Raw genomic sequence first — 72,089 nt, forward strand, 5'->3', positions numbered from 1 at the left:
TTTCAATCGTTTTAATGGATGTTTTTGGACCCTCAACTTTCTCACATTGAAATCGGACATGGACAAAACTGTACATTTAGGGCCATAATGACTCATTTTAAGCAAAATGAAGAATATATTGCACATATTGTCTGTGTGATGTTATTTCATGAAGCAAGTTTACACATAAAATGCCATTTGTTTGAAGAAATTTGATTGTATAAGTATATTTAACGTCAGTGGACATGCAGTGTACCCTAAATTATAGAATCACCCTGGTATGTGTATGTATTTCTATATGTGTGTGTGTAGCACCCGTGTGTGTGTGTGTGTGTGTGTGTGTGTGTGTGTGTGTGTCTGTGGGGTGACTGTCATACAGTGCCTGCAGCAGGTGAAAATGAGACACCCTCCTGCCAGCCCCCCAGCAGAAGGTCTTCGACGAGCAGCTTATCTGAGATATCGACACCTCGGCTCGTGTCCCCTACACCTCCGCTCTCTTCCTGTGCCCTCGCTTCTGCGGCGCGAGAGGCTGCCACCGTGCAACCGACTTCTGAAGTCACAGCTCCCCAGTAAATAGTGCTTCTTACTGCAGTTCACCTCGAGTTCAAGCCCCAATATGTACGCAGCAGAGGCAGCATCCCCTATCTCAGTGTAGCCTCCTGGGAGCCTTCTCCAGCCCTCCCCGAAAAATTCTTAACAGTGAGGCTTCGAGTCCTACTAACCGCTAATATATACAGTCACGGATAGACTTCAGAAGTTCCACTGAGGCACTGCAGTCCTTTCCAACACAGAAACACACAGACACAGAGAGATACAGACAGACACACAGACACAGACACACACACAAAACACTCAAATACACACACACACACACAAAACACACACACATACACATGCAAAGCCTTCAGCAAAAAAAAAGATTCTCAATTTTTACTGTATTTTGTATTTCAACATATTGTTGTGGATAATCTGATTTGTTATGGGAAACCACAGCCTCCCTGACAAATAAATTGCTGGAACCGAGTAAGCTCTGGTGTGGTGTGTGTGTGTGTGTTTGTGTGTGTGTGTGTGTATTTGTGTCTTTTGTGTGTGTGTGTGTGTGTGTGTCTGTGTCTATGTCTATGTCTATGTCTGTGTCTGTCTCTGTCTGTCTGTTTGTGTATTTGTGTGTGTGTGTGTGTGCGTGTGACCGACTTTGAGTCAGTACTGGGGCTATGCCACCTCTCGCCTGTGAGCTAATAGTAGAGCTCCTGAGGGAGTTGCGGGGGGGGCACTGACCACTGACTCAGGATGGAACCTCTAAAAAACAACAACCGCTGACCAGAAGCACAGCAGAGGAGAAGGGAGTGGAGAGTGAAGAGGGGAGTAGAGACGATGAGAGATGAGGAAGGAGAAGAGATCGAGGAGAAGAGAGAGAAGAAGGGTCATGAGAAAAGAGAGGAAATATGTGAAAGGAGACAAAGGGCAAAGAAAGAGGAAGGAGAAGAGAGAGATGTATAGGCAGGAGGAGAGGGGCAAGAAAGGGAAGGACAGGACACAGAAGAGAGAGATGTATAGGCAGGAGGAGAGGGGCAAGAAAGGGAAGGACAGGACACAGAAGAGAGAGATGTATAGGCAGGAGGAGAGGGGCAAGAAAGGGAAGGACAGGACACAGAAGAGAGAGGTGTATAGGCAGGAGGAGAGGGGCAAGAAAGGGAAGGACAGGACACAGAAGAGAGAGATGTATAGGCAGGAGGAGAGGGGCAAGAAAGGGAAGGACAGGACACAGAAGAGAGAGATGTATAGGCAGGAGGAGAGGGGCAAGAAAGGGAAGGACAGGACAGAGAAGAGAGAGATGTATAGGCAGGAGGAGAGGGGCAAGAAAGGGAAGGACAGGACACAGAAGAGAGAGATGTATAGGCAGGAGGAGAGGGGCAAGAAAGGGAAGGACAGGACACAGAAGAGAGAGGTGTATAGGCAGGAGGAGAGGGGCAAGAAAGGGAAGGACAGGACAGAGAAGAGAGAGGTGTATAGGCAGGAGGAGAGGGGCAAGAAAGGGAAGGACAGGACACAGAAGAGAGAGATGTATAGGCAGGAGGAGAGGGGCAAGAAAGGGAAGGACAGGACACAGAAGTACCAGATAGGATAGGACAGGAAAAGAAAGAAAATGACATAGAATGGAAAGAACAATTGAAGGTCGACTGAGAGAGAGAGAGAAACTGGGAGAGAGAAAGATTGGGAGAGGTTGGAACTTTTTTGCTGGACAATGTTCCTGTGTATTTTTGTTGTTGGCACATGTTATTTTGTTATTTCTAAAGATTTTCACCTCTTCGAAGCCAATTTGATGATAAACAAATTCGCAAATAGTTCACCTAGTATAGCTATACAGCATACACGTAGTGAGTCATTACCAAGAAAACCATTAGAGTCATTACCAAGAAAACCAGCCATGCAACTTCAAGAACAGCTGCCCGAGAATCGTGAAACATTACCTTGTCAGTAGATATAGCTCTTTGGAGATAATTTTTGCCTGTTGTTAATTTTCATTGTGTACAGGGGGGATAAGTCACAAAAAGTTTGCTATTTACAACAGCAGAGTAATATAAATATATCAGGAGCTCTACAGTCACCAAAAATACCTAAACCTGCAAAGTTTACCTTCACTGTAATCATCAGTAGACACATTTTTGTGATCATATGTGGTTGCCCTACCTACAGCATTGCTCGCATTTTGAAAAGAAAAGAAGCACATAACCAGTTCAGTGTGTTCTGACTGGGTGATCATGAAAATGTGCAACAACACATCATCAATAGCAGACATCCCAAGTCTCCTGGAAGTTCCGGGAGTCTCCGCGATATTGATAGCTCCCTGGCTGACCAAAAATTAGATAAAATCTCCCGGAATCTAGAGTGAGCGACCAAAGAGCTGCACGCAGACCGGTGTGCATCTGAGTGTAGCATTACACCAGGGGAGAGAGAGAGAGAGGTGGTGTGTGTGTCTGAGTGCATCAAAGACAGAGAGCATCCTGATTGGCCTGTTTAGCTAAATCAACCAATCAGTTTTCAGTGTAGGCAGGCTTTTATGTCTTTTCTCGAACTTAATTAATCAGTTCAGTAAAACAGGGCGTCATGGTAGAGTCAGTGCCTCAAAAAAGGAAAATGTAAGACCCATTTCAAAGTGTAGGCTACCCTTGTCTCATAAGAGTAAAAACATAATGATGGACCTAGTCTTGCACGCTGCACTGTTTGTAAACAGTGACTTTTAGCATTGCCCACAGCGGGTTAAATGATTGCAAAAGACATGTTGAGGTGAGTTTAACAAGTGTCAATTCATGTGCATATTATTCAGGCCTATAGCCTACTAGATGGCTAGTTGCCAAGGCTACATGAAAAGACCAAACTACCAAAATCTACATATTTTATTTTCACAATTTCTATCTATAGGCCTTCCTTATTTGTTGTACTGACATTATTGTATAGGCTAAAGTTTTTTTTTTTTTTGGGGGCTTCGTGATGCCTCCCTGAAATGACTTTTTGCAAGTTGGGATGTCTGCAGTAGGGTAAAACTAACCTGTCTCACGACGGTCTAAACCCAGTTCACGTTCCCTATTAGTGGGTGAACAATCCAACGCTTGGTGAATTCTGCTTCACAATGATAGGAAGAGCCGACATCGAACGCCAATATCAATGGGAATGTTGCAGCACCACAATACGTAAGAACATTGCCCGGAATCATTACTCTAAAAGTTGCCCTGTATCATCAGCCCGACTGAGACGTTGAGAGACTGTGAGATTTGGGGGCTGAGAGGCCATGAAATTGGGAGATTGTGAGACTGAGACATTGAGAGACTGTGAGGTTGGGAGACTGTGAGACAGACATTGAGAGACTGTGAGACTGTGAGGTTGGAAGACTGTGAGACTGAGACATTGAGAGACTGTGAGGTTGGGAGACTGTGAGACTGAGACATTGAGAGACTGTGAGGTTGGGAGACTGTGAGACTGAGACATTAAGAAACTGTGAGACTGTGAGGTTGGGAGACTGTGAGACTGAGAGTGTAAAAACAGGCCCAGTGTTGCGCCAGGACGGGGATCCCAGCGGAGGACACTCCACCAGCGCTGCCAAAAGCAGCAATCGAGCCCCACTTCCCACTTCCTCCACTAATCTCTCTCGCACAGGGAGGAGGATTAGAGCCCTCACACCCCAGACACACACACACACACACACAGTGAGATGTTTATATACACTCAGTCTGCATGCATGCCCACATGTGTACACATACACAAATATATACAGTACAGTACGTACATAAGCAAGATACAAACGCATTTGATGTATCATATGTATACTGTATTTAGTTATCACAATATAGGCCTACAGTATTATGAATATCATTCATTTTACTCACACACACACACACACACACAAACGCACACAAACAAGCCCACGAACAAGCACACAAACAAGCTGACTAATCATTCCCTCCGGTCCATCACCCATGGTTACCAGTTACCGTGCCTACCGGTTTCTCCAGCACCCTCTCGCATGCCCCCTGTTGGGACCGTTGGACCTGCTTCGACCCGCTTGACCCGGCGCACTGCCTGGCTGAGCGGCTGATTGGAGAGCAGCGTTTAGCACTGTGCTAGCGGCTAATCTAATGAGACACCAGGAGCCGCACAGACCAAATGGCACCAGCTCCCACGGCATGCCAAAGCGAGCGCCTAATGATCCAGACTAGTCATGGACAAACAAGCAAGGGAGAGGGAAGATAGGAAGAGTTTGTGTGTGTGTGTGTGTGTGTGTGTGTGTGTGTGTGAGAGAGAGTATAAAAGAGACAGAGAGAGGGAGAGAGAGTGAGTGTGAGAGAGAAAGTGAGGTGTGTGTGCCAGTGAATGTATGTGTGTGTGTGTGTGTGTGTGTGTTTGCCTGTACCTGTCTCTCTGTGTGTGTTTGTATTGTTGTTTTTGTGCTTCTGTGTGGAGGAAGGGGGAATGTCCTGTGCTAGTGTGTGGGTGTCGCCCAGGAGAGCATAATCGTACCTGATGAACGGTGGATTCAGGGCACATAGAATGTGTGTGGGTGTATTTATTCCTGTGTTAAGAGGAAGTTAAGAAAGGACTTAAAGTGTAGAGATACTGTTTACATTTATACATGTGTTGAGTGGGAAGGGGATCTTAAAAGAAGACGAAATTGTATTTCCCCTTAAGCCATGCACCTGAGTTGTGTAAAACATGGAGTCTTGAGTTCTTTTCCAGTCGAGGAGCGAGAGTTTAATTTAGCGTCCATTCCTGTGCAGCTGGATTAGCGGGAAAACAGAGAGGAATCCCGGAAGAGCTGTCGAGAGTGATGTTGGGCTGTCTGCCATGCCCCCAGGGCTGGACCACGCTTTGATGAAATCCAAACCCTCAAACAGAAACACTCGCTCCCGTTCTGCCGGGAGCGCGAGAGAGAGAGAGAGAGAGAGAGAGAGGGACTACAGTATAGGGGATAAGGGGGGAAATATGAGCAGGGAAATGCTGTGTCGTAAAAGAAAATGGCAAAGTGATCAAAGGCTAGCCAGGCTGAGCAGGTCTCTAGTCTCAGGGGGGAGAGAGGGCAATAGAGGCCCAGCGTGTGTGTGTGTGTGCGTGCGTCTATGTGTGTGTGTGTGTGCGTGCGTCTATGTGTGTGCGCGTGTGTGCGTGTGTGTGTGCGCGTGCGTCTATGTGTGTGTGTGTGTGTGTGTGTGTGTGTGTGTGTGTGTGCGTGCGTCTATGTGTGTGTGCGTGCGTCTATGTGTGTGTGCTTGTGTGTGTGTGTGTGTGCGTGCGCGTGTGTGTGTGTGTGTGCGTCATACCTGTCAACATTTAGCTTTCCAAAAACGGCGGGGGGCAGGGGGGGGGGGGGCAGGCAGTGTTTATACCGGATCTGTGTTTGCATATTTAATACGTTTCATACACGTGTTTCAACACTGCATTTCGGTCGTTGCTTTTACCTTACCATTACCTTACGCATGCCAGTTATGTATCCACCAGCTGCCTGCCTGCAGCCTACTTCCAAAACTCCAAAGCTAGTCCGGCAGCCAAATGCCATAATTTAGGTGAACCTGGTTTTGTCGGTTAAAGTTTTTTTTTTTGCTGTTTCTTGTTGCCAAGGGGTAACTCAATAAGATTAGAGAGGGTGCCCGGTGATATCCCTTGGGCAAATCTCGATATTAAGCCTTTCTTGTCCAATGTGTTGAATATAAGGCGAGGCACCACAGGTGAATAGGGTAAAAAAATTAACTAGCAGATATCACTATGAAACTTCCCCAGTTGATTAATTACATTAATATGAAAAACAAATGTATTACAAGTTATCTGTAATATAAAGTTTAAATATGCAAATTAAGCATAATCCAATTAAATATGTGCTGATTTGCATAAACTAAAAAAAAACTAAATCGGAACATTGGATGAAGCCAGGTTCAAAATTACTTTTTCATTGTGTTGACATACTAGATGAAAAGTCTTTACACAGGGAATTTTAGATATCTCTTTTATTTATTCCGTAAATCAGAAAGTACTGCCAATAGCCTTAAAAAATACATTTTGTCCATGTTTTTAGGAATAAAATGTCATATAAAAAGGCTAGGAATAATATTTCAACAAACCCCTCTCTAGAAGCCTTCTAAATATAGTTAGGTATAAGACTGGAAAGTTTGGTATGTACAGTACTGTAGGTGCTGAAGTACAGATTTCATTCTCAGAGTGGGAAAGGAAACTAATCCATGGGTGCTACATGCTAGCATCTCTCACTAGCACGTCTCTTAGGTGTGGATAGAGGTTTACCAGAGACTTTCTAATGAGGAGTCACAGCACTCAAAAAATCCTCCATAGAAGTTGTCTACACATAACCCAAGTCAAGTCAAGTCAAGTCGGCTTTTATTGTCAATTTCTTTACATGCACTGGTCATACAAAGAATTGAAATTTAGTTTCTTACTTTCCCATGCAGACATAGACATGCTTTAAATACAGACATAGACATACTATAGACATAGCCATAGACAATAAACATTAAATTAAAGTGCAAGACTGAAATATAGAACATGTATGTATCAAAATAGAAATATAGGACATATATATATATAAAAAAAATAGAGGTAGTTGTGTTGTATATTTATATAGTCTTAACAGTTACATGAAGTTTAAACTTGTGCTTGTGTGACCTGTATATTTACATTGATATGCAGTATGCAGTAATTTCAAGTATATCAGGCTTGGGGGGGCGGGGGGGGGGGGTTAGGGTAGACAGGATCCTAGTTTCCTAGGTTCCTGGCTGGCTGGTGGGTGGGGGGGGCTGTCAGTGATGGGAGAGTGGGTAGAGTGTTCAGCATCCTGATTGCTTCCTGAACCCGCCCCTTCCGCGGCAAAAAAGTCAACATGTCAATACATTGTGCCAATGATGTGGTGTGTTGTGAATACATTGTGCCAATCATGTGTTGTGATCTCACTGCTGGAGCAAGGTGGGTGTTGTGAAGTCTTGCGCACGCCGAAATAGATGTCTGTTAAGTGCCCAAAAAGCGCTACAATATGGCTGCTGAGTGAAAGGACTTGCCTAAACTGCCCTCTATTAGTTGACAGGGTGTCTGTTCTACTGTTCTAATATGTATAAAATATACATTTATTTTTATTCTTTATTGCAGTAGTAGTCTATGCTCAGAGCCTAAACTCGTCATTCAAAAAGAGAATATTCATTTTTAAGTATTGAAGTATTTGGAGGCTGAAACAAAGGAATACTTCAGTTGGAAATTCAACTGCCATTTGAAGAAAGATTCATTGATTCGTTACTGAGCCCAACCAGTCTACCAAAAAATGTCAAACTTGCACCAAACTACATTTTGGAGATGATCAGATGTGGCTGCAAGAGTTAAAATCCTTGAATCCTTGACTTGCTCTAACAGATGCAGTTGCCAGGTTAATGGTGCCTTGCACAATGTTCTCTGCATGTTTTAGGGTAGGATGAGCCAGAACTGGACAATTATCAGAACTAATACTAGAGGAAAAGTGCACATATTCAGAATTATTACAGGCAATATCTGAAATTATACATTTATTATTTGACATAGAAAAGGGTTATATTTTCCCAATTTGAATGCATGAAGTATTGTCTGAATAACTATCACACTGCAAACTGTATTTTAGTACATTCTATTTGAGTTGATTATTTGCTTTTCCTATTTTGTTTTCTTCATGATTTCGGCACATAGGGCTTTAATGGTTAATATAGAATATTGCCCAAGGGATATCACTGGGCACTCTCCTAAATATTAAAGAGCCACCCCAAGTCAACAAGTCTAAGCAAAAAATGAATAAATAAAAAACCCACAAAACCAGGTCTGACCCCATGGCTCCCAGACTGGCATTATCTGAAATATAGAAATTCATTAATTCACTTAGTGAAGGGTTAAATTGTCAAAATTTGAATGTACTGTCTGACAAACTATCACACAGAACACTGTATTTTAGTACATTTTATTTGAGTTGATTTGTATTTAATATGAGTAGGCCTACTCATCTTGAAATTAGAGGTATATCCTATTTTTTCATGATTTTGGCACATTGGGCTTTTTCATATTTAAACATTAAATTACAGAAAACTTGTAATCCAAATTTCTTGTGTAAAATACTTTTCATCTAATATGTAAACACAATGAAAAAGTAATTTTGAACCCGGCTTCATCTAATGTTCAGATTTTTTCTGCAAATCAGTTATGCAAATCAGCACATATTTAATTAGATTATGCCTAATTTGCATATTCAAACATTAAATTTCAGATAACTTGTATTACATTTTTTTCCATATTAATGTAAGTAATCAACTGCTGAAGTTTCATAGTGATATCTGCTAGTTAATTTTTTGCCCTATTCACCTGTAGTGTCTCACCTTGTATTCAATACATTGAACAAGAAAGGGTTAATATACAAAATTGCCCAATGGATATCACTGGGCACCCTTCTAAATCTTAAAGAGATACCCCTAGTCTACAAGATTCTGCAAAAAAAAAAACTTTAACCGACAAAACCAGGTCTGACTCCATTGCTGCTGGACTAAGCTGCTTGCTGTCAGATTTGGTTCCGAGGGCACAAGTTCAGTGTATCAACAACACTCAATAACAGTTTGTGTGATGTGTTAATCAACTAAATTCCCAACAATTTCACAATAGCTAGTTCTGGAGTAGGCCATTCATCTAACCCGCTTGCTTACGACTAGACTCTGCTGCGCAGTCGGCACCCGCTTCCTTATTTGGGTTTTGGGTTGCCAGGTTTTAGCCTATGACAAAACAGTTTAAATTGAAACTAAGTGATCGTGTATGTGTAGGGTGTATTTCATACACAATCTGGCAACCTGAATGGATCAATGATTTTAAAATGAAGTTTGATGGCCATGCAAATTACGGGAGTTTTCCGGGAGAAATAACAAAACGTGAGGGTGCTCGGAGATGACCTTGAAATACGCGAGAAACCTGGGAAAAACGGGAGTGTTGACAGGTATGGTGTGCGTTCGTGCGTTGTATTGTGTATGTATGAGTCAAAGACAAAGCTGTAGTGTGTGTGTGACAAAGCTGCCAGTCCAACAAACACGCCTCCTTGGCAACGCCTCTCTCTCTCTCTCTCTCTCTCTCTCTCTCTCTCTCTCTCTCTCTCCCTCCCTCTGTGTGTGTGTGTGTGTGTTTGTGTGTTTGTCTGCCCGAGTATGTCTGAGCATGACCTATGCTCTGTTCCTGCTTTAATATTGATGTGCTGCTTGGCTGAGGGTCTGTCACTGAGGGCTCACATAAACAGGGCCTGTTGCCCAGGCATCCTGAGGGGGGAAACAGCCCTCTGCAGGGCCTGCTGAGATGAGGCACTGTGGGGGTGTACAGGACAAGCATATAAGCCCCCAACCGCTCCCTAATCACACACATACACACACACACACACACACACACACACACACATACACACATACACACACACACACACACACACAAACTGCTTTGCTGTGTTCACCGCTGTTGTCTGCTACAAACAATACTAACTAATGCAGTCTATGCAGCAGCTGAGAGAAGAGAAAGCCAGATTCATTGGTCTTATACAGTACCACAGTGCCGTGTCATGGATCATGCTGTGTTTAACAATTTCTCTAAATGAACTGACAAAATCCCCCCTGCAACACACATGCTCACAAACACACACCCCTACACACTCACTCTCACTCACTCACAGTCACACCAAGCAAGCACCAACTTAATGAAGACACTACAAACTGCAGCCTGGTGGATGCACCTTGCAGTACAAGCGCGTTCCATCATATCCGTCTTCATATAGCCTTAAGAGCTGTCAGCGCCGATCACTTTCCAATGACTGATAGCTGCCGCAGGGTCTCTCACTGGTTTGCATAATATATGGATAGGCACATAGTCTCACTGGTGTGCATAATATATTGGTAGGCACATAGTCTCGGCGCAGCTTGAATGGGAGGGGGGGGCTGGCAGTCCTTTTTCCGCGGCACTGATGATTATGAATGCTGCTCCCGATATGAAATGATAAGGATATTAAAACTGCACCAGAGGGATTGCACAGCGGCGACGTCTGTGGGGGTTGTGAGATTTTAATAACAAATATTGCTTTGGATATTTATGATAAAAGCCGTGGAGGAGGTGGGAGAGAGGTGTTGTTGCTCTCTCTCTTTTCTTTCTCTTTTGTCTTTTTTGTTCTTTCTTTCTCTCTTTTTTCTTATACTTCAATACATATGGAGAAAAAAACCTTAAGTTAATAGTTTTTGTAAATTCAAGATCAACAACAGTTTAACCCCCAGAGGCTAAAATGACATTACTGTGATTTTTGCATATTGGCCCACAGAACATGGATTTGTTCAATCAAGCTTTTATTTATTGATTCCTTCCTCACTTTGTCTTCCTTTCGTAGTGATTTGTTGCTCAAAGATTGAGTTTTCATTAGGTGACTGCCTCTTTTATATTGTGTGTGTGTGTGTGTGTGTGTGTGTGTGTGTGTGTGTGGTACAAGTATAGTATAAGTATTTATACTCTTTTGATCCCGTGAGGGAAATTTGGTCTCTGCATTTATCCCAATCCGTGAATTAGTGAAACACACTCAGCACACAGTGAACACACAGTGAGGTGAAGCACACACTAATCCCGGCGCAGTGAGCTGCCTGCAACAACAGCAGCGCTCGGGGAGCAGTGAGGGGTAAGGTGCCTTGCTCAAGGGCACTTCAGCCGTGCCTACTGGTCGGGGTTCGAACCGGCAACCCTCCGGTTACAGGTTGTGTGTGTGTGTGCACCTGCCTGTAGTCAATTTCCCCTACGAGCCTTGTCTGCATCTGAAACACTTGCAAATGGGTCTCTGTGCAACATCACATCATAGTTTTTGTAAAGCTCCTCATTCAGGAGTGACTTTGCATTGATCGTGGTAGTCTTTGTGAGACTTCCTTTCAGACAAGATGTGAGGTGTGTGTGTGTGTGTGTCTGTGTGTGTGTGTGTGTGTGTGTGCGTGTGTGCGTCTATGTGTGTGTGTGTGTGTGCGTGTGCGTGTGCGTGTGTGTGTGTGTGTGTGTGTGTGTGCGTGCGTGCGTGTGCGTGTGTGTGTGTGTGTTGTTCTCTCCCCTCTTTTCTGTTTCTTCAGCTCAGCCGCCTCAGTTAACAGCCACAGGTGTGCCATTTACATCCATTCATTCGGTGTCAGCTTGTATGTTCCCAGTTTGCAAACACACACACAAACTCATACAAAACACAGACACAAACACAAACACACACACACAATTGCACACTCTCACACTCTCACAAATTTGTAAACTCTGTAGAATGACCACACAGAAGTGGGAACTATTTCTTACCTTTTGAACCAGCTGTACACACACACACACACACACACACACACACACACACACACACACACACACACTCACATCTTGTTTGAAAGGAAGTATCACAGTTTTGCTGTGAGATGCTTCCTCTTATTCCTACATTTGCGTAGACAGAACCCAGCATTCTTAGCTGTGACAGAACCCAGCATTCTTAGCTGTGACAGAACCCAGCATTCTTAGCTGTGACAGAACCCAGCATTCTTAGCTGTGACAGAACCCAGCATTCTTAGCTGTGTCAATATGGGTAATTTCCTTCCCTTGGAAATGGAGCCATCTCCTGACACTTGTGGGGTGGGGGGTAACTAGTGGTGGTTGGTTTGGTGGGGGGTTATAACACACTCCTTGTTAAAGACGGCCCCCACCCCGGTAAGGACAGGGAGGGTAGTTGTCAGTACGGCAGATAGCAGTGCAGAGGAAGATGGAGCGCTGAGATTAGCTCTCGCCGCTATGCGGCTAAGCATACCAGCGGCCTGAGCCGGCCACAATAAAACAATATCCCCCCTTATCAGATCGGCCCCCGCGCCCATTCCTGACACACAGTAAATGAGACAACGTTCTGTGCAGCCTCTCTCTCATGTCCATAGCTTCTCTCTCCCTCTCTCTCTCTCTCTCTCTCTCTCTCTCTCTCTCCTCTCTCTCTCTCTCTCTCTCTCTCTCTCCCTCTCTCTCTCTCTCTCTCCCCTCTCTCCCCTCTCTCCCTCTCCCTCTCCCTCTCTCTCTCTCTCTCCCTCTCTCCCTCTCCTCTCTCTCCCTCTCCCTCTCCCTCTCTCCCTCTCTCTCTCTCCCTCTCCCTTCTCCCTCTCCCTCTCTCTCTCTCTCTCTCTCTCCTCTCTCTTGTTTCTTTTTATCTCTTTCTTCCACTTTGCTTGCTTTACTTAGCTTCTTGTTAATTGTTTATCTGTCTATCCTCTTACAGTTTCTTTTATGTCCTTCGTTCGTCAGTCATTCTTTCTTCCTTTTGTTATTGATTTCATCTATTGGCACATTTCCTTATTTCACCTTTGATATTTTGTTCCTATACCTTTTGTATTACCTCCTTACTTTGTCTCTCTCTCTCCCCCCCTCTCTCTCTCTCTCTCTCTCTCTCTCTCTCTCTCTCTCTCTCTTGCTTATTGAAACGGGAACTGGATTTGGGTGACGGTGACATGTTTACCCTCTGCTACCCTTCCCCCAACGCCGTCCCCGTGCTACAGTTCTGCACCATGAGCAGCCAAGGGCTTCTGAGAGATCAGGGAATGTAGGGGGCCCCATGCACCGCACAGAGATGCCCAAGGGCTTCTGAGAGATCAGGGAATGTAGGGGGCCCCATGCACCGCACAGAGATGCCCAAGGGCTTCTGAGAGATCAGGGAATGTAGGGGGCCCCATGCACCGCACAGAGATGCCCTCGCCCAGATGGAGCAGAACGCAGCGTCGGAGGTCTCCGGGAGGTCGCTCTTGCTGAATAAGCCCTGGAACTCTCTGTCAAACACCAATGCAGCACAATTCCGACCAGAGGCAATTTCATGGCAGTTTGCTTTTTTTTTTTTTAAATCAAATACAGCGTACACTAATGATCTGTCTTGAAATCCCTCTATACAATAGCATTACCAGAGAGAGAAAAAGAGAGAGAGAGAGAAGGAGAAAAGAAAAAAGCCTGTATCAGCCAGTGAGAGAGAGAGAGCATGGTGAAGCATTGCCAAGGTAGCCTTCAATAAATAATTTCCTGTCACAATAGCGTTTTATCGTAAGCAAAGCTTTTAACTTCATGGCTTTTCAAGTGATTTCCACCAAAATAAATCAGAGCACATATCTTCGCTTGTCTGTGAAATTCAATCCCGTTCTAATATCCCGGTATTGAATGTCTAATTTTCTGCATCGCAGCAATGTTAACTGCAATTTTATATCTGTGCCTCGAAAATGGAAATATTTAGAACATTAATTATCCAACGCATCATCGCAAACTCAAGCTGGCAACAGCTAGACGAAAAGCTCCAGCGAGACATTTTCATTTTCGACATTAATGTACTATCATAAAGGCGCACAGTCGCCACTTTTACAGCTAAAGTCGCCCCCATAAACCATCCGAACTTGAGCGGTGTGTGTGTTGGGGGGTGGGCAGGGGGGTTAGTGTGTGTGTGTGGTGGTGGTGGTGGTGGGGGGGTTAGAGGAGGACTGATGAAATATTGGATTCTTCTCCGAAAAGAGATTACGTCGGGTATCACACACACACACTCTGCGTTCACACACACCCTCGCCTACATTGTGGGCTCTCCGAATGCAATTGCTGGGAAATCCTTTCATTCCGTTGACCCTTGAGAACTATCGATTGAGGTGTATGGGGGCCCGGAGTCCACACTCGCTCCTTTAATCACATAATCACAGTCTCACCCCCCCAAACCTGCTGTTGCACCCAGGGGTCAACGGGGGCCAGGGGCAGGACAGTCATCCCCATGGCACTGAGGCACTCCCAAAGGATTGGACACACGCACACACACACACACACTATGTACACTTTCATATACTCTACATACATACACACACAGATACATGATTACACAATCATTGCCCACATGCACAGACATCACGCACACACACGCACACACACACACACACACACACACACACACACACACAGACACACAAATACACATACACCACAGTGAAAAACACACACACACCACAGTGAAAAACACACACACATTCTACATATACATCTACAAAACACATCTCACATACTACTCAAACTACTTGCACACACAAATGTAGGCACACACCACACAACTTAACATACACACATCACAAATATGAGCATGCACACCAATATCCTGTGTGAACATTGTCCATGCCTCCAGTTCCTAGACCTGTTCCCTTGTGAGAACCCATTTCCTGCCCCATGCAGACACACAATGCAAAACTACCAACATGGCGTTTCGAAGTAGGTCCACGCAATCAACAATGACTGCTTAATTCTTTGGACACCTCCTTTCCCATGACACCAGCTGAATGTGAAGCATCATTACCAGTGCCAAGCCCATATCTGAGCTCTCCACATTACAAGGCCCTATCTGCACTCTCTCAGTTCCCTTCTTTTAGCTGCCAATCCAGCCAAAGGTTAGAGTGGCTTTTTTTCATTGATGTAAATGTTATGAGCTTTCAAAAAGCCCTTTTAGAGGCACATGAAAGGGAAGGGGACCTTCTCTTTGTGAGAGGCTGGCATTCGACTGCTGCCGCAGCATAAAAGACAGTGGCTCGCATAACCACTGCCACCAGAGGGGGGTCAGGTGGAGGGATGATGGGGGCTTGGAGCTGAGGGGCAGGAGGCCCCCCATCGTGCGCTGGTGAAATGTCACGCACCTCCCCAGAGGACTGTGGAGTGGAGCGCACGTCCAGACAGCAGGCCGGGCGACCAGACCAACCAGAGGAGAGTGACGGGGCGCGGATTCCTACCAATAATCCCCTTTGTGACGGTTGCCCCAGGATGAAGGGTGATTTGTGGCTGTGCAGTATTATGTGTGTGTGTGTGTGTGTGTGTGTGTGTGTGTGTGTACATGCATGTGTGAGTGTGTGTGTGTGTGTGTGTGTGTATATGGGTGTGTGTGCAGCAGGATTTGCGTTGCCCGGTAATTGCCGGACATTGGCGGGGAAAAAAATTAAATGTCCGACAAAATTAAATCTCTCCGGTCAAATTGTCCGATTGAAATTGACTAATAATCCCGCCCCCCTAACACAATCTGAAGCTGACAATAAGCCTAAAATGTAGGCCTATACTAAAGCAAAAATACATCCTTTGGCTATGTTTTAAAGAAACATGCTCTACCGTTTAAAAGTTATTAAACAACACGCATATGCTGCATTTCAAATAGGAAGCGCACGCTTAAAGCGTCTGTTAAACAACGAACGAATAAGTGAGACGGTTCAAACGTGGCCAGGCTGCCCACATGTGCGGTCTGCTCCACCGCCACCAGAGAAAAAGAAACGGCCGCACCAAGACATTGTCATTGTCATAGACAGACCCATGGCTACACTGGACATGCAACTGTGTTCTGTTCCCAGAGCATGCTTTCTCTGTCTATGATCTGCAGGGTTAGGGCCCCGGCCTCCTCGACGAGGAGATTGCTGGTCCGCGGATAATTTGTGGCACAATCGAATGGTATCATTAAACCGCGGACCGAAAGAAAAATAAACTAAACATTTTCCAGAATAGGAAATATTTCTTAATTTAATGTTATCAAATAAAGAGGCATAGCATTAGGGGGTAGTGGTGTGAGCGCTCATTCAATGCGTGCGCGCATCTGCGCATGAAACTGTTGAACCATTGGGGATAACGTACTGTAGCAGCAATGAACAACGTAGCCTAACAACGAACTAAGCGGATTCTTGCTGTACAGAATAGAGACTGGCTAGATCTTTAAATTGATTGTCATATGGCACTTTAAGCTACATAGCCTGCCTTTGCAAGCGGAAACTCTGGTGCATGTGTGTGGCATTGGATACTATTAATAGTGGTCAGACTTGTGTTGTTCCGCATGACTGGGCTAGTTTCTTTAGGTGACCTCACAGCACTCCCACAATCATATGATCATCAATAGAGATTAGAGAAGATGCATTCCATCTTTCATATTTGTGGGAACACTCTTGCTGGCTGTAAAAACTCAAACACATGCACATGGACTCTAACATTCACACACATACTGTACAGTTATAACTTAAACAAAAACAGCAGATCAATAATAGGTAATGGTCTCATTATACTCATTATAGAGCTGGCAGCTGTATTTGTTAGAAAGACTGTGTGTGTGAGAGAAAGAGAGAAAAAACTTAGGGAAAAGAGGGATCCTAAGAAAGATTGAAGGAGTCTTCGTCTGTCTCCAAGCAATTAGCCTAATGTGGGTCTTATAAGCAGTTGAGGATCTCCTGCCTATTTGATTAGCATGTAATTAAGCAGGCAGAGAAAAGTGAGCGGCACCAGGGGAGGGATACGGATCTGCAGGGTAGGGCAGGGCGGAGCTGGCCCAAGTGTGTGACCAGACTTCTCTCCTCTGCGCCTTAAAATGCCTGTCTGACCTTTCCCTCCCTCCTGCGTCGTGTCCAGATATAAGCCCAGGAAAGGCCAGAGCGGATCAGCCCAGGCTCCAGTCACTAGTCTCCTGCCTTATTGATTTTTATTAGTTCCTCTATTTTTCTTCATTTCTTTTTTTAGCCCAGGGCAGGACTTCCTTTTTGTTCATGCTGACAATGTAAAGGACTGTCAATCACAAGGAGCTTTCTTTCTTACTGTGGCTGCCCCGTGTATCAGTACTGGCTGGGCAAAACCATGCCCCGCCTTTCAACACAACATGATATATTCACCTTTAACCTTGTATATATCATGAAATGTTTATTTTTAGATTTTGCATTGAGAGAAACATGAGGCTGCACAAGTTGGACGTCAAACAGTGCAGGAAAGGAGAGGCTGCAGGCTGATTTCTCAGGGCTTGTCTTCGAGATGGTTATTTAGAGTCGACCATGGTTAATGCCGACAGGGACTCTGAGAAAACTTTAAAATAACAGTGAACTCTTAGGTAAACAGAGGCCACCAATGAGCCCACAGTAACAAAGTCAAAGGGGTGAAGACAATATGCACTTTCTCGATTGGCAATCTTGGCAATCTTATTTCCCATGTTATTTGAATCCTGTGCAGCCAAGGACTTTTTCCGTTCAGCGAGCCCCCTCTCTCCCTCGCTCTGTCTCTCTCTCTTTCTCTCTCTCATTTGCTCCCTGGTGATCTGCTCAATTAACCCCAACACCAGCGAAAACTGATTTTCCACAAACTCAGGGAAGAGAGAGAGGTCAAAACAAGCACACAGTTAAACTCTCACATATACACACACACACACACACACACACACAGCCCTAATCAGATCCTCTGAGCCAACCGATGAAGCTATGAACCATACAGTGCAGGTGACGGCTCCTTGGTTTCATTCGTAATTAAGGTTAATAAGCTGGCACGCAAGCTCCTTTAATGTGAGCAGGTTGTGGAGCCATTACTCTGGCAGAAGCACACCCAATGGTCTGCCCAGTCCGTGAGCACTGAAGGGGCGCTAAACGCTAGGCCTTGCTAATTAGCTCCAGCGTTAGCGCTCTGCTTCACTCAGCCAGGCCAAGTGCTCCTCAGCCCCACCTCTCAAATTCACACCAGCAGGTGTCAAAGGACAAAACTGAAGCATACGTGTGGGGTGGCAAGGTTTGGTTGGGGTTATGGCTTCTCTTAGTACTCTATCTAAAGTCCAGGAATGGAGTCCATTACGGTACTAGTTAAGCTGTTATTTTAATGAAAGAGGGGACCGGGTGAGCATGCTTAGAAGACTATATACGCTTTTTGGGGAGGATGACAGAGGATGCAGAGCCTGCTAGAGATGATGAGCTGAGTGGGAGGATGTGTGAAAGCTGTCTTTGAATTCCCCACGGAGACTCACATCCTTGCTGTTTGCCTCTTCCCGTGCGGTTACAGAACGCTCTGGCTTCTTCCCAGTGCCTAATTAGTATTCCAGCGCAATTTATGGAGGACTTTAAAAACTCTGGCTTGTGTCATTATATCCCCTCATGAGGTAAAGTAGGTTGTTTTATAGTCTTATAGTCTCACTTTCTGTGTCTCTGTGTGTGTGTGTGTGTGTCATTTATGCTTTTAAGTTGTTAAAATGTATTCACTCCTCCAGTGCAATATGCAAACTTGGAGAAAAGGTGTAAATAAAAAAGGTGGCACAGGCACGCAAACACAGCCCGGAACATAAAGCTGACAAAGACGTTTTCATTCTGTTGATCCCTTCACCATGCGCTCTCTCTCTCAACGCACGAGTCAGCACATTTTGGCTATGTTATTCCATATCAATCTTGGGACTTTTGCATTTGTGCATTTTAAAATATGTTGCCTTCTTTCTGCGGGATTGTTGATGAAAAGCTTTTCAACACAAGGTGCATGTGGCTTGGGAGATGGATTGGTTAGCGCCACAACCGCTAATATCTCATGTGCTTTCGCTGATCATACAAAACCATCACATATCAAAAGCAATGCAAAATGCACAGAGGAAAGCCACAGGGATTTTCCATCTGAACAGGTTTAGCTGTGTGCCATCCCCACGCCTCTGCTGATTTCAAACATTGTTACAGCATCAGCAGACAACTCACCGGGGTGATAAGTCACATTCATCATTTGTGAACCGAACCGTCTCCACATTCATTAGGGCCAAATAAACGAGTCCTCGAGGCCTTGATTTCAGCTCCAATGAGCTAATCTTTTACAGGAGACATGGGGGCTCGCACAGCATTGCTTTACGGCACCTGCACTTACTTCTCTATCACCACTCAAATTCCTCCTCATCCAGATACGCCTCGCTCCCATTCTCTCGCAATTTAAAATACCATACATTTGATTTGAGTTGATTGTAATGGGGTGAAGGGGGAAAGGAGACGTGTGTGTGTGTGTGTGTGTGTGTGCGTGTGTGTGTGTGTGTGCGTGTGCGTGTGTGTGTGTGTGTGTGCAGGTGTGTGCATGTGTTGCGGGTAGGTGTGTTACGGATGGGTGGGTGAGGTGCTGAAGCTGCAGAGTGGAGGCACCGCGATCATAATTCATAATGACAGGATCACTGGTCGTGATCGTAAGTGCTAACGTATGCATAGCCCTAGACGCCCATCCGTGCTTCACGCCTTCAGCAGAGGTATCATGTTTCCTGCCACTGCATTGGGCAAATACTCACACACACACACACACACACTGAAGCTCATTCAGCTACTCCAGGCACAGGACATTAGGCAGGCGCTAGGCAGGCGCTAGGCAGCGGATCTGGCCCAGGCCTGAGCCGGAGGCGTTCTGTGACTCTGGTCTCTGTGTGCAGCCATGGTGATGAGTCTACGCCGCCTGCTCGTTCATCAATACCTCTCATTTCTGCCAGCAGGGCCGTGACAGAGTTACCTCACGTCCACGCTCGAGCCACGTTATTAACTCCACAGCCCTCCCACTCCCACACAGAGGACTCCAGAGGGGCATTAACTCCCAATACTTCCTACGCGGGGTCGAGAGCGTGGGCCCACGTGGGACTTCTGCAGGACGGTCCGCGGGCCGGTGTCATAAGCTGGCCCACCTTTTTGCCCGGTATTCTAAATGACTTCGATTATGCGTAGCAGCCGTTCGGAGTCATCTGCAGGGCTGTCAATCAAATGCAGCTGGCAAGCAGGCCTGTACCAGGGGCTAGATATTGAGTCTGCCACAGTTGCTCAATTTCATGCCAGTAGGACAGGGTAAGATGTGTGTGAAGATTTGTACACAGCCATGTGTGTGTGTGTGTGTATGTGTATGTATATATTTTGTGTATGTGTTTTGTGTTAGGGCTGGGTGGTCCAAGGCGCATTAGTGAGGATGAGGTGTGTGTGTGTGTGTGTGTTTGTGCTTGTGGCTGTGGCGCATCTTTTTAAGTTCTTGTTTATTTGTGAATATGGGTCTGTGTGTGTGTTTGCGGTAGCGTCTGTATGTCTGTGAGATTAATGGCACAGCCAACCCACTGTGACATTTCTCTCCAAAATCGAGTTTTCCCTTTTACCTGAGGCTGCAGAGACTCACACAGTCTGCACCCCCCACCCCCACCCCAACCACAGTGGCCCCCACTACAGTTTACTATGTTTAAAATAAGACACCCTTTTCTCCTGCCTTACTTCTCTGACTTCATCAATAGCACTTGCAATGGTTGCCAGGGCAGTTTGTCTCATTCATACAAGTATTAATTGGATTTTTTTGGAGGCCAGGCTGCTGCTTTGTCTTCCCTCCAGAGAGAGAGAGAGAGAGAGAGAGGAGAGATTTCTACACACAGCCCTGCTGAGACACGACATCACCACACAGTATCATGCTGCTCCGCCCGTAGGGAATGGGGTGGACAAAGAAACAGTCTGATAGAGGCACAGCAAATGGAGTTAATGACACACACACACACACACGCACACACACTCTCTCTCTCACACAGAACACACACACATGCTCACTCACACACAAAACACACACTAAATTTTAGTCCTTGCGTACTGGACTGTGCATATGAACTGCCTTGCGTACCAGATTGCCTTGGGGCAGTGTGTCCACTGTATATCTGAGTGCTTTTGGACTTCTGCAATGATCCAAGCCCATGGCCATTTTTAGCTCGAAATTGCAAATAAATGGAAGGATAGAGGTGAGAAATGCAACCCCAACATACGAGAGAGTCCTTGCATGTGTGTGAGTCCTTGCATGTGTGTGAGTTCCTGCATGTGTGTGAGTTCCTGCATGTGTGTGAGTTCCTGCATGTGTGTGAGTCCTTGCATGTGTGTGAGTTCCTGCATGTGTGTGAGTTCCTGCATGTGTGTGAGTTCCTGCATGTGTGAGTTCCTGTGTAGTTTGGCTTGTTTGTATCCAGTCCTGTGGTATCAGTCTCTCAGACAAGGGAGGATATTATAGATTGCTTTTCTCTTCCTGTATTGAGTGAAATATCTGTTGTATGAAAAATGTGCTATTTGAGGGGGGATTGTCTCCCTGCATCTGAGGACAAGGGGTCAGTGCGTTTGATGGGAAAGAGAGAAACTTCACTTAAGGAGCAACGAAACAGGAGAAATGAAGAAAAAACACTTTCTTACTCGTTCTTCTTTTTCTTCCATGAAATGCCAGAGAACTCAGCTGTCACTCACAGTGCTGTCCTTGAGAAAGGCTCTGAGCAGTGATGTAGACTGCGGAGGCCACTTGCACCAAGTGCCCTTTGATTTCGTTGAGCCCTGTCATTGTCTTTTAGTGACCTTCAAAGCATGCATGGCTCTTTTAGTGACCTTCAAAGCATGCATGGCTCTTTTAGTGACCTTCAAAGCATGCATGGCTCGAATGAGTGTGGAATTTTGTGTTGTGTTATGGTGTGTTTTGTCATGCTGTGTTGTTCAAAGAAAGTTGAACATTTTCAAATTGAAAGGAGGTCCAAGCACACAAAATGCCCTAGTCTCTGCAATACTCTAAATACACTCACATAGGTGTACGAGGACTCAAAATGCCCTAGTCTCTGCAATACTCTAAATACACTCACATAGGTGTACAAGGACTCAAAATGCCCTAGTCTCTGCAATACTCTAAACACACTCACATAGGTGTACAAGGACACAAAGGCCACCCACTTCCCTCCCATGGCAATTTCCTGTTGCTTGATTTTTCAATTGCTTATCACAGATCTGTCACTGGTTTCATAAAGCGTATGTTAGCAGTGGCTCATAAAATATTAGAGGATGTCAATGAAGCTCTGCTCATATTAAAGCCTGATAGGTTGGACAGATAGACATATAAATATACATAGATATTTGCAATGGTCTTTCAGGATCAAATTAGTCTTCCTTGCTGATGAATGCATTGCATCATGATGGCCATATTCTTTCATTAACTCACTAAATGATACTTGGGGGAAATTATCTCAAAGTATGATCTATATTTGGTTTTACTATATTTAGATCTTCTCTATGATGGAGCATACAGTATACATAATTTTTAAAAGTGTACAGAGCATTTTTAACGGGGCAAAGCCTATTGGTGGCCTCAAGAATGTCAGTCATCTGTAAATGCTCTGGCAGTGCCTGTTTACACAGTGCCATGGAACCATTGTGAAAAACAAACGTCCCATTTATTATTACACACTGTCTGGCACAAGAGGCGGTTTCACACACACACACACACACACACCAATGTCCCAGTCCTTCAACACTGAACCTGTCCAGTTATCTTTCAGCAATTACATGTAATTAATTCATGAATCACAATAGTCTAGTGCAAACAAGATTATATACCCCCGTCCCTAAGAAGCCACACCCCAGTGAGCTTAATGACTTCAGGCCTGTCGCTCTAACATCACATGTGATGAAGACACTGGAGCGACTGGTCTTAGGTATGCTCAGACCCCAGGTACGCCATGCACTAGACCCGTTACAGTTTGCATACCAGGAGAAAGTGGGCGTGGACGATGCCATCACTTATCTTCTACACAGGACACATTCTCACCTAGACAAGGGGAAAAGTGCTGTGAGAATCATGTTCTTTGATTTCTCAAGTGCTTTTAACACCATCCAACCCCTCAGACTGGGAGACAAGCTCTTGCAGATGGGTGTGGACGCTCACCTGGTAACCTGGATTACAGACTACCTGACCGAGCGACCACAGTTCGTCAGACTGAAGAACTGTCTCTCTGACACTGTGATCAGCAGCACCGGAGCGCCACAAGGAACTGTGCTCTCGCCAGTCCTGTTCACCCTGTACACATCTGACTTCTGCTACAACACCGAGTCATGCCACATACAGTTTTCTGACGATACTGCAATTGTGGGGTGTATCAGGGACGAGCAAGAGGAGGAGTACAGGAGCCTTTGTGCAATGGTGCAAACTCAATCACCTTCAACTCAACACTTCAAAGACCAAGGAGATGGTGGTGGATTTCCGCAGGTCTAAGCCCGCTCTGCTACCAGTCTCCATTGATGGGGTCAGTGTGGAGGTGGTAAGCACCTACAAGTATCTGGGTCTCCACCTGGCCAATAAACTGGACTGGTCAGCCAACACTGACACACTTTACAAGAAAGGGCAGAGCAGGCTGTACTTCCTGAGGAGGCTGCGCTTCTTCAATGTGTGCAGCAAGCTCCTCAGGATGTTCTACCAGTCTGTTGTGGCTAGCGTCCTCTTGTATGCAGTGGTATGCTGGGGAGGAAGCACAAAGAAGAAGGATGCTGGGTGACTTGACAGTCTGGTAAGGAAGGCTGGCTCTGTAGTGGGAGCTGAACTGGAGTGCATCACTTCAATATCTGACAAAAGGACCCTAACAAACTGATCAACATCTTGGACAATGAATGCCATCCACTCTACAGCACTATTAAAAAGCAAAAGAGCTTGATCACCTGGAGACTTCGTTCACTGCCATGCACAACTGAAAGGCTGAGGAAGTCATTTGTCCCCAGGGCCATTGAACTGTTTAATGCTTCACTAAAGGGAAGAGGAGAGATAGACTAAGCAGAGAAGTCTGTCTGCCTCTTCACCCTCTCCATGTTTGAGTACTGACTACCCACTACTGCTTTACTACTGTTTTACTAATGTCCACAGCCTAATGTTTTTACTACTGTTTTCCTGCTACACTGTTTTTCATGCTATATTAGCACACATGATCAATGGCTTCTGCTACAATACTGAATGGCTGTAACCCTATTACCTCAACCTGTTCTTGCACTGACATAGTTTTTATAGTTTTTTTATTACCTTGTCTACATTATACTTTTACTCTCCTATTTGTCCATATTATATATGCTGGTCTCTAGACCTTATTATTGCACTGTTGCACTGTTGGACTAATGTTGGACTACTTTTTGCACCTTCACCATGACACTCACTCTGTTGAACACCTTACCATGCACACATAACTAAAGGACTACTGTTGGACTACTTTTTGCACCTTCACCATGACACTCACTCTCTTGAACACCTTGTACACCCAGAACTACAGGACTACTGTTGGACTACTTTTGCACCTTCACCATGACACTCACTCTCACCTCACCATGCACACAGAACTACAGGCCTTGTCACTACAAGCGTCTCATGCTTGATCACCCTCAAGCACACTGGATTTTTTACATTTAATTTATATAGTATATTTAGTATTTAGTTTTGTTAGTTTTTCTTATCTCCTACTGTCTCTATTGTACAGTGGAGTTTGGTTATATGTTTATACTTATATTTACCATTTCTGCTGTAAGTGCATGTTGTGTGTGATGTCTGTATGCTACTGAGACCCCCTGAATTTCCCCTTGGGGATCAATAAAATATCTATCTATCTATCTATCTATCTAGGCACCCCTCACAATGGAAAATGAGTGCAGGAAATGCCTTCGTACCACAGACCACATTAAACCAGTTTATGCCTCCTGATTCATATTGAAACAATGCGGTATTGAGGAGCAGCACCACTCTGCCAGACCACATTAAACCAGTTTATGCCTCCTGACTCATAATGAAACAATGCGGTATTGAGGAGCAACAGCACTCTGCCAGTAAGCTGGCGTCACCGGCGAATTATTTAGCTGTTTTGTGTGCCGGCGTGAATATTTCAGAGAGATCTGTGCAGCACAAGTGGAGCCAGTCAGGAGGGATGTTCTACCAGTCTGTTGTGGCTAGCGTCCTCTTGTATGCAGTGGTATGCTGGGGAGGAAGCACAAAGAAGAAGGATGCTGGGTGACTTGACAGTCTGGTAAGGAAGGCTGGCTCTGTAGTGGGAGCTGAACTGGAGTGCATCACTTCAATATCTGACAAAAGGACCCTAACAAACGGATCAACATCTTGGACAATGAATGCCATCCACTCTACAGCACTATTAAAAAGCAAAAGAGCTTGATCACCTGGAGACTTCGTTCACTGCCATGCACAACTGAAAGGCTGAGGAAGTCATTTGTCCCCAGGGCCATTGAACTGTTTAATGCTTCACTAAAGGGAAGAGGAGAGATAGACTAAGCAGAGAAGTCTGTCTGCCTCTCCACCCTCTCCATGTTTGAGTACTGACTACCCACTACTGCTTTACTACTGTTTTACTAATGTCCACAGCCTAATGTTTTTACTACTGTTTTCCTGCTACACTGTTTTTCATGCTATATTAGCACACATGATCAATGGCTTCTGCTACAATACTGAATGGCTGTAACCCTATTACCTCAACCTGTTCTTGCACTGACATAGTTTTTTATAGTTTTTTTTATTACCTTGTCTACATTATACTTTACTCTCCTATTTGTCCATATTATATATGCTGGTCTCTAGACCTTATTATTGCACTGTTGCACTGTTGGACTAATGTTGGACTACTTTTTGCACCTTCACCATGACACTCACTCTGTTGAACACCTTACCATGCACACATAACTAAAGGACTACTGTTGGACTACTTTTTGCACCTTCACCATGACACTCACTCTCTTGAACACCTTGTACACCCAGAACTACAGGACTACTGTTGGACTACTTTTGCACCTTCACCATGACACTCACTCTCACCTCACCATGCACACAGAACTACAGGCCTTGTCACTACAAGCGTCTCATGCTTGATCACCCTCAAGCACACTGGATTTTTTTACATTTAATTTATATAGTATATTTAGTATTTAGTTTTGTTAGTTTTTCTTATCTCCTACTGTCTCTATTGTACAGTGGAGTTTGGTTATATGTTTATACTTATATTTACCATTTCTGCTGTAAGTGCATGTTGTGTGTGATGTCTGTATGCTACTGAGACCCCCTGAATTTCCCCTTGGGGATCAATAAAATATCTATCTATCTATCTATCTATCTAGGCACCCCTCACAATGGAAAATGAGTGCAGGAAATGCCTTCGTACCACAGACCACATTAAACCAGTTTATGCCTCCTGATTCATATTGAAACAATGCGGTATTGAGGAGCAGCACCACTCTGCCAGACCACATTAAACCAGTTTATGCCTCCTGACTCATAATGAAACAATGCGGTATTGAGGAGCAACAGCACTCTGCCAGTAAGCTGGCGTCACCGGCGAATTATTTAGCTGTTTTGTGTGCCGGCGTGAATATTTCAGAGAGATCTGTGCAGCACAAGTGGAGCCAGTCAGGAGGAGCCTAGACGACAGTCTCTGCTCTGCTGCAGGCTGGTTTGAGGGTCTCATTTGTGAGGAAGTCATGTGACCGCGTGGAGGCACGAGCTCTGTGCCCTGTTGCCCTCTTGCCCTGCTGCATGGGTGCGCAGGCATGGCAGCATGGGCACGATGGGGGCCACAGATGGGCAGGGAGGGCCTAGAGCCACAGGTAAACACACACACACACACACACACACATATACACACACACACACACAGCTTCACACACACACACACACACACACACCTCTGTTTTCCTCCCACTGTAGTTGTACTTGGCTTCTGAAACCTTCTCTGGACATCTGCCGCAGTGTTAGCAAGATCCCCCAGGTCCTGAAGCCCTCGAGGTTCCTTGGACATTCGTGTCCCAGTGGTCAGTGGCAGACGGTGGGCCTGTGAACTCCCCTAAGCCACCAGATGCTATGCACTCTATATGCATGCTGAAAGAGTCTCTAAATAGACCTTCGGCCAAATATCATTTTATTCATTCAATTTTGCAGTGTTCATCACTCGATTTTGAAAACTGTCTGAGTAACTGAGTTCAATATCAAATTACTTGATTTTATGCTCACACACCATCCCAACTTTAAATCTCAAAAACTTTAGATCATCAGGCAAAATTAATCTACCCAACAATTCAATAGCAACACAATCCTATCTCTTCTCTCCATCACTGGAATACAAGTTGCATCTCTGCCGATAATTTCAGCACGTGCTCTACATGTGGAACTAACACATTTTTTTTAAAACCAGAAGCTGCAATATTATTGTGGTCTGTATGTGTAGTGTTGGCATCGTGTGGTAATGCCAGACATGTGGAGGCAAGGCCAGGTTTGTGTAAGAGCTGCCATGAAAACAGCAATTACGCTGGGAGGGTGAGTCACACACAAGCCTGGACTACACATCCATGAATAAAAGAAGGACAGGCTCAGCGTGTGTGTGTGTGTGTGTATATGTCTGTGTGTGATCATCATACACACCGGCACATTGGATCCCCTTTGAATACTCACATTCTGATTCTCTGAAGCGCTGCCTCCTCATTGTTTGAAGGACTGCCTCTTGTCATCATGGCTTCCATCTGGAATGTTGCATTGTGGGAGGCCTGTTGTTTGTTTTTTTTTGCTTGTGTAGTTGTTTTTCTTTCGTCGCTGTCATTCAGAGGCTTTTTGATAAGCTGACCTCGTGCCAACCAGCACAACTGTATTCACAGGCCACCAGGAGGGATGTGATTTATTATTAATCATTAACATGTATAATTAAAGAGCAAATCCTCTGCAGTCCTTTGAACTGTGGATTACTGGGTAAATATAATTACCACATAGCTTGATAATACAGGTATTATGACAATCCACTCTGAACACTGACTGCATCAAATCTATGTGCAGCTCAGCTTCCCTCTAATGGTCTCCTAAGCCTGTATTAGACTCACTGATAGAAAAAAGAAAAAAAAAAAAAAAGCATGCCCACGCATCTTCTAAAGCACTGCAGCTACCACTGTTAATAATATCTGAGTCTACTGTTGCCAGAGTCATTCAATTTGCAGAAGCCACCTGCACCAGAGGAGAGAGTGGCAGTACAGTACGGAGTCTTCCCCCTGGCCTGCCAGTGTTTGAGTCCTTGCCTGGCTCTCCGTAATACAAACGGACTTCACAAAAGAGCCCCTCCCCCCCCCAACAAACACACACCCCACCCCCCTCACACACACACACATCAACCGACGTGGCAGCTGCAAAACTAAAGTAATGATAGATCAATTAAGTGCAGCATATTACAGGGGCGGCCAACTGACCACTGAATATTGTTCCAGTTATGGGGTGTCCACAGTGATCGCCCGTCCAATTTAGTGCGTCTGCCCAAGGGCCTGTGGCTCTGTCCCTGGGGCTGAGGACCAGTACACACGTCTGAGTAGGAGATGTGTTTAGATGTTGATGATTGTTGTGTGTTTGTGCGTGTGTGTGTGTGTGTTTGTGTACATGTATGTGTGTCTAAATGGTAAAGTGATGAGAGCGAGCTATAGGCAGAGGGAGTGAGGAAGTGACACTGTGGAGTCTGGCTGCCAGGAAGTCAGTCGGTATGGATGAGACAGAGTCGGCGGCCGTGGCAACATGAGCAAAGGTCGGGTCGGCTCCAGTTCCATCTCTGGCAGAGACCCCGTCTGCCTTCTTTTCCACGTTGGACTTTTCACATCCGTCTGCGTTACGTGGCGTCTGGTGAATGTCAAGCAATGTGAGAGACTGAGACAGAGAAAGAGAGAGAGAGAGAAAAGTGAGAGAGGGAGAGGAGGAAGGGGGGAAAAATAGTCCATCTGGCAGTGATACCCCGACTCCTGGGATACTCCTGAGCTGTGCTGTGTGTTTGTGAAGCATGTATACGTCCACATTAATGCATGAATGTGTTTATGCACGTGTGTGTGCTGCATGTATACGTCCACATTAATGCATGAATGGGTTTATGCACGTGTGTCTAACTGAGTGGGTGGGTGTTTTTGTTAGTGTGTGAGTCAGTATTTATATGTATGTCTGTGTGTGTGGTTGGGTTTATATTTCTGATTATATGTTGTGTGTGTGCCTGTAGGAGAGTTTCTCTGCATGTATTTTTGTATACTGGTATGTGTATTTCTTTAGTGTCTGTCTCTGTATGTTTGTGTTATGTGTGTGTGTGTGTGTGCATGCATGTGTGTGTGCGTGTGTGTGTGTGTGTGCATGCATATGTGTGTGTGTGTGTGTGCATACATATGTGTGTGTGCATGCATATGTGTGTGTGTGTGTGTGTGTACGCGTGTGTGTGCGTGTCAGTGTGACAGACAGCACTATGTGGCGCATGGGCTCAGCTCTCATTAGTGCGCTGAGCTCTGGAATAGCAGAGTAAACGCAGACACGCTCCATCAACCAGCACCTCCCTCTCCACCACACTCACAGCACACCGAGAGAGGGAGGGAGAGGGGGAGAGGGAGGGAGGGAGAGGGGAGGTGGAAAAAGAGAGACAGAAGGTGGAGGATAGAGGGAGAGAGAGAGAGAGAGAAGGTGGGAGAGAAAGAGAGGTGGAGAGGAGAAGGCCATGGGGTAGTCTGGGGAGAACTGAACTAAGAACAGTGATGAAGTAGTCTGGCCGGTAGCAAAAGCAGAGGAGTGAAGAAAAACAGACAAGTGCAGCATTGCTTCAGGGAAAGAACGCAAAGATGGGAGCGAAAGAGATGAAAGAGCTGAGGTCTGGAAAAAGAGCCGAGAGAAGGAGAAGGGACAAACTACTAAAGAATAGAGAGAGAGAAAGCAAAGATAGAAATGAGAGTCAATGAGAGGGGGAAAGGAGAGAGAGAGAGAGAGCGAGAGGGAGAGAGAGAGAAATGACCACATTTAAAGTCATGAATGAGTGGGCAAGTGAGAGTTGAAAGCCCAAGCTCAAGGGCAGGGAGCAAAGGTTGTGCACGGGCGTTTCCTCGGGGGTAGCTGTGCCCGCAAGGTTATGCCTGTGCCCGAGGAGGGGCCATTATGGAGTCTGCCCTCCTCCCTGACAGCAGGGTGGGGAAGACTATAAACGGCCCCAACTCTGACCGTCACAGCTCTCTCTCTCTCTCTCATTCTCTCTCTTTCTCTCTCCCTCTCTCTCCTGTTCCCACTCGCTCTGTCGTGATTTAGTTTGCCGCCAAACGGCAAGCGGCAGCTTCCAGCCGGTCCGGCTTTGACAGGTAATCAATCTAAACCCTGAGCCAGTTCAGGTCAGAGTCAAGGAGGACGCAGCACCTGCCCTAATCCCCTTCTCCATTCTCCACTCTCTCAGTGCAGCAGTGCAGCAGGGCATCCTAGCTTAAGAGCATGTAAATCCTCCGTCCATCCTTGGTAACCTTGGACTACTTCCCTCAGAGTGCACAAATGAGCACAGTGGGGAAATCCGTTATGGCTGCGTTACGGTCATCCTCTCCTGAGTCTCTGCTGGTGGGCAGTTGTGGCCTTGGTTGGCATCATGGGCTCATGGGCTATCTTGGGCTTTCAATGGAGGTTATCGAGCCCAGGAAGAGAGCACAGGCATTTGCATTCACAGCTCGTGCCAACTCTAAGCTCCAGCCTCCGCCCTCGCTGAACCATCGCATAATCAGCATCCGGACACGGCCTCGTATTGCATTGCATTGCATCGCATCACGTCTCGGCCGAAGCGGCCGGCACATACTTAACGCAGTGGCCAGGGTAAACACTGACAGGGCCAATCTATGTTAGCGGGCCTCCGGCAAATTGGGGAGAGCAGCGTTGTGTTTCACAGTTCGCCATCACTTAACGAAAGAGGTGGGGAGGCCACCCAAGCGAAGCGACGAAGCCATGATTCACTGCAAGGTGCGGCGTTGCCATCTAGACACAGCAACAGTCACTGAGGCGACCAGCACCGGGAAAAACAACAATGCTTTGTTTCCTCCAGTCACATCTCTTCTAGATCTTGTTGTCCCCCTCTTGCAGAGCTAATGCTTTTCTTCCCTTTTTCCTTTTGTCCTTAATCACACCTGCATACTCTTCTACTCACTCTCTCTCTCTATCTCTCTATCCATCTATCTCTCACTGTGTCATGACACACTCCTCACTAGACCAGGGCCAAACCCGGGCCAGACCAGCGCCACACTCGGCTGTTTTGTGGCTCCCATTGTGTGTGTGTGAGTCTGACAGCATGCTTTCTCCACACGTCTGCCAGCTTTTGGAAAGCACTGCAGCTTGAGGTGCTGCCTTCTGAACTCCCCCCATGCACACACACACACACACACACACAGACCCACACAAACACACACACACACACACACACACACACACACAGACCCACACAAACACACACACACACACACATACACACGCACACACACACACACACTTGCACACACTCGCACAGACACACACACAGACCCACACAAACACACACCACACACACACTTGCACACACTCGCACACACACACACACACACACACACACACATACACTCGCACACACACACACACACACACACACACACACACACACATTCATCCCCCTGCCGTCAGCGCCAACTGTCTCCAAAAACACTGCAGCCCTCGGCCTTCCACAGGTCAAGAGCATTCGTGCATCTTAATGATCTACAAGCCAATTAGAGGCTGACTCTCCCCTAGTCTCCGCTGGCGTAGTCCAGTTAACTCGTGGGTAGCAGCCAACAGATACGTTTGTTTACAGCTCACAGCCGTGGCAGAACCATGCTGCGAGAATATGGCCCTGCATTAAAACAACACCGTTATGCCCGAACGTGGCAACTGTTTCCATGGAAATAAGTTTCGCAGAGACCTTGGCCTCATTAAAAATTCCCTTCAAAATAGCCTTAGAGTTGGTTGTCAGGGGAAGACTGACACTAAGATTAGCCTCTGCGTGAATCTGCGTGGGGAGAAGAACATGTTAACTTGTGAAACAAAATGTGTTGGCAAAGATGAGCAATCCTAAAAACATGATTTATGTATAGAACATTGCTGAATATTCTGCTTATTAAAAATAGGCAAAGCATGATGTGCCTGAGTTATGACTTTTGCCTTTTGTCTTGACAAAAACAACCAATACAGAAAGCAAATCCCAGGGATGGAATTCAAGTTACAAAATTGCCTAATGTTCAATCTCTATGCATCCTATGATGAGTGTCGAACCACATCAAAAATCTGGCAGCCTCAATGCAGAGCACAGAAGGAATGACTTCGGTACTGGTGATAACTCTGTCAACATCAGGCGGACGGCTCTGAGAATCGGAGTCATTTTTCTCTCCCTCCGTGGTTTGGCCTTGCAGTCTCTCAATCCAATCCGGGTAAGATGGAGGAGGAGCTGATTCAGGCCGGGGGACCCTGATGGATCGAACGCCACGTCATCCATCACACTTTCCCAGCCGAGCGAGTTTAGCCGCTAATAGGGAAGCTTCTAGCACCAGAGTGACGCCAGTTTGCAAAGTTTAGGCCAAGGATGGCAGCTATCCCACATCCTCTTTCTAAACACACACACACACACACACACACACACACACACACACACACATATCCTTCAGCACTTGTGAGCAGAGGGATGATGATTTGAAGGATGAGAGCAACTTCACCCTTCCACCAAAAGCAGACACACACACAAACACACAGACACACACACACAGAGACACACACACACACAAACACACACACAGAGACAAACACACACACACAGAGACACACACACACACAGAGACACACATATCCTGCTTGAGTACATCACATAACACATCAGCTCTTGGGGGTATAAGTATGGCTGGAAGGCGGGCACAGGTGGCATGAGAGGACTGGCAGCCCTTGGCAGTGAGGGGTCGCAGGTTGACAGACTGGCATGGCTAATGAGGGCACTCTGGCTGTGCAGTGAAGATCGCCTCACCGCATGTCTAGCAACATGAAAGGTGTGTGTGTCTGTGTCTGTCTTTGCCCATGTCTGTGTGTGTGTGTGTGAGAGAGAGTGAGGTGAGGTGGGCTGGGCTGGGAGGGGTCACTTTTGGTCAGTTCTCTCTGGGGATGGGGGTGAAAAAAGAGAGCCCCCCCCCCCTCAGAATTCTGTCTGCCAGCGCCTCTTTTAACAACCTCATTATGTCCAGTTGTTTCTGTCCTACTCTCCTGTCTGCCTCTGTGCCCACGGAGAGATGGTGTGAAAAAGGACGTGTGTGTGTGTGTGTGCTTGTGCTTGTGCTTGTGTGTGTGTGTTTCATGTGCAGTTTTAGCATCAAACACTTTTGTCCCAAGGTCTCCTAAAGGGGAGAAGGCAATAACAGGTCGACTAATGATGCAGGTGTGTGCTTGCAACACTTCAGCGATAACGTTTATGGGTGACGCATGAATATGCATCGGCATGGCGTGACAGGAGACCTTGGTTAGCCTGAAGGTTAGTGCTGCCCAAGGCAAAACAAAAGCGCAAAAGCGAAAACCCTTGACGGAAGACGCAAAGAAAAGGAAAAGAGCTTCAGACCGAGTGAGGGGGAGTTTCGTAGAGAAAAAGCATCAGGCTTGCCTGGTGTCCCTTTAACAGGCTTCTAATTCCATATTACGTAAGACTAAATGGTTGAGCAGTGATTGTGGTTAAATGCTATTTAAGTGGGAAAAAATAAAATAAAAGATAAAATGGCCATCATCTCACTCTGGGGCATTGTTCAAGCCTCATTGGGCCATTTCGCAAGAGTTGTGTAGCAGTGTCCAATTTAACAACCCATGTAACAGCCTTAGTCTGTGACAAAACCAAAATCAATAGAATTAACATTTTTGCTCACGCAGAATTGACTGGGTGTGAAATTGCAATAAAACAAAGAATGACTCAGAGTAATTATTTAAATTCTCTGAGAGTTGTCCGTACAGCACGCAAGGCAAAAAAAAACAGAAATTTTTCACAAGACTCTAACACACAGTCAAACTAGATGTAAATGCACATAAATACAAAAGTAATTCAATTATACAGTGCACTGATAATAACGACTTTAGTTTTATACGTATTTATTAGACATTATTGAGTAATTACCATCTCCTTACAGCAATAATTATAGCAGAGTCTCGAGTGTTCCTAAGAGAAGTATTCCCACATTCCTGTTTATGTGTAGAAGGGAACTGAGGAGCCATAATGATCATGTTGACCATGTTAAGGACACATTGATCTAGGACTGGCTAACCTTGTGTACCTATAGCTCAGCTTAATTGTGATGCTAGCACACAAAGGTCAGGAGCTCAACCTTCTGAAAGAAAAACACAGAGAGAGAAAGAGAGAGAGAGAGAGAGACACACAGACACACACACACACCTCTGTTTTCCTCCCACTGTAGTTGTACTTGGCTTCTGAAACCTTCTCTGGGCATCTGCCCCTGTGTTAGCAAGATCCCCCAGGTCCTGAAGCCCTCGAGGTTCCTTGGACATTCGTGTCCCAGTGGTCAGTGGCAGACGGTGGGCCTGTGAACTCCCCTAAGCCACCAGATGCTATGCACTCTATATGCATGCTGAAAGAGTCTCTAAATAGACCTTCGGCCAAATATAATTTTATTCATTCAATTTTGTAGTGTTCATAACTAGATTTTGAAAACTATCTGAGTAACTATCTAAGTTCAATATCAAATTACTTGATTTTATGCTCACACAACATCCCAACTTTAAATCTCCAAAACGTTAGATCATCAGGCAAAATTAAGTAAAGTACTGTAAGTGGCACTCAAAAATGCATTTCTAATGTACTGTTCAGTCATTGGGACACTTATATCACTGTAAGCGTCAGTTGAGCTTTACACACTTCTCAACAGCCTCTGCATATATTTCCACAACCCTAAATCTTTCTAAAAATATTCTACCGCAGCTTCTCGCTGGTGTTAAAAAATGCTATTTCAAATGATTAACACATTATTACAGCATTGTGCTGTCAAAAACTTCAGAAAAACATCCAACCTCCACCTTTTTCACGGATACTCAGAAGAGCTTTAATGAGAGGAACTGTAATGACATCTCTTGATGTTCCAATTAAACTTTGTCCATCAACGCATGCACCGCCTCTCTTTTAGCCCTGCTGGTAACACAGATGCACTTTGCACTGCTATGCACGCCCCAATCTCCAGCACTAGAGGCTGGCTTCTACTCAGTGACAGCCTTGGCTCTTGGTGTATACTGTAAAGGAGTGCTGTGGGCTGGAATGTGCATTTGCTCAGGCACCGTAGGCACTCTCCATTAGCTGTGAGGCCTCAGTGGCTAATGCTTGAGCGGCTGTGAAGGAGTTTACGTGGGAACACCGGGCATGGTGCGGTCTTGGTAATGCGCCATGTCAAGCTGAATATTCCCAGACTTCATTTTCCCAAACGCGAAGCGACACACGAGGCCAGGAGTTTCCGACTCTGTGCTCGGCTTCGGAGAGGAGCTGGGATCAATGAGCCCTTAAGCACCTGGACAAGATTACAACATGTCAGAATGTGGGTCACAGGCCTCTGGCTCTCTTTCTCTCTCTGTCTTACTCTCTCTCTCTTTCTCTCTGTCTTACTCTCTCTTTCTCTCTGTCTTACTCTCTCTCTCTTTCTCTCTGTCTTACTCTCTCTCTTTGTCATTCTTTCATTCCTTTGTCTGTGTGTGTTGCTCTCACTCCCATTAGCTATTTCTTGCTTGTTCTCTCTGGCTCTGTAAATCAAGCAAATTTTCTGTCTTATTGTTTCTTAGTCGCTCTCAACCTCTGCCATTTTCCCACTGCTTGCTGTTTATCTGTTTATCTCTCCATCTCTCTATCCCTCTCTCTGTCTCTTGCTCCTTCCCTCTTTTCTCACTCTCTCTGTTGTTTTTGAGAATGCAGACAGTCAGAGACACAAGCAAAGAGTCTGTGCGCGCCGGCTGTCATCTCAGATGCATACTAATACAAACGCAGCGTTCGTTCGAAATCCCGGCCTCTTCAAACTCAATATGGCACTGGGTATTAGATGGGGCCTCGGATCTCATCATTTAAGGAGCTGAGGATGGAAGATAGAATTGGGGTGGTGATGGAAGGGGGCAGGTGGGGTGTTGGGAGGGGGAGGACTGATGTGTGCGGGTGGAAGGGGGGGGGTACACCTGCGCCCCCTCCCCAATCCCCTCCTCTTCCCTTTTATCTCAGTGGGTCCCCATCACTTCCTGCTTGAGATTGGAAGTGACAGGCCACTCAGGCGGAGGTGTCTGGCCGTGGCCATCACAGGAGAGGAGAGGCGGGTGAGCTGTCCGCCCTGATTACCCCTCAGCCAGGCGGCATGGCTCGGCCCAGTCTCCACGGGGTGGACACGCCCGCTCTGGCCACACACACACACACACACACACACAAGAATAACAGACACAAACTCATAAGAGACTTGCACTCACATGTCCATCCACTTACATACTGTACATGCACAAATTGTACATTAATAAATAACACACACGCACACACACTCATAACAACATGCAGACCTACCTTGGCCTACCCTGTTTAGGGCACACACATTAACTCAATGCTGCTGTCTCTCTGGGCCAATCCCATCACCAAAACACAACCAGCAGTTGAGCCTAAGACTCCATTTCCCAGAACTCTCTACCAGGCTGTGACTTCATTGTCTGACATTCTCATCCTCCTCACAGAATGAAATAACACCTGGCGCTGGGGTCCTTCAACAGACCATTTCTCCTTAATGTTCTTTGACTCTGCCAAAGATGTTGATGTTGTAGCTCTGTTTGTAAATTTATACTCATCAGTAATACATTCCTTTTTTCTTTTTTTTACCTTCCCTCCCTCCTTCATCCCTCCCTCTCCACCTATTTCTGTCTCTCCAGAAGGAAGTTGAGGACACCACGCCCGGGAGGTGAGAGGGGTGAGTTGTCTTTGCACACTGCTGAGCCTGTTCCCCATTAGTGAGACCACAGGCTGATGTATCATCTGAGGATTGACAAACTCCACATGCACTTTTGAGAAAAACACAGTTGAAAATCCAGAATCAAGTGACCACTATTCCATTAAATGTATTTTATGTGACATTAGTTTAATAAACAATATGACACCATTGTCTCACACATACAGTACCATACAATTATCTCACACATATCTCAACCATACAGTATTATTTTATACTACTTGGGGCAAAAGGCTCAAATTTGTGGATATGCCGGATAGACCTTGTTAGACCTCGGTTGACAACTTCTTTCCTGCAACCAGTTAGCGGCGAACAGTGAGCGGCGAGTAGCAACTCCCCGACAACATCGCCGGCATTCTGGCACCGAGGCAGGTGTACGCGAGGCAGCAGGGCCTGTATCTCTCAGAGCATCAGACGCGGGGGGGCTGGGGGGGGGAGGGTAGAGGGTGGGAGGGGGGCTGCAATCCTGTGGGATCTTAGCTGGTATCAGCTTTACGCTTCAGTGCTCGCAGGGTTGCTCTGGAGAGGGAAACTGTGTGTGTGTGTGTGTGTGTGTGTGTGTGTGTGTGTGACAGAGAGAGAGAGAGAGTTTGTGTAGGGAGAGAGTGTGGGACTGTGAGTGAGTACTGTATGACTGTGTGTGTGTGTGTGTGTGTACTGTATCAGTGAGAGAGAGCGAGAGAGAGAGAGAGAGCAAGCGAGAGAGATTGTGTGTCGATCTGCGTTTCAGTCAGCATGTTGGTCTGTAGGAGATGGAGAGTGGTGTTTGTGTTTGTGTAGATGAGTCAGGACTCATCTGTATGCAAGCATACACACTCTTATAACTGTGTCCATGTGGGAATATGAATGTACATGCTTACGTAGAGGGTAAGGTGTGTGTGTGTGTGTGCGCGTGTGTACTATTAATAGTAGTCAGACTGCTTGTTATGTTCTGCATGCCTGGGCTAGTTTATTTAGGTGTGACCTCACAGTGCTCCTGCCTCTTCTATGATCATCAATAGTGTGTGTGTGTGTGTGTGTGTGCATGCATAGATCTGTGACTGTTGATGTGTGAGTGTGTGGCCTTTTTATCGCATGCATATGTCTCAGTCTGTGAAGTCTGTGCATGTGTGATTGTGCATGTAAGGGTGTGTGTCACTGTACCTGCAACTGTGGGTCCAGATGGGCATGCATAGGCAATATTAGTATGTATCTGAGTTTGTGTGTGTGTTTCTATATTTGTGTGTGTGTGTGTGAGAGAGAGAGAGAGAGAAAGAGAGAAGCAGCCGTTCAGAGAATCATTGCCTCCACCGAAGCCTCCTCCCAACGTGGCCTGGGAGACATTCCACATCTGCGTTGTCCAATTACAAGTCAAATGAGCCCTGTCCCATAACAGGCCTAATCATTTTATTAATAGTGAAATTACGATTATATTCAATCCAGTGGCTTTAGCACTCCATGATGATTCCTAATGACATCGAGTAGGGTTGCCCACGCTTTGCCACTTGGCAACTTCATGTGACAATCAGGACGTATTAAGAAGTCTGATTTGGGAAATGGTGTAGTATGTTTTCGGGAGATGTATAATGCATCATAGTGCAGTTAAATCGGAAGCCCGGTGCAGTTTCGCTGCACAGTAAGAGAAACATACAGCAGGAAGGAAGTTGCTGTTAATGTACACTGACTAGTAGAACAGCGCCATCAAGTGACCAGTTTAAGAACACTGTCAGTAAACACATAGAGACACCAGAAAGCAACTTTTCTGGTCTGTGAAAATTATTGATGCTCTGGACCAGGTATCTGATTTCATTATATTGATCCTTCAACTAAGTGGAATCAATAAGGAAAATTTTAAACATAGTTCCTTAACTGATATGTCTACAAGTTGCTCATCTAAAAAAATGAGCCTTAAACCAAGGATATGAGAGACCACCCTCTGTCTCTGGCTTTTAGAAATATTGTTCTAAAATGCTGTTCTAAAGGTCTTCAGGCATCATGGATCTGTTCAAACTGGCAAACTGGCCCAATGTGAAAGAAACCTTCATTGCGTTGCCTAGGCATTCTGCACAGCAATTACAGATAAACATGAGACAACATAGGCCTGCATATGGTTACCAAATAGTACAGTAAAGGGCAAAGGAGATACCGTAATCCTATGGCACACTTAGTGGCACATGTTGCTGTGGACGAGGATGCAAAATATCACTACACTTTTGTGATACGGTGGAGGGTCCCTGCAGACAACTAGAAGGATTTGAACGTTGTAAGTGTACAGAAGAAACGAATAAAAAGACGGCCAGTGCCTACATTCTTCCTCCGCTCGCCGCCATTGTGACCACGATTGATTAATGTTGTTTTGGTCCCTAATGAAAGTTTACTCTCATTATTATCCAAAAAAGACTCTTGTTTGTTCTTAGACTGGAGTCCTTTAATGCCATTAAGGCAGGGACAGACATTTCCTGTCTAATGAATGGGTGCTCTTTTTATGCACACAGCTTTCTCTTCCTGATAATAATAAGCTACCCCAATTCATATGCCACAAAAGACAAGATAGATTTCATTTTCAACAAATTGTTGAAAATACACAGTATGAATACAGTGTAATGTATGTATTATGTACATCATAGTTGTACCGTAGCTTGCACTGATACTTATGCATTGGACCATTTTTTGCAACATAATCCTGGGTTGGAAACTTTGTTCACAGATATTTTGCTGATCAGTGCGAAATACTGTATGTAGGCTATTACATTACATTAATTTAGCGACACTTATTGCAATCTCGGTAGATTTACATTAATACTAAATCTCTAATTACATTTTCGGATATTTTTTAGATACACTCACAGTACCATGAATCCATAAACTGTCTCTGCAGCTAAAAATTCTCCCTGCAGAACTCCTGACCATGTCTAATTTTGACCAGTCAATCAGTTTCAGTTATATATACTGTAGGAAAGTCCTCGTGCTATTGGTTTGGGACTTCCAATCGTCCCAATGGACAGCCATCGACAGCCAATAAGCCACTTTCAGACATGACATCCAGACAATATAATGATGGGACAACCACCTCTTTTACGTAAGTCGGTTCAATCAGACAGTGGTTGGTTGGCCTACCGAGTTAATAGATTCGGTCACTGCATGGTTTGCGTGCCCGCGGAGGGATTTATGATGTGTAGGCTGTTTGTATGTGATATAATAGCCTACTTTCCCCAGTAATGTAGCCTATGAATTTCCATGTACACAATCATGTAAGATGCTGAGAAACTAGACACCCGTTTGATTACATTAGACTCATGCAGTAGCCACGGTTATGGTCTCACTCAGAAGCCTATTGCCGGTCTCCTCGTAATCAGCCTACAGGCAAAATTCACTTCTAAACATAACTTAACATAGCCTAAAGATAAGTGTGTGATGTACTTTCCCATTGATAATGTGTGAATTGCCATGAACACAAGCATCTAAGATGCACTAGAAACAAGGCTTGGTTAATAACTCAAACTTGCCGAGAACCAAGACACTGCTTGATTACATTAGACTTGAGCGGTAGCCGTGGTTACATTCGGTCTCGTTCAGTAGGCCATAGTGCTGGTCTCCTCATGGCAGCCTACCATGGAGCCTACAGTCAACATTCACTTTTAAACATTTATTTACTGTAACATAACTGCCAAGATAACATATGTGTATTTGTATTAGGCCCGGATCTCACGTGGACTCCAGTGTTCAAACATGACCCTCACGCATGAACATGGCCTGGGTGGGTCTTGTTCGTACCGGAGTAATGATAATAATAACCCTGCTGAAAAAAACAGCCTGACCAGATAAAGGTGGTTTGCTGGTTGACCAGCTTGTTTGACCACCCTATGATGGTTGACTAGCTTGACCAGCAAATCTCTTGCGAAAACATACCTTCAGCTGCTTTGCCCAGTTTACAATGGTGATTTAACTGGTTTTAGTTGTTGTACCACCTCAAGCTGGTCATTTTAGTTGGTGTTGGTGGTCTATGTTGCTGGTTTAACTGGCCCTGCCAGCTTATGTTGGTCATTCTAGCAAACCAGCATGACCATCTTACACCAGCTGTATCCCACAAGACAGGCTGGTCACACCAGCATGACCAGCTTCCTCAGTTTGTCACGCCAGCATGTCCAGCTGGTGGCCCAACCAGCTACACCAGCAAAGACCAGCAAGAGCTGGAAGAAAACCAGCAAAGACCAGCTAATACCAGCTAAAACTAGCTACCAGCATAACGGTGTGTTTCCACACACTGAAATTTCGCGTCGCTCTCATTGAGGTTGAATGGAGACGAAATCCGCCCTGGTTGGGCGAAATGAAAGCGAATCGCCGAGGCAGGCGAAACAAAGTTGGCCAAACTTTAACTTTATTTAAATGAGGACCATTCGAGAACCAATCAGGTCCGCGTCTTTGTGTTTGGAGGCGGGAGTTACAAAAAAGTCTGACCAAGATGGCGGAGACTACCTGAGCTGTAACACGAAAATTTGTATGTGATTAAAATGTTTCTACACGAACATTGGCACTTGTATCAACACGAATTGTGGTTTATATGCCACACAAACTTAGTCAGAGCACATACACCACTAAATAGACCACTATATATGTTAGTTTAAGCACTCTGTCTTTTTAGCTAGCTGACAGGCGAAATGCTAGTATTTTAGGACATTGGATTGCATTGTAAATCTAAAACTACAGAGGGTCCCCGTTAAAAATTGACACTTCATTCACGATAATGGTGATTCACGCAGCTGGGTGACATGTAAGTACAACTGCAGCCGCTTGGGGGCAGCATAGTCCGCTGTGGCGTTCAACGGTCGAACCGACGGGCACATTCGACAGCAAGGGCTGTGATTGGCCGAGTTTTCAGTCGCGTTTCTCTGTTTTAGCAGCCCCTGCAACATGCTAATCCACTGTAGCCTAAGCTTTGTACATAATGTTAAACATAGTTTTGGATTCAGTGGCAAGATTTCTTGATTGTATAGTGCCTGTCTCTCAGTAATGTTTTAAAATGAGAGCTTCGTCAGCTGGCAGTAGGCTACTTTGTCGGTAGTCATGAGAAGTTAAACTAACAGAACATAAAAATGCTGCCCAGAAACCTTGTGAATAGTTCTGACACTAACGAGGTTGAAATATAGCCTTTGCCTACAGCATCTCCTTAACAGTAATGTTAACAAAATGACAGCATTCATATGACAAAGGAAAACGAATCCGGTCACTCAAGACTGTGCCGCGAGCCCGTGGGGCAGAAGACGGCAGGTGGCCGTCCACAACGTTATAAACTTAACCTAAATAGCCGGCTGCTGTAAGCTACAATCGGATTTTATTGTATACCTCTGTTGTCTCAATGATGATAACATCTCATTTCCGACTATATTTCAAAGTGTGCCGTTCATTTGCATTATTAACATAACATCGTATTTTGTCATTTTTGGCGAAGACATGCATTCCGTTAGGGATATTGAACATATTTAACATTCTCTAACCATCGTTGATTTCGAATTGGTGCAGTTGTCAGCACAAAAATCATTTTATTCTTTTGCTCTTTTGCATTGCTCTATGCTGTTCTATGGTGCTTTCTGCCTCTTGGTTTAGCATGTTTTCGTGGACGCTTCATAGAAATCCATATATAATGAGCGCATAAAACGACTTGTTGACGTTTTGGGACATTAATCTACATGTAGGCTACGTTAAGCTTTAAGGATTGTATGTCCTTAATTTATTTATATAGGCATATTTAGGCTACTTGCGCAAACCCTGGATACTTTTATTGCCACACAACAATATTGGTGGTATTTGTTACATTAGCTTCAAAAGGCACCGCTTCAGAAAGCTGCACTGCTTGTGAAAGAAGGGGGTGGGGGAGGGGAGCTTGCAGCCAAGTGTCGGAAAAATGCATAGCCTACAACACAGAACCCGCTTCTCGCACTAGTCACTGACAGTAGACACGCTTCCAGCCTAATGACTTTCACACATTTTGCAGAGAAAGCTCGAGTAGCCGAGAGAGCAGATAAAGCTTGAGTAGCCGAGAGAGACGCCGAGAATGATCGGTTGAAAGCGGAGGTCAAAACCTCAAACGAGCTTCAACAACTCCGAGACCAGCCACTTGGAGAGCCACAGAGACATTTTACAGGAGATGAGAGCTGGAATCGGAGAACTTCAGGCGACGCTATGTGAGCAGAGAAGTTATTTTACGCCTGAGAGACCAATCCCCAGGTGCACCTCGACACCAGCTCCAGAAACGTCCTCCTTGCAGATGTCTCCATTGGCCCTCTCCGTCACACTCAACGACAGCATCCAAGTTCCTAGTCAACACGCAGACGTGACCTTACGCGGATGTTGGTCCCGAAGACCACACTAAGATTCACCAACAGAGCTACGGCCAAGTGGGCGAATCACGGATGCCTGCTCTTCAGGTCCATCGTCACAGAGGAACACTATAAAGCCTGGAGCAAAACCACCAACTGGGATGGAGCGAAGGGCAAGCGAGCACTGCCGCAAAATGTGAAAAACTTTGTGGTCTCAACACTACAACGAAAGTTCCCTGCTATGGGGAGGAGTGAACTGAAGGACTGCATCAATAAGATCAACGAATTCCTCCGCTTTAACACGCAGATCTTCCCAGGGATTCAACGTGCTTTAAATTTAGACTGTAGAATGTAGAATGTAGACTGTATTTCAATAAATACGTTTTCTCTGAAGCACTTTCCCGATAGAGTAGAAAACTGGATTTAACTAAACAAATGTAACTAAGTAAACTGATTGTTTACTCTACAGTAGGCTATGTTCCCCCTCTCAGGCTGTACAGTAGGCCTATTGAAAGTAGGCTAATGAGCTCAATAGACACGTTAGCGCTTCCATTAGGAAACTTTCGTTGCAGACTTTCACAACTGATTGTTTAGCCTACAGTAGCCTACTGTAGGCCTACTCTACAGTAGCCTAGGCTATAGGTTATGTTCCCCCTCTCAGGCTGTACAGTAGGCCTATTGAAAGTAGACTAATGAGCTTAGACACATTAGCGCTTCCAGCCTAATGACTTTCACACATGAATGATTTACAGTAGACACATTAGCGCTCCACGCAGTGGCGTAACTAGGCCTAGTAGGTGCAGCAAGTGCAGTCGCACCAGGGCCTGTGACCTCCGATCGCTACCCCCGCAATGCAATTGCTGGAAAATTCTATACCGGTCCTTTCTGACTACCTGCGTGCCTTTGACCAGGCCAAGGCTACAAGCGCAACACTTTCGCAAATAAATGGGGGTTCAGAGTACATTTGAAAATGTTAGAGCACGGAGAGTGAAGCGTCACTTTGACGAACTATCGGAAGATGAACGCTTAACCGATGCTTCAAAGTGCAGGTATTTAATGCAACTCTGGACATCATAATCAGTCAGCTCTCCCAAAGATGTGCAAGCATGCGGGAAACTTGTTATGTGGTTGAGTCTTTACGTCCTATGATCCTTCAACTCGCAGGTGATGATGAACTGCTTGAAAAGGCAGTACGTTTGTCAGACTATTATAGCATGGACATTGCACCGACATTCCCAACACAACTCCTCTCATTTAGGTCTTGCTTTAAAGCAGAGATTTCACAGAAGTCATCTATTTTTCAACTTGCCAAAAGGCTGGTGGTAGATTATGACAGTGTAACATCCACATTCGGGGAAGTGTGTACTGCTCTCATGTTGTTTCTACATTGCCTGTGACTGTGGCAACAGCTGAGCGATCTTTTTCCAAATGTTCAACAATTGCTGGTGTACAGGCTATAATCAATTAGCTAAATCATTTGTCCAGCTGTTTAAACATTTTTTCGTGTTACATTCAAACGCAAAAGGTGCTTTGATATCTTTTTTGTTTAAACGTCGGCAAGCAGGCATGCTGCGGTTGCAATGAATGAGGATAATTGGTTTTATCTGTGGTGTTATTTTTGCATTTTGAATATGACTCACTCCAGCACGCCTACTTTTTGCACGGTGCTTTCTTAAAGGAGCTGCACCATCTTACAACAATTGCATCTACATTTTCATATTAGAATGTTTTGTCAAGTGTAAAGCTTAAACTACCGTGATCAAATTAAGTTTCCGTGCCCCGCTGAAAGTCTCTTATGCTCTTATAAACTTTATCGTTACACTATCAAATCTATAAGTAACCGTGACAAATAGGGTATAAGATATATAAACTCACGCTATTGTATTATCATATATGTTTGGTAATGGCTCAGCTTTCTCTGATTGTTCTACTGACTTGGAAACTGCATCATGGAAGCAGTAAGTCAAGTCGCATCAAAAATAGTAGTGGCAGAACTCCAAAGTGACACCTTGTGGTTGTTTGTGTCAACTGCAGTTTGTGCCATTTCTGCTGAGAAAATGGGGATCGTGATTCCTGAAGGAACCCGTCCAAACTTAACGGGGACCCACTGTAGCTACCAGCATAACGGTGTGTTTCCACACACCGAAATTTCGCGTCGCTCTCATTGAGGTTGAATGGAGACGAAATCCGCCCTGGTTGGGCGAAATGAATCGCCAAGGCAGGCGAAACAAAGTTGGCCAAAGTTTAACTTTATTTTTAAATGAGGACCATTCGAGAACCAATCAGGTCCGCGTCTTTGTGTTTGGAGGCGGGAGTTACAAAAAAGTCTGACCAAGATGGCGGAGACTACCTGAGCTGTAACACGAAAATTTGTATGTGATTAAAATGTTTCTACACGAACATTGGCACTTGTATCAACACGAATTGTGGTTTATATGCCACACAAACTTAGTCAGAGCACATACACCACTAAATAGACCACTATATATGTTAGTTTAAGCACTCTGTCTTTTTAGCTAGCTGACAGGCGAAATGCTAGTATTTTAGGACATTGGATTGCATTGTAAACCTAGCTAGACAGCTAGGCTACAGTACATGCTGCAACACAGGTATGAAATATATTATGTCTTATTGACATTGTTGTTTCTATGAACATGAATTGTTGTTTGTAGGCAACATCAACTTAGTTGAGGCATAAAGACCCCTGGATATCTTCATTAAGTACTTAAACGTTTGAATTAGCTGATTAGCATAATTAGCTCCCTTGTCACCACTGGCTAGACACTGCAGTCAAAAGGTTAGCAGTTTCGCCGTCACGCCCCCGAGGCTAAATATCGCTGGCCGAAAATCGCGAGGTGTTTCGCTGTGTGGAAACCCACTGTAAGCTGGTTTCTAGCTGTTTTTTTTCAGCAGGGAAGTAATAAGCAATCGCTTTGGACAAAAGCGAAACCATAACCAAAACCAAGTAGTCTGGGTAGTTTAGGTGAAGAGGTTGACACACCACATAGGCTACTCTCGGGGTATGGTGCACAATGTAGGTTCAATAATGATGATTAATAATGGGTCTGAAAACATGTATTTTACTTTCCCTTAAAAGTGCAACGTGTTTTCACGTTTATCGTCCTCATCCTCACATTTTAAATTATATATAAGATCACAAATAGCTTTTTAGTATTATTTTAAAGAAGCTTTGTGTGATATGTTCAGATCTCGTATAAACATATCAAAATGGGTTTGACACAAATGTGTCCCTCGTAGCCAGTGCTAAATGGATTTTTTGAATGTGTCAAATACATCCAACGTCCAATATAGAACCAACTTTATTGCGGTTAATGCAGTTAATGTGTTTCAGTTCATCCTGGTGTTTACACTGGAAATTGTTGTCATGTCTTTCAGAGCAATGAGGGCCTTAAGAGTCCCATCCCGCCGATGCAGTTCCCTGCGTTTGAGCCTGTCTCCCCGGGGCCGCCCAGCCACGACGCAGACTCTTCTCAGGTGACCAAACGCCACAGAAAGCTCTTGAAGACCAACCCTGTGATGCGATCCCAGGGCAAAGCTTCCTTCCTTCCTCCTTCATCCTCCTCCGACTCCTCTTCCTCCTCCTCCGCTGATCCTTCCTCCAGCCAGAGCAGCTTGGAGACCTCCCGTGTCCTGGAGGCGCGGCGCCGCTGGGTCAGAGAGGTGTGCGCCAAGTACAAGACCAAGATCCCGCAGAACATCACGCCACAGCGAGTCTCCCGCATATTTGTGGAAGACAAGCATAAGATCCTGTACTGTGAGGTGCCCAAGGCGGGCTGCTCCAACTGGAAACGGGTCCTGATGGTCCTAGCAGGCATCGCTAACAATGTCACAGGGATCAAGCACAACGCCGTCCACTACGGCAACCACATCCGGCAACTGGACAGCTACAACCGGGAAGGGATTGCTTACCGCCTACGGAACTACACCAAAGTGCTGTTTGTGAGGGAGCCCCTGGAGAGACTGGTCTCGGCCTACCGGGACAAGTTTGAGAGCCCCAACAATTACTACCACCCGGTGTTTGGACGGCCAATCATCAACCGTTACCGTGTCAACGCCTCCAAGGAGGCTCTGCGCACCGGCAGCGGCGTGACGTTCCCCGAATTCATGCAGTACCTGCTGGATGTGCACAAGCCCGTGGGCATGGACATCCACTGGACGCCTGCCAACCACTTGTGCCACCCCTGCCTGGTGGACTATGACTTTATCGGGAAGTTCGAGACCATGGGGGAGGAGGTCAACTTCGTGCTCCACCGGATAGGGGCACCAGCAAACCTCACCTTCCCCACCTTCAAGGACAGGAACCCCTCAGCGGAGAGAACTTCCTTAAAAATAATGCAGCGGTACTTTGCACAGCTCAATGCCGCTGACTTGCAACGAGTCTATGACTTCTACTATATGGACTACCAAATGTTTAATTACTCTAAGCCCTTCCATGAGTTGTACTAAAAGTATTGTCCATTACTTAATCCTTTCCCTGTCAGATCTACATACCCTCTCCTAACTATTTCTCTGACATTATGTCATTTTAAGCTGCAAGGAGCAGTGTTACGCAACACTGTCAATTCAAACTACGCAAACTACAAGAGTAAGACTAACTAACAATAACTAACCAATTGCTGTCTTCACACTCTGATGGAGAGATGTCGAGACTGCTGCTTAAATCTCACCAGGTCTAAAACATGATCTCTCTTCCCATCTCTTGTCCTCTCTTCAGTTCCCACTTAAGGTAGAACCTCTTACCATTTAGACACATGCAGCCAGAATGACACAATTCAGTTGATACCCTGCTACTCCAAAGAAACTGAAAGGGGACCGTAAGGACCCCCGAGAGGCAGCTCACAGAGCTGGCCTGGATCCGATGAATACCGAGTCGGTTGGCCTGTGGGGAATTTTAGGAGTAAACATATCCCCAATCCATCACCCCCCACACCACCACCACACATAGTGTAGGTAATCCACCATTGTACCCTTTAGCAAATACACACCTGGGAAAAAAAACACTGTCACAAAGCCTTTACTGACAACTATTTTGGTGAAAAAGGGCATTCAGAAAACTATATATATTATATTCTATTTTTATATGTATTTCTATGATGGGTTAATGGGGATGATGGTTTTGAGCTTAATCAAATCTTTGTATGAGTGTATGTATGTTTGTGAGGTTGTGTGTGTATTTCTTGTTTTCCTCACTAAACATTTCATTAATTTGAAGTTTCACTTTAAATGTACTCTGACCTGACCGTTCGCTCATTCAGTTGTTGACCTATTCTCTTTCCCTTGATTCAATGTCCCTGTAAAGCGATGGTAGGACATGCTGGTTTCGGACAGTACGCCTCCCAGTCAGACCACAGTGGGCCACCACTTACATCACCTCGGAAAGATAGAGGTAGATAGAGAGGATAGACAAAGACATACACAAATAGACAAGGAGACCTCAGCGTACCATGGCTGCAGCTTTATCAATTCATTAGAGGACGTGAGTGCATGAGTGAAAGAGTGTGAGGAAGACAGTGGTGGCAGGAAACAGTGAGAAAATGAGAAGAGTGATCAAAAGAGAAGAGGATGATGGAGAGAGAGAAAAAAAGAGAATCCCTCACAGCAGGTTTTATTCTAATCTTACCTATCCAAGTCGTCTACATGGCTGTGGTGATCTGCTTTCATCCCTCTCTGCTTCTTAAATCACCCGAGAGAGAGAGAGATAGGACGACAGGCAGACAGTGAGAGTATGAGAGAGAGAGAGAGAGAGAGAGATAGGACGACAGGCAGACAGTGAGAGTATGAGAGAGAGAGAGAGAGATAGGACGACAGGCAGACAGAGAGAGTATGAGAGAGAGAGAGAGAGGACGACAGGCAGATAGAGAGAGTATGAGAAAGAGAGAGAGAGAGAGAGAGAGAGAGAGAGGCCCAGCTGGCCAACAGCCCAGACATGAGAGAAGCTCTCCACGTTCAGAACGAAGGACTTTGAGCTTTGTGCGTCTCAACAGTCTTTGGCTTGTGGCACATGATCCGGTGCGAGGGCTCTCCTCTACAGCACGAGATCAGAGCCAAGAGCTCAGAGCAGGCTGAGGCAGACCGGAGCGCTGACGTGCTAACACCACTGCCAGCATCGCCCTCCGACAATCCACTACTGCAGTGTACATACATACTGTATGCTATCACCATATTTGTTGATGCTGCAGCTGGAATATAGTTATTTCTTAATCCCCCACGTGTGTAGTCTGGAAAACAGTATTAAGTACTTGAGGAAAAGGCCAGTTTGAGAATGTATTTAATGCTGTAAACAAGTAACAAGTTGTGGCTGCAGTCTATTGGTAGACCAAAGGAAAGGACACAGCTTCCAAAACTATCACGTTTGATAATTCACTAGTAGCATAGTTTAGCACAGTGCTAGGTTTAGCAGGAATCTATTTTCCTAACCAGTTGCAGTTCAGTCTGATCCAGCCATCCTTTGTCTGTCTAGTCCAAAATCCACCATTTGTTGCTATCCCACAATCACCTGCCACCAGGCCAGGAAGATAAACTTGTATTCTTTGAATGTAACTCGGTAACAAAATGGTTGTACTATAGTAGACTTCTGTGAATTCTGTTGATACGTATCAACAAGACGTATCATGCAAACACTATCTTGTTGAGATACTAAGGGGTCAATGTCAAATAAGCCTAATCAGTTGTTTAGCAAAGATTTGAATTGCAGTGTAAGACACAAAAACGTAATGACTTTGCATGAACAGAGTTGCCAGTTTGTGTCTTGCTCAAAATCAGGTGATTTGGCAGTTCCAAAAGTTAGGTCTTAATGTGATATCACCCCCTTTTTCTGCATCTGTAAGTTCTTGAAGTTGTGCCAGTACACGTCAGACAGTCTACAGACGTGTTATTCACTAATGTGCAGGGCACATGTACGTGCAGGGCACACAAGTAGCACTATTTATTTTCTACATTACCAAGGACAAACAAATGCACATTATCTACATTCTATTTTCCGTTATTTTCATATTTAAGTATATTTTTGAATGAGAGAGAGTAAATATATAATAAAGTACATATAATGAAGGAATATATTACAGAGACAAATACAGTATATATCAGATTCTAGTGATGTAGTGTGTTGGCTTTGCCACCCCCCTTCCCCCTTCAGAAAAAAAAAGTCTGAGGATTCTGTGGAGCGCCGGGTTTTTGGCTTAAATCTTTGGGTTGGGTGTTGCATAAATCTACATAAATGCTAATCCCCTACCTGCGTTCTCGTTTGTGGGGTTGTTTTGGGAGTAACTGTCAATGCACTAAAGATATATCAAAACTATGTAAGGTAACAAGTGAATGTATTATCTATCGTAGGTGCAAAAGTGTACAAAGTCATGGTCTCAAGCCCTTTGCCTTATTTGACACTGCCAATCAAAAAGTGTATATCAGGAAGACCTTTTTCAGGTGGCTGGTTTATTTCTGCTGGGTGTCTATGAATAAATGTTTTGTCTGCTTTTAACTGTCTCCCACTTTTTTGATTTATGTCTACATTTACGGTTACTCATTATGGGCATTATACACAAATGTGTTAGAAAAAACACAAACTATGTTGTCTCTTTCTAGACATAGAGATGACAAAAAACAACACAAGTTATTAAAGTTATTATTATCAACACATTCGGTTTAACCCTCATGTTATCCTTGGGGTCAATTTGACCCCAAGCAACGTTTAACATCATAAAATATATGGTTCACTTTTTTTTTTGCTTCATGTTTCATGACTTTTCCTCAGTTGAAAGGTACAACAGAGTTAGCATGACATTTGTACAATAATTTGTTTTCAATGTCCTGTACAAATATGTTGTACATTGATGTTCTTTGGGGTCAGTTTGACCCCAGCTGTATGAAACATAGGATACATGAATATTTGACACATTATGGATATTATTATTTGATTAGTATGAGAACATATTGTTATTATCATTATTACATACACAATTACATATTACATATAAGTCATTTTGGCAGGACTGTATAAGTCAAAAGGGGAAGCAACAGCAAGCCTTTGGGCTGCTGACACTGGATGGGCAATATTTCCAGCCAGGGTTCCAAGGTTCATAAAGGGGTGTGGGGGTGGGTGGGATTGTTTTGTAGGGCTTTTGATGGTGGTTATTACACTCTTGTTAAGTACCCGTCACAAAAAAACTGGGTAACAATATGAATTACAGGGCTTGAAAACGAAATTATTTTTCAAACGTTCCGTTCCGAACGGTTCAGGTAGGCCTATGTTTAAACGTTTTCGTTTCTTGCATGCGTTCCGCCACCAACATATCGGTCCTGAACCGGTTCGGAACGCAAAATATCATTCGTTCTTAAAGTTCCGGCAGTGTTTGGCGGGCCTATCAAGTCTTTTTGTGGACTTTACCTTAGAATAGACGTACTCATTATTTCCCCTTGATTTAGCCTATACCGTAGCTATGCCCAAAAATAATAAATCACAGGCGGCATCTAAAAACATTCAGATGGGCTATCCATCCCATAGCCTACAGACTTACTGTAGGCCTAACCTATGCCTATAAATAATTTCTTATCAAAAATATTTCTGGATACGTGCTAAACTCCTTACCTGGTTGAAGTTTTATCCATATGGAGATCTTCAAAGGCTTGCGCTATAATTCCAACCCTGTTTATAAACGAACCTGTCTGTTGCTGACAAGGCCTATCTCAAATTTCCGTTTAACTCTTCTACATAGAATAGGGCTATAATTAGCGCACATTTCAAATCCGACTTTAAAAGCGACAAAGGCGTGGACAGGCAAAATAGGCTAATGCGCATAGGCTACAAACAATTTCCAAATCAGTTTCAGGTAGCCTACGCTCTGAGCTGGCCTAAGATCCGAAGTGGCAGGCCGGATGGGTTACATTACAACAGCAAGACAAAATATACACATTTGGACCAAAGGTCCATTTATTCGTTTTTTTTTCAAACTGCAGAAATCAAATTATTAGGCTGTTCACCTACAATCAAACGAGTAGAACACTTAGGATATGCTTTTGTGAAATTTTATAAAATATATAGAGATTGAAAAAAAAAACGTTATTAACCGGTTTTGTCGATTTCAGAATAACGTTTCTGTTCCGGAACAGTTGAAGACCATTTAGTTTTCGTTTCCGTTTCCGCTCCTCGTAAAATTCCGTAAAATTCCATTCGTTTTCGGTTTTCGTTCCTTGAACCGGTTCGGAGCCCTGATGAATTATAATCATTTTCTGAGGGTTTATTTAGCTGGGGTCAAATTGACCCCAAGGACAAAGAGTGTCGGTAAGATAAGAGTTAAGAGTGTAGCTTTCTCCAAAATTACCATACAGAACATAGGTTTATTTTATCTCTTATCAATATCTACATGCCACAGTCTAACCTGGGAGGAAATTCTGTGTTGTATATTAGAGGTCCGAGCCATAAACTGGCAACCAACATTCCGGGGCAACAGAGAAGCAAAACATTTAGTGAACGCATTTTAATTGCAAAAGTTAATACCGACCTTTTTAGTTTTAGGTTTCCAAGTCGTGTAATTCTGATGAGTTATGATACCACAGCTATAGAGAGTGATGTGTCATTCATGTGGATTAATGATATTTTGGGTAAAAAAAGTTTAAAAAAAATTAAGATGCTGTAAGCGATTCTGGATAACATCACATTTGTTGATATTTGAACCAAACACCAAAGAAAAAATGAAAGCGCAAGCTCACCCCTCCCCTCCCCAAACTCCAGTACCCCAATTTCAGCTGGAACAGGTTTGTTATGGTCTGCGGGACAGACTTGCTCCACTTGTTTCCAGTTCATGAAGCTAGTATGGTGTACGAAGACCAGGTTATTTTAGTGTACTTACAGAACGGATAGCTAGCGAAACGTGATATTCACTGAATGTGACAAAGAGAGTTAGAGGTTAGAAAATCACTTAGAATCGCTTGCGGTATTTACTTTTCACAGGTGCAGGGAATTGCACCTGTGATTTTCTCTCAAGGTCATAAGCTTGCTCAAGCTGCATGTACACTTTTAAGATGTCATGAGACCACCGTGTTATGAATGACCTTTGTTTAATCCTCATGCACGTTATTCAAATACGTTTGCAAACTTCAGGATCTCCCCTGATTATTATTCTTTCTGCATAAAGGTGAGCAAGACATCTAAGGGTTTAAGATGTGTACTACTCACAAAAGTCTATTACTCTCTTATGGAAAAATGGCATGGTGTGCAGGTAGAGATTCAGAATCAATACATCACAAGATGGATTTGTTCCAAAGGAAGTTGTCATGAAGGGCATCAGTATCATGGTAAAAGGCCGATGCAAAGTAAAGTATAAGTAAAGTCTTTCAGTGACTTTACTTATAAGATCCATAGAAAAACTGTAGATAACAGATACAGTAGATAATAATGCTGAATGAGTCCTTCAGTATAGCCAAGCACATCTGTTTTACTAGGACTGTTTTTTCACCTACACGCATATCTTTACTGGATAAAATGTTAAACTTTTCAAACATTCAGGCATGATATGCAACCTAAAGCATTGTAGATAACATGGACATTAAAATGCATCAAACTTGAATGACAGTTGAAATTTGAAACTGAAAAGCACACTCATGGTGGAATGTTGAAGAATGGTGAAGACGGCCCTGTGTCTTAATTGGAACTGGTACACTCTGAAGTTCAGCAATTAATCGTTTATGAGGCATAAACAGACAAATAAAGGTGATGAAACACAAACAAATAACTGTCAGAGAACAACAAAAAAAGACGTTTGAACTCTGCATTTTCATCATGAAAATAAGTTTGGGAAAACTTGCAGAACACCCAGAATGCAAATGAAGACCCCTGCCTGTCTTCACATTTGTGGCAGTGGAGAGCTGGGTGACATCTAAGGCAAACATTCCTACAGAGCGTTTCATCAGATGATTATGATCACACTGCCTCTAGTTTAGCATTCCCGTCTGCCCCCCTACATAATTAATGCTCAGTGGCATGACATGCTGCCATGGTGAATAGTTTATGAAGATTTTATTGCAATTCAAACTCTCATACAGTTGCATTACAGTACAGAGTGAGCTTATTCTTTAGAAGGCCTCTCTCCTCAAATGCAATGTTTCTGTAAAGAGAAACTAAAGTTCATCAGAATCTTGGGATACGCCCGCTTGACAACAGAGCTCTGTTCTAGAATCTTTGGTTGCTACGGCCAAAGGCCAGTCGTTAGTTCTATCTCTCCCGTTGTCAAGCGGGCGTATCCCAAGATTCTGATGAACTTTAGTTTTGAAACATCGCTATTTTACTTAGCCTGCTGTCATCCGTCTAGCTAAAAGTAAGTAAATGTATCACTCAATTACATCACTCAGAAGTTAAAGGAACATACCGAGGATGCTGACACACCAGAGCAAGAAGCATAAACCGAGGAGGAGAGATATCGTAAACTTGCGTTGGAATAAGTTTGAGTTACAACTGACATTCATACCGCTAGGGGGAGACAACGCTCATATTGAAATCAACAACATTGAAAACATACCAAACACACCACTCCCCGTCTGGTATTCCTAAATACCACTTCATTATAATTATTCAAACATGAACTGGTCTGTTAGGAAGTCTCTACTTATTCACAGAGTCCTCTGGTGGAACAAGAAGGACTAAGTCTGAAATGGGCCTAAGGAAAAGGTCCGTCTTCATGCATCACCTTGACCTCCACAGTTCGCACCTTCCCATCCTTGCTGGGGCAGGCCTTGGTCACCAGCCCTATTGGCCAGAAGTTTCTTTTCGTCTGAGAGTCTTTCAGGAGTACGACGCTGCCAGGCTCAAGGTTTGGCTTGCTGCTTTGCCACTTGACGCGTGTCTGTAGAGTACCAAAGATGGGGAGATACCAGCGTTCCTCTTCCTTTGAAAGAGCTCTGCATGCCTGTTCTCAAAAATCCTGGCCATGAATGAGAGGAAGTGATCCCTTGTCTCTGGTTTCCGTTCTAAGCTGCGTTTGAGTGACAACAGGCAGCGTAATGCTTGGGCCCTGTTGTTAGGTAGGCGCTGCCTCTGGGGTTTGAATGGGAGGGGCGCCACCCAGCTGCTGGACTCGTTCTGGCAGAATTCCTGTTCCATTACGTCCAGGAAGGCCTCGTCTTCAATGGAAAGTGCAACTGACTCATCCTTATGTGTTGTTTGGAAGAATAGAACATCCCAAGCTGTCTCCATCACAGATGAGCTGCTCGTGAGTCTTTGAAAGTTGCATGTCACTGTACCTCTCTTTGACCATGAAGCGGTTAGGGCAGGGAAGAAAGAGACTGGGACGTCCATTGTCCAGAGTGCTTGTGTAGAAGGTATTCACAGTAGTGGGGGTGTGCAGGCCTCCCAGGCAGACTGTCCCTATGATGACGATGACGTTGGGCGTATGGGGAGTCGTGAGGGCCATTTAACTGCTCTCTTACTTTGTGGACTCTAATTATGTCTCGGCAAGGAGGAGCATTATGGGGGCCTGAGGGTCCAGTTTGGGAACCTGGTGACTCATTGGACGAAGGTGTGCATGATGTGCAGCAGCCTCTGGGGTGGGTATTTCTGAGCGGTTGTTAGGGATTTCATTACATTCTATCAGTGTGGGTCCAGGCATATCTAGCCGTCTATGGATTCAACCTGGGATCCGTTAGCTCTTCTCCCAGCTGTATTGACCACCCCTGAACATGTGTTCAAAGAGTAAGGTGAGCTTGGGCCTGTTATGTTAAAGAGGCTGAAGAAATCTGTGTGGGCAAGGGACCTATTGCTTTGATCATCAAGGATAACATAGGCCCTGGTTGCTCTCTCTCTCTGACCAGTAGGAAACACTCTCACTAAGCAGATTTTTGAGCATGACTCCCCTTTTTGCCCTCGCTGCAGACTTTGGTGCAGCTGGATAAGATGGATGCAGGCCGGTTATTCTCTTCCCCCCCGCCGTCCTCTGTGACGGGCTGTTGGCGTGTCCATGGGGACTGGGCCTGGATGCAGGGCTGCGTCATGGCGATCACTGTTTTGCTAAGTGTGATGATGATAAGCAGCACCTGAAGCAAATGCCGTTTTCCTTTAAAAAGATCTTGCATTCTTCTAGTGGCTTTGCTCGGAACACACAGCATTTTGTCAGGGGGTGTGGCCTTTTGTGTAACGGACACCAGTTCTCGGTACCTGTCCTTTCCTGGGCAGAATCAGTTTTGACAATGTCTGTTTTGTGAACGGAGATGGTGGCTCTTGGATAGTTCTGTTTAACAGCTGTTGCTGCAGACATGGTGAGGTCAAAACTTGGGGCGTTTCTGGTCCGGGCTTCACGACAAACAAAGTCAACGAAAAAGGAAAATGGCGGGAATGTGACTTTTTTCTGTTGTTTATACTGTGAGCCGAGGCATAGCCATCTTTATAAGATAAGATAAGATAAGATAATCCTTTAATTGTCTCTCAAGGGAGAAATTTGCATTGTTACAGCGTCCAAGACAATGAAGGAAAAGAGACTTACAGACAACCCCCATACATCTTCAGTAGGACATGCAGCAAATACACATACACAAATACACATACACAAATACACATTCCTTGGGCATGCTTCCCAGCACCATACCTGTTTGAGCTCATGTGGGGAAAGCACAACCACCATGTACAGCCATTTATCGCAGTAACAGACAGTCTTATCATCCTACTACGCACTAATGCTAAATACATAAAATAAATAAATACAACAACAACAAGGATAACCTTTTCTAATGGGAACCCACAGTTCTTAAGAATAGTTACATTGTCCTTGTGTAATGTATAAAACTGTATAAAAAAGTAGTCAGTAAAACATCTCCAGTAGTTCTAAAGTGCCTTGTGCTCTATTGGGGTGGTGTTTATTATACAATCTAACTGCAGTGGGTAGAAAGGACCGGTGATGTCTCTCCATTATACACACAGGGTGTAGCAGCCTGTCACTGAAACAGCTGCTCAGCGTTGACAGAGTGACATGCATTGGGTGACGCTCGTGACCCAGCATAGATGTCAGTTTCGCTACCATCCTGCTCTCTCCCACCATCTCTATTGAGTCCAGCTTGCATCCCAGAACAGCACTAGCCCTCTTAATGAGTTTATTCAACTTCCTCCTGTCGGCAGCTGAGATGCCACTCCCCCAACATACTGCTGCATAAAAAATGGCTGATGCCACCACTGAATTGTAAAATGTTCTCAAAAGCTCCCCCTGAACCCCAAAAGATCTGAGTCACCTCAGCAGATACAGCCTACTCATGCCCTTTTTATAGAGTGCAGCCGTGTTGTTAGACCAGTCCAGCTTATTGTTCAGGTGAACACCCAGGTACTTATAAGATGCCACCCTCTCAATCTCATTTCCCTGAATGATCACTGGTGCTGATGGGGGATGTCCCTTCCTACGGAAATCCACCAACAGTTCTTTGGTTTTGGCCGCATTGAGTTGGAGATGGTTCCTCAGGCACCAGTCCGTAAAATCCTTTATAAGATCTCTGTACTCATTCTCATCATCCTCCCTGATAAGGCCCACGATCACAGAGTCATCAGAGAACTTCTGCAGGTAACACTGGGGGGAGTTGGATTTGAAGTCCGCGGTGTAAACAGTAAAAAGAAACGGAGCCAAGACCGCTCCCTGTGGCGCCCCAGTACTAGAGACAACAGTGTCTGACACAGTCCTTTGTCCTCACATATTGTGGTCTCCCTGTGAGGTAGTCCAAAATCCAGTGTGTCAGGTGCTGGTCCACCCCCATGTTCTCTAGCTTTTCCCCCAAGAGTGTAGGCCTTATGGTATTGAAAGCACTGGAGAAATCAAAAAACATGATTCTCACAGTGCTCCCAGGCTTGTCCAGGTGATCGATGCAGAAGATAGATGAGAGCATCCTCGACTCCAGTGCCAGGCTGGTAAGCAAACTGCAGTGGGTCTAAAGTTGCTCTCACCATGGGGCGGAGCTGGGCAAGGACCAGCCTCTCAAGGGTCTTCATGAGGTGAGATGTCAGTACAACTGGTCTGTAGTGGTTCAGTTCTTTGGGATGTGGGATTTTTGGCACTGGAACCACACATGATGTCTTCCAGAGCCGCGGCACCTTCCCCAGTTCCAAGCTCATGTTGAATAGGTGCCCCACTATCCTACCCAGTTGATCTGCACATGTCTTTAGGAGCCTGGGGCTAATGCCATCCGGGCCAATGGCTTTCTGCACCTTAATCCTGCTAAGCTCCTTCGCTACCTGTCCTGGTGTGCAGGACCAAGTGGAGCTGGAAAGTTGCATTTTGGGGGCTATTGGTAAGGGGGAGATGGGCAATGCAGGGGGCCCCCTGGGGAGTGACTGAGAAATAACTGTCCGTATGTGGGAGGGGGAGGAAGATGAAGTAGCAGAGGACGTGGGAGGCTGCTCAAATCTGTTAAAAAACATATTTAAGTCTTTCCTGTAAATTATGTGGGAGTTTCTGAACGATGGGGTTCACTCCTCTTGCTGAGTCTAAGAACAATAGGCCGGGCAGGTCTTCACTGGACTTTGCGCCTAGCTCTCTGAGTTTGCTATACTCTTTGTTAGGGACAATGGGGAAGGCATCTAGTCTTTTGAATAAGGCATCTTCGATTACCTCAGCAGATCCATAGCACTGCTCTAACCTCTCCCAGATGAGCCTCAATCCCATAACAGGTTGTGTGATGTTGACTGCCCTGATGCGTTTAGCATGTTCTGAAGAGTTAGGCCCAAGCCACTTTACTAAGAGGTCGATTTCCTCAGCAGGTGACACGGCGAGACCTCTCACTGCATTCTTAAATGATGAGCGCCATGCTCTGAAATCTTCTGGCCTGTCATTGAACACAACCAGACCCGTGGAAACTAGTTCCCTCCTTGCAAAGTATCTAACAAAGTCCCCTAAGCCGTCGCTGCTTGCATGCACTGGTGGATACAGTGTTGTGGGAAGACTATCTGGAGGGCGGCCATGCTCATCTAGCCTTGGTTTGACCCAGCTACTGTACTGGTTAAGCCCAGGTGGGGCCATGTCACTAAAGTGAGGGGGCAGTCTATGTGGATGGTTGGCAATGTCAGGTGCAAGGATGTTCTCAATGCCTATGACAGTTGTTTGATATTGCGCATGACCACTGATTTGTGCCTTAGCAGGCCATCTGTGAATGTCATAATCAGAGACTGTCTCTAATGGTGGCATTGAGTCAAGGCTACAGTCAGGGAGGTTATGTACATATTCCTGTGTACGTTGCTGAGAGTCTTGGGTGTAAACTGAAATAAAGGGTTCTTTGTGATCATCTTCATCAATTTTTTCAGCAGCCACCGCCGCGAAGCAGCCTACGAATTTAATAAAAAGTAAATCATGCTTAAAGGAGAATTCCGGTGTGATATTGACCTAAAGTGTGTTGAAACATGATACCAAGTGTGAACGTATGTCTCATAGCTCTTCTCGGCTTGTCCCCTGCACTCAGAAATCTGGTGCTAGTTAGCCGATGCTACAAACAGCTGTTTAGTTTTTCGATGGGGGTGCCTCGGGCATCGGCCTAGCCATGCAAATAAATCACTGTTTTACACCATTTACTAGGCTCAAAGTAGCTCCATACTTCATTGGTAGACTTCCGAGGGCCTTGACATTTAAAAACGAGACATTGAGAACTTTGAAAAAGCACTGGTAGTTTACTTACAAGACGATTTATACAGACAGTATCTTCAGAGTTTAGCGTTTGCAGCCATCTTGAATTTAGTCACGATAAGTCGAGCGACGAGTATGAATGAACAAGTATGATAAGGGATCAGATTCCAAAAATAATTCTGTGGAAATGCATGGATTCCAGTTGCTGCTACTGGAAGAAACTGGAATCCATGCATTTCCACAGAATTATGTTTGGAATCTGATCCCTTATCATACATTTCCATTCATACTTTTTTATATGGCTCTGGTAGCAACCATCCATTTAGAACTAGTAACGGCAGTTTGTCCTGCAAGTTGAGAAATTAGTTGATAGGCTATGTGTCGGAAGAAATTAGTTCTACAAACAAGACAGTTTTAGCAATTCAAATGTTAAAATTGTAACAGGAAATGACAACCTGGTCTCATTGCACCGAAGTTACTCTGTCAACGTTTTTGCAGACCTGCCCATACATGAACCAGTCCACGTTTTGAGGGGGGAAATCTCCTCTAGGGGCGCTAAAGAGAGACTTGTTTGCAATTCATCAAAATAGGCCTAAATTAATCATAGAAAAAGCTTTTATCGCTGGTTGCGGTAAGTAATTAGAATGATTTATTAGTCAATGTGGAACAGGGTGGGAGTGTGCCTTTTTCTGTGATATTACCCAAAGCAAATAATGCACAATTGCTTGTTTAATTTTTTCAGCATCCACAACCGCGATTGGTGTTCACTTCTTCTATGACCATCATGGTCCACTACCATATCAATCCCCATCGTGATCGCCAAGTGCAACATGTGTTGTGCAACACACAGACAAGGTGTAAACATGCGACAAACTGATAATCAGTTGGCTACAAAATATCTCATTGTTATTATATCCAAAAGAGAACTGTTTTGATCAACTCTCAAAAGTTAGAAGTGAAGTGCACTGAAATACCATTCTAATTACTAGTAAAAGTAATACCTTTACAAGAAGTCTATTGCTTATTTCATGACCTATTGATTTGGTTTATTTTTAGATTTCATAAGACCTGGAGGTAAGATCCAACCCTCTAATATAGCCTAGCCTACTGTATAAACAGAAACCAATTTTCCATTATAGTCTATGGTAGTCAGTGTCAAATCAACACAACTGCCTAGAGATATGTGAAACCTAAGCAATCTTTAATGTGATTAAGGAGCATATAGCCTATTATGAAAAAAAATACTACCACATAAGAACTACAGAGCGGTAACCTACAAGAATCCGATAACCAGAATGTAAAAACAATAGGCCTACTAACCAATTAAAAACAAATTCAAATACTAGCATGTACTATTTAGCCTAGGCTACTTGGCTCTTTATGTTTCCACAGGATTCACTAATGTTATGTAGGCTTAGCTACATCAGACCCTCTTGTGCATAATAAAAACAACACAGGATCTGTGCCAAACTAATTTCAAAAGGGCACAATAATTTATTCAAGATAAAATGAGAATCAATGGACACCTAGGCTATGGACTGGAGTTCATCTCCTTGGAAATGACAATCGATTTTACCTCACCACAATGTAAAATAATAATAAATGATTTAAATAGAGAATTATCCTGCTAACTAACCAGGTTGCTAAGTAGCAGGTAAGTAGCCGGTATTAGCCGATTAAATGTATGAAGACGTGACATGAGCTATGAAAGAACAAAACACGTTAATACATGAAGGTTGTAAAATAGCACATTTTCAACAAGCTAGACGTCTGCTAGCAACTTACATTTACCCATGCACGTCAGCAGCAAACCGAATTTAGGCTACTGGAGGAATCTAGCGTTTTGTCATTCAACGTCATTGACACTTGCTTGAGAAGTTGAAGTCGTTCTCTATCTCCGTTGCTTCTAGCGCCACGGTGGTTAAAAATGGTACGGTCCATAATAGGGGTGTCTGAAATCGCTTTACATTAAACTTTTCCTAGTGAAAATAGGAGTTGACTTGTATTGTAGCCAACTGTAATGATATTTTTTCACAATATCAGAAAAATTATCTGACCCCCCCAAAACTGATATTTCTGTCTCTTTGGGGGTCTTCATTGGGGGGTATAGTACCCCCCAGTACCCCCTGTAATTCGAACTATGATGTACTCTACTCATAGACATAATATTCATAGACGCCGCATTGGCTGCTGGAAACAAGAAATGCGGCCGCCATCTTGGACCGGTCATACTCCTCGTTGCGTTGCAGCAGAAAACACAAGATGACAGCACTGTGCAGCATGTTCCTGCTCAAATCGGCGGACCATACTTCGGGATTTACTTTTCACAAGTAAGATTTAACATTACCGTACTATTGGTTGTATTTTGTATTTTCGAACAATGTGGCCTGTATCATAGCTACATGTATGACCTTTGCAGCAAAAAAAATCTATTCGGTATTCAGTGAGGTATGATTAATTTAATGCGCTGACAGCTCATTGCACCAGCCAAAGAGATTACACTGAGTGGATGACCGATCCAAGATGGCGGCCCCACGTCTCGTCAGCGCTAGTAGGGAGTAGCGGTCGATGCGGCGTCTATGTATACTATGTCTATGTATATACTGACTAGATGTCGCCTTCGGCTTCTTGGCATGCGTCAACACCGCCGCCATCTTGTAGCGGGGATCTGAAGCTCCTATTTAGCGACGTTTGTTTCTCGTGGCTTTGTCATTTGTGAATTAAGCTACATCTCGTTTGCCCATAGCATTGACCCATGATTAAAAAAGTAACGACTGGCGTATGAAGTAGCAGACCACGTTAAAGCACGGAAGTAAATGTTCTACAGATCTACAACTACAGATCAGCAACTTCTGGTAAGATTACAACTGACACGAGTAAACGAGACGAGAGGTATGTGGCCTCAACCAGAGCCTGTCTACGGAGAGTCTGTTTACTTTCATTGTATCGAACCATAGATATATATACTAACTAGATGTCGCCTTCGGCTTCTCAGCATGCGCCAACACCGCCGCCATCTTGTAGCGGGGATCTGAAGCTCTAAACTAGTTCTCCCGTATTGTCAGTGTTACCTATTTAGCGACGTTTGGCCATCCCCAGCGACAGAAAACCTTTTTAGCGATTAGCGACAAATTTGGGAACTTCTCACAATGATGGCACACTCGGTTTCGTTGTTGTTGAAAAATCACTTTTCTCATGGCTTTGACATTTGTGAATTAAGCTACATCTCGTTTGCCCATAGCATTGGCCCATGATCGACCATAAATACATACCTGTCAGTTGGAACAACCCAAAAAACTAGATAATTGCTTGAGATTTTGACGATTTATGGTGATTTTATTTTCGCTAGATCTTTGCCTAGATTGACGCTAATGCATTATAGAGGAGTGGGCCACCGCGGCAAGATGGCGTCTCGATTGACGCATTCGTTCCAATGAACAGCAGTCGTCAAGGCGACATCTAGTCAGTATATATATCTATGGCAATACCGGAGCTAGCGTGCGTGTGAGCCACTTTATCAGAGCGATATTGTCAACGTCAGCGAGTATTTGCATTAGATTACCGTCTAATGACATCAAAAAAGTTTACCCGAAATGATTGGGTCCGTGTATCATTCGTTCATTTGATATTCAATTGAGAATCAAAAACGAAAAAAACAAAAAATTACTTGTTATTTCATTATTTGTTTATGAATGTGATACAAATAAACAAAAACACGTTGTTTTCCAGGCTTTTGATTTCATGGTCAGATCAAAAGTATAACGTTTAAAAAATGGCTTCAGGGCCGAAACTGATTTTGATATTTATTTGTTCCGATTTCTGTGACCTGGAAGTCTATCCAAGTCTTGGTCTAGACCTGTCAGTGCTCAGTGTTGCCAATTAGTGACTTTGTTGCTAGATTTAATTTTGGCCATCCCTAGCGACAGAAAATATTGTCTAACAACTATAGCGAGAAATTGGGCGACTTGCGCAACGATGGCAAACTTGGTTTCGTTGAATCGACAGAAAATCATCTCCCTTCTCATGCCTGTTTTGTTTATGAACATCGCGTTCGCCCAAAGCGTTGCCCCATAATTATAGACGTAATGACTGGCCTAGGCTATGTAGTATCAGCCCATGTTAGGGAAGTAGGCCTAGATGTTAGATCTATCAGCTCAGATCATCATTTGTCGCCAACGTCATTGGAAGGCAGCCAGCTGCAGTAGCCTTCTGGTGAGATTACACCAAAGACAGTATATGACAGGGAAACTAGGGACACATACTAGGGGCTACAATTCATTCACAAACAGAGCAAATAATTCAAATCGAGCCATAGGCGTAGCCATATAGTAGTCTACTTGTCAGTCTTGCCCGTCCAATTACGTTCACCATCTAAAAAAGACGCGCAAGTCAACACTACTCTGAGAGCTCAAGAATCAGTCAAATCGCGAACAGGCGGCAGCTCCGTTTAATTGTCAGGTGTGAAATGCGTTCATATTCCACTTTTTATGTCATAGATGTTGCATGCCTATGCAAGGAAAGGCTTTGCAGTAGGATTGTCCAAGCTGTTGCTTCAGTTTGTGTTTTAAGTTATGCGACGCACCGTTGGGTTCATGCCGTTTTGCGCAAGTTTAAAATGTTTAGCCGACTGCGTAATTTGCCATTTTTGTTCAATAAGTTCTACTTTTCATGTCATGAATGTAACATGCCTATGATAAGGCTTTGCACTTGTACAATATGGTCAATCTATTGTCTCAATAGTGTTTCATGTGACGCTCCGAAGCTAGGCCTACATTCATGCATTGTTTTGCTCCAGTTTAAAATGTTTCTGCCTAATTTGTCAGCTGTGATCAAATGCGTTCAATAAATTCCACTATGTCATAACATGCCGATTAATGTTTGTATGGTGTATCTCATCTAGGCTTCTCTTAGGCTGTTCAATCAAATTGGCTTTGCCCACCCATTTCTTTCTGTGCCCACCCATTTGAACATGTCTGGCTACGCTAATCGAGCATAGGAGTAGAAAAACCTATTCGTTTAGACTGCCGACTGAGGGGGAATTCTGTTGCTCTGTCCGAGTGGTCATTTAAATATATATCTTTAGGTTAACTTGTGTGTGGTAAAGTTATAATCGGACTGGTAGGCCTAGTCCGATTTAAAACTGCAAAACAGAAGCAGCAGCTGGCAATGGAAGTCAATAAATAATTTCCGGGTCAGAGCAATCGGAAAAAATAAATATCAAAATCAGTTTTGGGCCTGAGGCCGTTTTTTAAACATTCTACTTTTGATCTGATCATGAAATCAAAAGTCTGAAAAACAAAGCATTATTTGTTGGTTTGTATCACATTCATAAACAAATAATGAAAAAACAAGTCGTTTTTTCATTTTGGATTCTCAATTGAATATCAAATGAACGAATGATACACGGACCGTGTTGGGTCTTCTATTCGTGGACCCTGATTCTGAAGGGGAATATCTGCCTTCAGAAAATGACGGTGATTCGTTTAGTGAGGCTTCAGATGCGTCCCTGCCTTGCAATGAGGACGAAGGACAAAGTGAGAGTTTAGCTTACACCAAGCACAAACGTTGAATCGTTTGCCCAATGTCACTGGTGGGAATAATGTTTAACGGGGTCGGAGTGTTCATCAGGAAGTTAGCAGGGTGTTAGTGGTGTGGCGAACGAGGCTGGAGGTAGCCTAATGTCCATGTAGCGCTAGCTTCTGTCTTCTGACCGCGTGCCTCTCCGCAATCGCAGCTACAGTAACGTGGTGGAGCCTTTGTCTAATGCCACTGGGTATGTTAGACGAGGTCGAAATGCTCATAGGACAGTTAGGGGGGAACGTAGAGGCAGTGTGGGGTGTCGCAATGAGAATGACAGTAGGCCTAGTCCGAGCTGCGCAAATTCTCTCCACTCGGCGCGCGCGCGCGAGGCAGATCTGGCCATGCTGCTCACAGCAGGAGCAGAGGTGGTGACACGGGGCAGGGGAGCCATTAGGCCATGCATAGTCTTTCACAAGATGATGGGAATGCCGGCCCTGTATGGATAGGATATGGATATGGATAGTCATCATCTCTACAGCAAAAGGCCTGCTACATAAAAAAAAAAATTGTCAGCCATTTATTAGTAATGATTTACACTGTTGATTTGCTATCTATTTCCCTGACCATTTAGGACATACACTATGTGTCCTTGTGATGTGTGTGTCTTTGTCAGCTAAGAAAAAAACAACAAAAAAAAACATCAACAAAAACAACAAAAAGAATACAAATAGGCTACTAACATTGTCTCTTGTCTTGTCTCGTCATCTCACTCCTGATCTGTGCCTTGTCATGGCAAGTGAGCTTTTGAACTAAACAGGTCTTGTCTACTTGTGTTTGTGTGTCATCTGAATAATATATATGTGCCCCATACATGGAATCAGAGTGCCTACTGTATGTAGTAAATGGAAAATCACTACAGCAAAAGGCCAGCCTACCGCTACATGCATTTGGTTTGTTTCTGCCATTTATTAGTAATGATTTACACAGTTTGTTTACTACTTAGTATTTACCTGAGCATTCAGTATTGTGCAATATAGCATACAGAAGGTATGGGACATTTTGGGGGGAAAGAAGTGGTGCATTTTATCATTCAAACATGCGACTTTTCATGAAAATTCTATAATCCAAGATGGCCGCCACCATATGACGTCATAATATGCTAATTAGATATAAACATTTAATCCCTACATAAACTTTGGGTCATCCTTAATATTTCTCTAATTTTCAGAAAGTCTCTATCTCTTATCACTTTTAAGATAGGCCTATAGCCTTTTGAAATGAAGATGTCAAAATCGAACGTTTCGAAAAAAAACTCTGGCGCCTAAAGGGTTAACATTGCACATCATGAAGGTATTGGAGTGACTGGTCTTGGCCCTCTTTAGATCATAGATGACTAGCTACTTGGACCCATTACAGTTCACATACTGCCCAGAGGTGGGTGTTGAGGATGGCATAACCTGCTCCACAGAACACACTCTCACCTGGACAGGACTAGCAGCACTGTGAGGATCATGTTAATTGATTTTTCAAGTGCTTATAACACCATACAGCCTATGCTGCTACATGAGAATCTGCAAAAGATGCAGGTAGACACCTTCACAACCCCATGGATTATTGAATACAACTGATAAACCCCAGGTTGTGCAACTGAAAGGCTGTGTGTCTGGGCAAGTGGTCAGATGAGTACGCTCCTCCTTTCTCCTTTCTTCTTCACACCGTACGCCTCTGACTTCTAGTACAACTCTGAGTCATGTCACCTGCAGAGGTTCTCAGATGATTCTACAATTGTGGGGTGTGACAGTGATGGTGAGGAGTCAAGAGTACAGGCAACTGGTGTACCGCTTTGTGACATGGTGCAGGAGCAACCACCTTGTCTTGTATGTGGCTATATGCACCATACTCTTCCCTCCACTTCTACCATGTCTCCTTCTACTATACATTGACCAGTACTTAAAATGTATTGACAGGTGCAGGGTTAAGGTCTCCTCTGCACTGTAGCTTAAATTATATTCTACTGCTGTAGCTGTAGCTGTAGCTGTATCTTAATTGTTATTATATTCATGTACATTGTTTTGGATAAAAGCATCTGCCAGATGAATAAATGTAAATGTAAGACAAGGGAAATGGTGGACTTTAGGAAGGCCAGGCCTGAGTTGAATGCCATCTCAATCTTAGGTGAAGAGGTATAGGTTGTAGAGAACTGCAATTACTTGGGTATTTACATTGGCAATAAACTAGACTGGAAGTATGACACAGAGGCTGTCAGCACAGACTGTATGTCTTGAGAAAGCTCAGGTTGTTTAATGTGTGCAGAAAGATGTTGCAGATGTTTTACCAGACTTTTGTTGCAAGTGTAATTTTCTTTGCGATCATCTGTTGGAGAGGGACACAAAAAACTGAATAAGCTGATTAAGAAGACTGGCTTTGTGATGGGGATTGCTCTGGAGCCCTTGGAGTTGGGTGATGGAGAGGATTCTGCACAAACTGTTAAATATATTGGACAATACCTCACATCCACTACATAACTTACTGGTCAAATAACAGTGTTTCAGTTGGAAGCTACGCCAACTAAGCTGTAAGAAAGACATACACAGAAAGACTTTAGCCCCCACTGTAATGTCACTTTAAAATTACTCCCCCTGAGCAGAGGGAGAATGATAATATTTTAGTTTGTGGATTATACTGTATACATGTATGTGAGTGCTATGCTTGTATGGCTGCGGAAACATTTCCCTTTGGCGATAAATAAAGTATATATATATATGTGTCAGGGAATCTCAATTGGACCCCAAATTTGCTAATCCAGGGTTTATGTGAAAAGTCAGTCAGGCCTTTGTAGGGGTGACACCAATTATTTCATTACACCAGCACATTATATTACATGGGATGAAAATAGAATTACCTGATGTTAATTTAACCATGACCTTTTAACGTTGGTCATAAACAGGGTGCAGTCAGTCAGTGGTGAGTCAGTTTAAAGATGCTTTATAGTGCATTGTACACTGATACATGGGGAAGGGAATAAAAACAAGTACTCAAGCCCCATTCAAAAAAATAAATCACAACACAAAATCATGAGTTAATAAATATAATAAACGCAAAAAAGTATCTGGTGCAATTTCCAGTATGATTTAAAGAAACTAATTTAAGTGCACAAACAATAGTAATCACTCACACATGGCATTGTTTTGGATGTGATTCTGTAATGTTTAGTCTAAGTGCAAAAATAGCAGTATTGCTCAAGTCGATAGCATGTTCCTGCTAATGCTGTCTGCGCGTGGAGCGCATGATGTATATTTCATGAACCACCATCGGTGTGGTAAAATAATCATTAATTAGTGGAATAGTAGCAATTTATCAGTGTGGTGCAATTACAAAATAGTGCTAATAGGAGCTGTTACTCAGTGTGGCACAGTAAACGTTTCGTGAGTTCATGTGCCAACGCTGTACTGATGTAACTACCAGTTGTAGTGAACCACAGGATGTGAGGATGTGCAGCGTGTGAGGATGTGCAGGGTGTGAGGATGTGCAGGGTGTGAGGATGTGCAGGATGTGAAGATACCACCACCCCACCCCCCCTCACTCACACACACACACACACCACCATCCCCGACGTTCTCCAAGGATTGTGGGAGGATTTTGTAAACTGAAGAGCAGTCAGACTTGCTCTCCCAACATGTCAGGAGAACCACAGATGAGCAGAAATTGGTAGTGGAACACTTCTTTCTGTACATGTTCTGCTGGTCAGGATATCAGGAGCAAATACCAAGTAAGTAGAGGGGACAAATTTAAGATACGACTGGAACACACTGAAAAACCTGCCCTAAATAAAATATCAACACACCTTTCTTTTTGTTTTTTATTTAATTTTACACTACACACACACATATCCCTTGGTGGAAAGAAAAACTGCAATTCACTAACATTTCATTGCACTAACAGGAATAACCCCTCAATCAGAATACAAATACAGACACAATGACAACTACTCACTTTCAGTGATGTAGATCAAGTAGTCCAGCACTTTACAACAAGACAGAGAGGGATAACACACACACACACATACACACACACACAGAGAGAGAGAGATAGACAGACAGACACACACACAGAGACACATAGAAAGAGACATATATACATACATACATACATACATACATACATACACACACTCACAGAGAAATTGAGAGAGAGAGACAGACACACACACACACACACACACACACAGAAACACATGCAGACAGAGACACACACATCAGCCTATGCTGGGGTGGAATGTAACTCACCTATGGTAGAGTTGACAATGCACTCACTCACCTATGGTGGGGTGAATTCTAACACACCTACACTGTGGTGTGAGAAAGAGAGAGAAAGACACATACACACACACACACACACACACACAGAGAGAGAGACACACACACACCAGATTGTTTCCATTGAATTGAATTGAGACAGAGAGAAACACACACAGACACACAGAGACAGAGACACACACAGACAGAGACACACAGACACACACACACACACATCAGCCTATGCTGGGATGGACTGTAACTCACCTATGGTGGAGTTGACACTGCACTCACTCACCTCTGGTGGGGTAGATTCTAACACACCTACGCCGTGGTGCACGCTAACTCACCTTTGCTGGGGTGGACTGTCACTCACCTATACCTGGGTTGACCGTATACTCACTCACCTATGGTTGGGTGGATTCTGCTGGTGGATTCTGTTGGGGTTGGCCTTGTAGCTGTACCTCCAGGCCTCTGCGTAATACTCAGTAGTGTATCTGTATGAGTGCTCACTTTCAGAGATGTAGCTAGGGTACTCCGCCGCTTTACAGCTGGACTGAGAGAGGCATAACACACACAAACACACATACACACACAATAGCTCAATTGTCAGCACGCTCAACTCCCGATCCGCGATGCTGCTGTTCACGGGTTCGAGTCCGGGCGTGTGCAGAGCTGAACCACGCAGGTTCTACACAACGCAGATTACACTGGGGTGGACTGTAACTCACCAATGCTGGGGTGGACATGACCCTGTACTCCCAGTGACAACCAACCAACCAACTAAGCCCCGAATACCCTGGGGTGGACTGTCACTCATCTATGTTGGGGTTGACCCTGTACTCACTCACCTATGGTTGGGTGGATTCTGTACTTACCTATGCTGGGGTTGACCTTGTAGCTGTACCTCTAGGCCTTTGTGTAGTACTCAGTAGCACCTCTGTATGAGTGCTCAGTTTCAGAGATGTAGCTCAGATACTCCAGCACTTTGCAGCAGGACAGAGAGAGAGAGGGATAAAACACACACACAAACACACACACACACACACACACACCACCAACTCACCTATGCTGGTTTGGTTGGGCACTGCATAGTGTTGCATTTACTGCAGAAATATAAATTTTTGGACACTGAAATGTACTTCAGAAAAATGGCAGTAGGCCTATACAGTACTTTTTGTCCTGTGAATGCAGTTATTTTTTGTACAGGAAGACCCAAATTATAAACAAATAGGCTATAAGATTGACCAGCTGAAAATAGGCAATTTAATTTCAAACATAAGACAATTGTAAAATGCTTAGCTTGAATGCAGTAGCATGCAGGGCACTATTCAGCTAATTACCAGACTGTTGGGTAGCCTACTTAAACTTACGTCATTTTACTTTAAAATGAAATTGAGCTACAATTAAGCCTTTCTAGGCGTTGACCATCAATATAAGCATATTTTGGTCGAACTATTATTTTATTTGGGGGAATTGACGTTTCCTACCTTTCTCCACATGGCTCTATGCAGCGTGATTCACGTTTCTGCTCAATCATGGACCAATCATTTTGTATTTGACGTAAACGTAGAAACACACGTCGCTTCCGTCTTTTGTACTGGTACCAAAGATTGTTAAGGCGGAGCAAGATATTTCATCAGGAGCCACTTCCGGGAACCCGGATCGCACGAGGGGGGCGGTCAAAATCCCCCTTTATGCAGAGCAGAGGCAGCGACTGCTCCATTGAAGTCTATGGGCATTGCTCAGAATTTCACCCCATATGCTAAGGTCTTGGTTCTATAGAGTTAGGAATGTGAATTTCGGGCACATTTTCATGATCCTCAAACCCTTCTGAACATTTCAGGTACATTTTTAGCATTTTTGAGCAATCCAGTCTGGAGAAAATCAACCTTATATCAGGTGTCGCCGGTTATTTCTGCAGCTGCTGTTGGCCGGTTGCAACTTACGCTCGTCAATACGTCATCGACACGCCTCTTTATGCAGACAGGATTCGATCCCCATTTCGCGCCCATAGACATGAACTACGACAAAGTATCTTGCTCCGCCTTAACAATCTTTGCTGGTACAGCTGTTACAAGAGGGTCTGGTGTCCCTTTATTATGATGCACTTCCTGCGACGCGGTCATTCGTCTCTAAATGACTTAACTCCCTCTCGTCTTTTGGTTTGAGTGCGCCAAAATACGCATTGTTTATGAGATCGGGTTGGTTGTAACAGGCAGTGATGATGAGTGGTCAGACAATTATGTATGACACCCAGCTGTTTTGAGTTGCAGTTACAAAACCCAACTACGTAAAAAAATATTAGAGAAGTAAGCAAATTGGACCAGACAGAATACAGAATTCTAGGACAGAGTCCTGGTTTTGTTTACCCATAGCAACAGTTGCTATATGCGCCTGGTTTAAATGGATGAGAACGTTGCAGACACAACCAAGTAAAAATAGGCAAAGTAGGCTTGTTAACCATTGTACATTTAAATACCATCGACAATTATAAAATATCGAACCTAAATTAAGGCATGGTGTAAGGCT

At 44.4% G+C, this 72,089-nt stretch overlaps 1 protein-coding gene across 2 annotated transcripts; it reads left to right on the forward strand.

Annotated features, from left to right (window-relative positions):
• Positions 1–36,803: 36,803 nt before the first annotated feature.
• On the forward strand, positions 36,804–50,645 carry LOC125307714 (carbohydrate sulfotransferase 8-like). Of its 2 annotated transcripts, none has more exons than XM_048263799.1 (2): positions 36,804–36,812; positions 46,544–50,645. In XM_048263799.1, the coding sequence occupies exon 2, from the start codon at positions 46,577–46,579 to the stop codon at positions 47,612–47,614; it is 1,038 nt and encodes a 345-aa protein (XP_048119756.1). In that variant the 5' UTR covers positions 36,804–36,812; positions 46,544–46,576; the 3' UTR covers positions 47,615–50,645. The 2 variants fall into 2 exon arrangements, with proteins under 2 accessions (XP_048119756.1, XP_048119755.1); XM_048263798.1 differs by lacking the exon at positions 36,804–36,812 and adding an exon at positions 38,517–40,587.
• Positions 50,646–72,089: the final 21,444 nt, after the last annotated feature.

Source organism: Alosa alosa, chromosome 14, assembly GCF_017589495.1.
Source record: "Alosa alosa isolate M-15738 ecotype Scorff River chromosome 14, AALO_Geno_1.1, whole genome shotgun sequence".
In the NCBI taxonomy this organism is placed as follows: Eukaryota; Metazoa; Chordata; class Actinopteri; order Clupeiformes; family Clupeidae; genus Alosa; species Alosa alosa.